The sequence below is a fragment of the Pistacia vera genome, unplaced genomic scaffold (assembly GCF_008641045.1).
Source record: "Pistacia vera cultivar Batoury unplaced genomic scaffold, PisVer_v2 Contig333, whole genome shotgun sequence".
Lineage (NCBI taxonomy): Eukaryota > Viridiplantae > Streptophyta > Magnoliopsida > Sapindales > Anacardiaceae > Pistacia > Pistacia vera.
This window is the reverse complement of record NW_022196150.1, coordinates 645,977-706,924: the sequence shown is the minus strand read 5'-3', so window position 1 is coordinate 706,924 and position 60,948 is coordinate 645,977. Positions and strand designations below refer to the sequence as shown.

The 60,948-nt window shown below is 34.8% G+C and overlaps 8 protein-coding genes, 1 non-coding gene and 1 pseudogene across 12 annotated transcripts; 6 read left to right on the top strand and 4 right to left on the bottom strand.

Moving 5' to 3' along the window:
- The first annotated feature begins 10,524 nt into the window (after positions 1–10,524).
- On the top strand, positions 10,525–11,335 carry LOC116137797 (basic leucine zipper 43). Its single transcript, XM_031423501.1, has one exon. The coding sequence runs from the start codon at positions 10,612–10,614 to the stop codon at positions 11,158–11,160; it is 549 nt and encodes a 182-aa protein (XP_031279361.1). The 5' UTR covers positions 10,525–10,611; the 3' UTR covers positions 11,161–11,335.
- A 3,414-nt stretch (positions 11,336–14,749) lies between these two features.
- On the bottom strand, positions 14,750–16,169 carry LOC116137791 (UMP-CMP kinase 3-like). Of its 2 annotated transcripts, XM_031423494.1 has the most exons (7): positions 15,959–16,169; positions 15,827–15,875; positions 15,626–15,743; positions 15,378–15,534; positions 15,211–15,291; positions 15,016–15,123; positions 14,750–14,924 (listed from the first exon to the last, which is right to left on the bottom strand). In XM_031423494.1, exons 1-7 carry the CDS (start codon positions 16,007–16,009, stop codon positions 14,823–14,825), a joined length of 666 nt encoding a protein of 221 aa, XP_031279354.1. In that variant the 5' UTR covers positions 16,010–16,169; the 3' UTR covers positions 14,750–14,822. The 2 variants fall into 2 exon arrangements, with proteins under 2 accessions (XP_031279354.1, XP_031279355.1); XM_031423495.1 differs by lacking the exon at positions 15,827–15,875 and having other exon boundaries at positions 15,959–16,017.
- A 1,254-nt stretch (positions 16,170–17,423) lies between these two features.
- Positions 17,424–19,570, top strand: LOC116137772 (probable galacturonosyltransferase 9). The gene is given in 5 exon segments (XM_031423469.1): positions 17,424–17,701; positions 17,788–18,901; positions 18,904–18,951; positions 18,954–19,021; positions 19,286–19,570. Coding segments are annotated over 5 exon segments (1,677 nt in total). The 5' UTR covers positions 17,424–17,530; the 3' UTR covers positions 19,562–19,570.
- Positions 19,571–24,556: 4,986 nt separating this feature from the next.
- Positions 24,557–26,536, top strand: LOC116137803 (annotated as a pseudogene).
- Positions 26,537–29,091: 2,555 nt separating this feature from the next.
- LOC116137790 (UMP-CMP kinase 3-like) lies at positions 29,092–30,568 on the bottom strand. Of its 2 annotated transcripts, XM_031423492.1 has the most exons (7): positions 30,347–30,568; positions 30,215–30,263; positions 30,014–30,131; positions 29,766–29,922; positions 29,599–29,679; positions 29,404–29,511; positions 29,092–29,312 (listed from the first exon to the last, which is right to left on the bottom strand). In XM_031423492.1, the coding sequence occupies exons 1-7, from the start codon at positions 30,395–30,397 to the stop codon at positions 29,211–29,213; spliced, it is 666 nt and encodes a 221-aa protein (XP_031279352.1). In that variant the 5' UTR covers positions 30,398–30,568; the 3' UTR covers positions 29,092–29,210. The 2 variants fall into 2 exon arrangements, with proteins under 2 accessions (XP_031279352.1, XP_031279353.1); XM_031423493.1 differs by lacking the exon at positions 30,215–30,263 and having other exon boundaries at positions 29,095–29,312; positions 30,347–30,405.
- Positions 30,569–31,835: 1,267 nt separating this feature from the next.
- LOC116137782 (probable galacturonosyltransferase 9) lies at positions 31,836–35,072 on the top strand. 2 transcript variants are annotated; one of them, XM_031423484.1, is made up of 4 exons: positions 31,836–32,154; positions 32,241–33,479; positions 33,745–34,067; positions 34,407–35,072. In XM_031423484.1, exons 1-3 carry the CDS (start codon positions 31,984–31,986, stop codon positions 34,018–34,020), a joined length of 1,686 nt encoding a protein of 561 aa, XP_031279344.1. In that variant the 5' UTR covers positions 31,836–31,983; the 3' UTR covers positions 34,021–34,067; positions 34,407–35,072. The 2 variants fall into 2 exon arrangements, with proteins under 2 accessions (XP_031279344.1, XP_031279343.1); XM_031423483.1 differs by lacking the exon at positions 34,407–35,072 and having other exon boundaries at positions 33,745–34,318.
- Positions 35,073–36,569: 1,497 nt separating this feature from the next.
- LOC116137731 (6-phosphogluconate dehydrogenase, decarboxylating 2) lies at positions 36,570–39,300 on the top strand. The gene is made up of 2 exons (XM_031423426.1): positions 36,570–36,734; positions 37,556–39,300. The coding sequence occupies exon 2, from the start codon at positions 37,564–37,566 to the stop codon at positions 39,028–39,030; it is 1,467 nt and encodes a 488-aa protein (XP_031279286.1). The 5' UTR covers positions 36,570–36,734; positions 37,556–37,563; the 3' UTR covers positions 39,031–39,300.
- Positions 39,301–41,591: 2,291 nt separating this feature from the next.
- Positions 41,592–42,261, bottom strand: LOC116137714. The gene has a single exon (XM_031423400.1). It carries the CDS (start codon positions 42,114–42,116, stop codon positions 41,685–41,687), a length of 432 nt encoding a protein of 143 aa, XP_031279260.1. The 5' UTR covers positions 42,117–42,261; the 3' UTR covers positions 41,592–41,684.
- A 3,347-nt stretch (positions 42,262–45,608) lies between these two features.
- On the top strand, positions 45,609–45,689 carry TRNAL-CAG. Its single transcript has one exon. It is a non-coding gene; the product is annotated as a tRNA-Leu (tRNA).
- An 11,566-nt stretch (positions 45,690–57,255) lies between these two features.
- Positions 57,256–57,940, bottom strand: LOC116137795 (protein GLUTAMINE DUMPER 4-like). Its single transcript, XM_031423499.1, has one exon. It carries the CDS (start codon positions 57,784–57,786, stop codon positions 57,430–57,432), a length of 357 nt encoding a protein of 118 aa, XP_031279359.1. The 5' UTR covers positions 57,787–57,940; the 3' UTR covers positions 57,256–57,429.
- Between the last annotated feature and the right edge of the window lie 3,008 nt (positions 57,941–60,948).

Below are 60,948 nucleotides of genomic sequence, written 5' to 3'. Positions count from 1 at the left end.
TTTACTACGAAGAAACGAAAAAATTCATTGCAAAGATTAAAAGAAGGAAAATTCGCCAAGTAAAAGAAAGGAAGACCTACTCGGCTCCCTAAACTGGCAAATGCCATCGTAATGAAAAATAAAAAATTTCGTCTCATACGCCCCGATGTTGCTGGAGTAACTGTGTATCCCTCCCTCGATCATAGATCGCTTCGAGAGGTAAAAAGAGTCCATGTCTTTACTCTTCTTTAAGTAATACGAGCAGCCGAGCTCTAGCGTTCTCTCCGCATGCGATATACATAGTCACTACTATCATATACACATTTGGTGTCAGTTGTAACAGTGCGACCCCGAAGTGAACAAGGATCGACCTTATAAAAGGATGGAAGGGAATCAGTGCTCCACATTTGAATATGTTCTTGGGATCGCAGCCATTCCCTCTAGCGGACTCCGAGCTGTATACGTCCTATGCTAGTAGACATCTACGCTAATTGCTTATTGGTCTATTGCTTTTTGAATCTCCTCTACTGTGGCTATCAACAGGATTACCTGTGAGGGACCCGCTCGGGTGTCTCGCACCGGCAAGCTCGTTCCCTCATCTGTTCTGGTCATTGAAGGGTCCATTTCTTCTGCGGTCTAAAAAAGAGCGACATGTGAGAATTACTCAGTTGTCATACAAAGTTTCGTACGATGACATGGAAGAAAAGATAAACATTATCTTCTTTAAACCCTGAGAATCCTTGGGGGCCATCCCTAAAGACTCAAACCCTAGAGGAAAGCCTTTTCTCCGATCAACCACCCACAAACGCCAATCGTTATTACATGGTTATCATCAAAACAGAAAAAGGAAAGTAATAAAAGAATCATCCTTACCTCTTGAATATGAAGAATGAACTTCCTACTGTAAACGTCAAGTGCGCACCAATCTAAAAGATGGAAAATCTGGTCTCACGAAAGCTTCTTGCTCTTTCTAAAAAAGTGAGTATTGTGACATTGCTTGAGGTGAGGTTGGGATTTTATAGTGAAGGAAGTGGCACTTGGTTTTCCTGAAGCCAAGCGACGTTTGGACGGAAATCATCTCTCACCGTTGATCGCGATCACGTGTCGTTAATAGACGGGAAGGAGTAATCGTCACTCTTCGAGAAATCAAATTGTCGCTTCCCTCCATTGAAATAATCGAGCGACGATTTATTTCCCTCCTCCACATTAAATGCGCTCTCATCCGCATTTAATGTCCTGAAAGGGAATGTCGTTTTAGCATGGCTGACACTTATTGAGCATAGGACACGTCTGTCAGAGCAAAAGATATTTCATTAATGAATTAGCTGCCAAAGCGCAACGAATAACATCTGAAGAGGTCGTTAGATAAAACACTCTTTATCGCATGTCAGCTGCGAAGCAATGCAACGGTCAGTTGCGAAACGATGTGACTCCTTGCTTTCAGCAAAAAATACGCTAAGTATAACCAGGTTGCGGACCTCGGTCAAGATAAGAGGCACGTCAACACGGCATTGAATAAGGTCTGGTCCAGATCGTAGACCTTGCAGAAGGAGACCATTTCGGGTCACCTATACGGAAATGTTTTGCGACCTCCTTGTAGCTAGGTCGGATCGATCGGATGCCATTCGGAACATATTAAATCAAGGCATAATTGTGGAGTTCTCAAGGTTCGATTCTCAAACCTTAAAAACTAGGGGACTTCTGCTATGCTTGGAAAAGTAAGGCTGACATAAAGTCTTGTCAGCATGGGTGGTCAGAGCTCAAGAAAGTTCTACAACTGCTCAGATGCAGCCACGTCGCGTGATCACGTGAGTAGCATGCTTGTGCCAATGTAGTGGGTGTACGCCAGGTTGGCGAATGGTTGGAAACGGTTCACGTGTCCAATTCTTGCACAAGTCAAGGAAATCACTCGGGCAAGTGAGCAATGGGATATAGAGAAGGATTTGCATGGCATCCACCCCACTCGCAGATTTAGTAATCATTACCTTGATTCATCCCACTATAAATAGATGACTTCTCTCTCATTTGTGAGATTGGCTAATTTCACTCTAGAATAGCATACTTGCTCTCCCTCTCTTGTATTCTCTAAGTTATAACTCAGCTCGCTAAATGCAACCTGACTTTACTCATTAATACAATATCAGTGGACGTAGGATTCGCCTTTTGAGCATCCGAACCACTTTAAACATTGTTCTTTACCCTTTATTCAACTAAATACTTCCATAATCACGTGTGACTTCTGACTCCGCTTAGCATTTCTCATGTGCGAATAATTGGTGTCAAAATCAAACATCTAACACTTTGGATAGAGGGGTAATAATCTAAATCATGTAACATATGTTTAAGAATAAATGGCAGCTCCAGCTCGAGCCTGATTAATTAGAAACAAGAAGTAAATTCATGAACAGTTCCAGTTTTGATTTTCTTTCAATATTAATTATATAGAACGACTACTGTATTATTTGCTTAGGAAGTAGTATGATCATTAAGCAAATTAACTAAGGTTATCTGGCACGTTGATATTGACAATCAAAGTTGGTTTCTACCCATTTGACAATTGACCAACACCAAATTAAATTAATAATTAAACAAGGATTAGAATTGAAGAAGGTTGGTTAATGATTGCAATTATAGCATTACTGATAGCAATATTAGTGAGGAAGAAGAAATGCAGGAATTAATGGTATATATCCAGCATGGTCAAGTTGCTTTATTGGTTTCTTGGACTCAATTATTTATATATTATAGTTAATTTAATCTACCCACTTACTCATTTTGTCTTTAGATTTAAATTTGGGTTACATCAGCAGCAAAACAAAGAAACAAACATGTCATTTTCACTACTTAATGGAAACTGGTTTTTATTATGGCTCTCATCGTGCCCACAAAAGCACTTCATTCTCTTGAAACCTTAGATTAATGGTGTTATTTTGTGATTGTGGCTCTTGAAAGGGGCATTGGCTCATATTTCTAACTCATCAGTCCCTGTTATTAAAGACACTTTTATTTTGAAAGAGGAAGTTGAATTATTACTTCAATCATTCTGACCTTGAAAACGATAGTAAAAGAAGATGGAATCGTGGAACCCCCTCACCCCCTGGCCCCTGGTTTTCTTATATGTATATATATTTTGGGTTGCCGACTTAATTTGCCATGCGCAAAAATGAAGCAACAGTTGATAGTGGGTTGGTGTTTTGCCGTGTTTAATTAGGCCATGCATCTATAGCAAGCTGGAAGGTCAGTAGCTAGCAAAATGAGAATGAATTTACCGTCAATCATGATGTTGGCCATAGATAACTGGTCAGGTCGACATATAGTGGGGAAATTGCATACACTTTCAAGAGGTTAATAAGAGGGAGTTTCAGGCCCACAGAACACAAAAGAATTACAATAAATGGACTTAATCTTAAAGAGAATTATACTAGATTCCTAATCAAGTGGGGTACTATGGCCTACAGAATACATGAATGATGTTATTAGAGTTTGTTTGGCCTGATTTGTCCTTTGAGTTTCATATGTAAATAATCTTATGCACAGTAGTAGAATTATTCTCCTTTGATATTGTTGTGCGTAATTTTATTGCGGCCCGATTTGCGCCAATTGTCCATAAAGCATGCCAAGATTGAACGATCAAGATCTCTTATTTGTCGCTCGACTAGTTGATAGCTTAACCAATGAGTTTATCAGTCCCTAACTATTATTGTTTTGATTTAAGCATGGGTGAGGATTGACTCAGTTTTAGATTACGGGCGATTATGTGTGTAATCTACCTACTCTCAACCACTATTAGAGCGTTTGTATAAAAGGGACGCTTTATCTCTAATCAAGAGAAGAGGACGAGAAAAAAAAAAAAAAAAAACAAGAGATTCACCCCATAAGACATAGAGAAGAGCTTCCCTAGTGAAGCTATATTAGCTCTGAGGCATTACTAGCGCCCCTCTGTAATACTTCTCTTGTGATCACCCTCTTCATTACCAAAAGCAATAACATAACAACAAAAGGAGGTTTGGTTTTAACTCGTCGAACCACTTTAAATTGTTTTATGTTTTTATTATCCGATTTTGCTCTTATATATTTGTTGATTTTCTTTAATCACGCTCATATCTTACCCAGTCTCACCGTGGTCTACTAGAATCTGGATATCTCTAGTTGTTACAGATTTTTGTAACAACAAATATTTAAATGATTGAACAACTAATATACGTACATATACACGTCTACTTTTTGTCCCTTAAAAAAGGAATAGGAGAGCATAAAAAATATCTATGTTACCTAAGATTTAAGAGATGTTGAGACAGTAAGATCGAAGAAGATAATTGTGGTCTACAATTTAGTAATCAATCAAACCAAAGTTAACCTCATCCATGGAAAGAGAAAGATGCTGCAATCATTTTGCGTGGTTGAAGATGATTTTATTCGCTGCATGACACGAAATATGGGTCAAAAAAGATTGGATTATAAATGAACATACAAGATAATGACTTTGATATATGGAGGTAGCATCATCATCAACACACGCAAACAAACAAACAAACAAAACTCCAAACCATCTCAAAACTTCACTTCACAATAATCATCTCAATTGGACTTGAAGCCTTTACGTGTCGACACAAGGTAGGCAGGCTTCATAAACATGTTTATTCATAGATCAAGTTAACTATTTATGGATGATAATAATTTGAGATATTCAACAGTAAACTCTAATAGAACTTGCTTCAAATTCTATTAAGCCAACGCAAGATTGGTGTTGACATAGTTATTGTATCCTGCTTTGACGTCTTTCTGATCCGATGCCGGGGGCATCCCAGTTGGGAAGATGACGCCTGTGATGCCACCAATAGTCAAGAAACACCGAAAATCAAAGGGCCTCCCCAAGTGGGGCACTTGTTTTATGGAATGCTCCGACACCACTGCCATGTCTGAGGTGTGAAGATATTTTTCAATTATGTATTAAGCTTTAATGTGTCGCATTATGATTTATAAGAAATGGAGTGTTGATTAATTAGAAGAGATTAAGATGAGAAAGGACAACCCATCGTGTCTTTAATAGGAGTGTTTAATAAACTATTATTAAATTGGCTAGGTTTCATTTCCAAATTGGATAACCTAAAAAACCCACTGTGGAAGTCGTCATTTAATATGCGTTTTTGGAAAAGAAGACTTATGTTTTATGTCGCTTCTTTTGTAAGGAATTGAAGAATAAGAAATCATGGCACAAACATGTTTGTATATAACCCTTTACTATTAATTTAGTATTCTATAATCTATGTTTTCATCGTCAAATTATACTTTAATGTTTGAAAATTTGTTTTTAGATAATGAAATTAAAAAAAAAAAAAAAGTTAAGGAAGAGACTAAATATAGATATATAATAGAGTGTTGATTAATTAGAAGAGACTAAGATAAGAAAGGACAACACGAAGGGGTTGGTCTGGTGGTCGAGAATGTTTGCTCTATTCATTGACTTCTTAGATCTAAACCACATTAGAGCCACCTACCACATTTTATTGTAACTTACCTTGGAACATTGAGTTTGTAGGGTGTTTAATTAGTCTTGGTGATTAATTGAGGTATGCACAAGCTAGTCCAGACACCCCGATCATTAAAAAAAATTGAGGAAGGATGAGTAACATTACGACAACAAACAATAAAAAGGCATTTGCTTAAAATAACTAAACTAACTTTATTATCCACAACTAATGTTAGTGGATGAAGACTATGTTACAAGTATGTAAGCAACATGAATCTATGCGTGCAAGTTATTGTCAATCTCTTTATTTTATTTCATTGCACCACTCAATCTCTTTATTTAAGTAAAGCTTATCCGTTATCCACCAATCTCTCTGGATTTCAACACCCTCTTCTACCGTTACTTTATTACTAAAAAATATATATGACCTTCCTAGTGTTAGTGGGATGAGGTATCCAATATTTGATTTGAATTTATATATGGTGATCGTTGTTACTCGTCATGGCCACAAATAAATGTGTCAATTATCTTGATATAGTCAAGAACTGTTGAAATGTTCCTGTTAAGGTATTCAGAATACTTGAACGAGATAAATGTTTGTTATCTCAATCATAAGTGGTTTTGATTCTTTGGAGGAACTCGATGAATTTAGTGTCATGAAAAATTTCCTAATTGTGGGCTAACATTGATTATATATTGCTTTAATTTAAACCAAATAAATGTATAGTCCACTGATATATTGATGGGTTTAAAGTGATCATATTAAAGTTTTGTCCATTACACTTCATTTGATTAATCTAGATTGATGATAAAATGTGGGATTCGGGGTTTATTGGGAGGGCACGTATCAGATAATTAAAACCCATTTGGAAGTCATCATTTAGTGTGCGTTATTGGAAATGAAGACTTACGCTTTTTGTCACTTGGAAAATCTGCTGCTTCTGTTGTAAGGAATTAAAAAATAAAAAATCATGGTACAAATAGGTTTGTCTATAACTCTTTACTATTAATCCAATATTCTATAATCTATGTGTTGATCCTTTGGGATATTGTTGATTATAACTAAATTCTATTCACATTGATTCATCAGAGTGAAGTTAGAATTCTTGTTTAATTATTTTACATTTAGAAGACATGTTTTCATCGTCAAATTATACTTTAATTTTTGAAAATTTGTTAGATATATACCTAAACCCTAAGGGGTTGGTCTAGCAGTCAATGAGGTTTGCTCCTTTTCTTGAGTTTTTAGGTTCAAACCGGAAGACCACCTACCACAATAATATTACAGTTTATCCAATCTTTTAGGCTTGTAGGGTGTTCAATGAACACTAAAGATTAATTGAAGTGTATACAAACTGGTTCGGATACCTCAGTTTTATATATATATATATATATATACATATATATAAAATACGTGAGGAAGCATTAAATAAAGAAGAAATGTGGGAAGGTTACTGAAGTGGGGTGCACAGTTGGGTACACATGACAATACCCCAAATAATGAAAGAGTCCCAAAAACATAAAATAAATGAGAGAAAGGGTGTGTTTTAAACATGAATTGACAAGGTGGCCAATAAGGGTAGAAATTGGTGATTAGGCAAACCACGCCCACGCTAGCTTTGCCTTTGTTGTAGGGTACCCGCTACCCCACAAGTTTGTTTTTTTTTTTTTATTTTAATCATGTATTATAAGATTTTTTTTTTTATTTGCAGTTAAATCAAGTACCCTTCCGTGCATCGCCCTGACCGTTATTTTAGGGTTGTGTTTTGTTTCCACTTTCTTTTTTACTAAAGTGCCCTACACCTTCTCGCTTTTTCCCCAAGTATCATGGGCTTTTTCGACATAATTCTCACATATGGGGAAGGATTCTGTAAGTTAGATAAGATACGCAAGTTTAGTGAGGAGAAAAATCATTGTTTCCACATTTTACTTGTGGCCAAGTGTTTCATGGACTATCAAAAGGCAAATTATTATATTTTTGTTTTATGAATATGTTGATGAACTATATATGGTGATCGAGCGGTTCGATATAGACTTTTTAACGTATTACTCAAGAGGTTTTGAGTTCGAATTCTCCTCGGATTCTAATAGGGGTAGTTACTGGAGCTCGTACTCGACCAGTAGTTCTAGAGTTTTGAGAGATTAGTTGAGGTATACGTAAACTAGCTCGGGCATCCTAGGTCATCCAAAAAAAGATGTTGATGTATGCCAAATCCAGACACATAGTATATGAGTTCCTAGTGTTTTGTCCGCCTTGAGCCTTGAGACTAGCACGATTTGTCCTGAAAAGACGTCTCTAAGTGGTGAGAGTATCCTTGTGCTATATAAACGACAAAGACCATCGTCTCCTAACTAATGTGAGACTTTGACACCAACATAATCTTTTTTTCATCATGAAAGTATTTATCAAAGAATTATATGATCTTGGTAGATATACCTTTTTCTTTGGTGGGCAACATTAATGGAGCTACTGCCAATGCTATAAACTTAAAAATGGATCATAATAATTTAATTACTAATGAAGGTGTTGAATTTTTTTTTTTTTTTCTCTTATGGGCCAAACAAGGAACAAGCAAAAGCATAAAATTGAAGTGGGTGGAGTCAGTTTCAGCAAAGTATATATTATATTTATCAGAAAATGAAAATGATAGATACAATATTCCACAAGTACAATGGACAAAGAACAATAAATCGACCAAAGAACAATAAGAAAGAAGAAACACCGGGAGATAAGAAAAGATAAGAGGAGTCTAAATCTGTCTAATGTTTTTTTTGACCAATCAGTCCATTCAATTGACAGAAAGAGAGGAGGAGGACGGCATTTGCCACCACAGAATTTTTGTTTTGTGTTTCCAATCTTTTTTTTTTTTCTTTTAAAAGTAGTGGAATTAAGTTTGCAAATCAAAGTACATCCAATTTCTTTCCATCAGCTTCCCCCACCACCACCTCCCCAATGTGAATTCACCTTTTTTATAATTGGATTCTGTAATAGGGTTAGTTTTCCTTGAGAAAAATAAATTGATAGGAGCCACTTCTGGGTGATCGAGTAGTCGAATATGAATTCTTGAATGTATTATTCAAAAGGTCTTGAGTTTGATTCTACCGTTTTCAAAGGAGAATGCGACTTTATGTTTAAATGGGTTTAAGGGAAATTGATTTCTAACATTTTTCTTAATCTTAAAGGTGTGGACCCAACAGCTCAAATCAGCATTGATTTGTCCTACTGATAAACAAATGTAAATGATAAAGTTGGGAGTAGAATTCTGGTCGAATATATAATGGACCACACCAAAAGTCACCATTAAAATGAGGCAAACTTTTCTTCTCTTTATTAGTCTTTAGTGTTCTGATATCAAATCCAATTCAACAAAGAGAACCAAAAGATTACATTGCTTTTAGGTAGATTTATGCCATGGAAGTTAGCGCATGAAAATGCTTCTTAATTTAATTAATTTTATACATAGTAATGAAGATTCACAGTACTTGAGTATGTTTGGCCAAATCCCATAGACTTTTTGGTTATTTTATTTCCATATCTTGTCTAGTGATACTTAAATCCTCTTTCACTTGATTTTCGCCACGAATATACCTGTCTATTTCAACACATGTATTATTATTGGTTTACATTTAAAAGAGACCATATCACAAGTATATATGTTAGTTTGCGTCGGAAAAACTATTTAACGATGAGTCTTAACCGATGGATTGACGATACCATTTTTCGACGTTGTAATCAAAATAGGTCACAATTCTTCTAAATGTAACAAATCCCATAGACTTTTTGGTTATTTTATTTCTATATCTTCTATAGTGACACTTAAAATCCTCTTTTAGTAGATTTTCGCCATGAATAAGTATATATAATCCTGTCTTGTTCAACACGTGTTTTATTGTTGGTTTACATTTAAAAGTTGCATCGAAAAAGCCATTTAACGACGAGTCTTAATAAGCGATGGATTGACGATACCATTTTTCTAGCTACGTCGTAATCATAGTAGGTCACAATTCTTGTAAATGTAACATAAAAACTGATAAAGGGTTAAGTAGTGTTGATACATGAAGGGCATGAAATTGAAATGAAGTGGGTGTTGAGTCACCAACTCCTTAAATAATTTGGCTTACTGTGACCATGATTATAGTAAAGGGGTTCCCTTTCCTTGCCTCCTTTTTCCAATATTCGTTACGTCACAAAGTCCTATTGGCTTAAAGAGAGAGTGAAACCCCACATTATATATATCTTAATATAAACTTGGATTGGCAATTGGCAACAATATAGTCATCCACTTAATTCATGAACTTAACACCATTTACTCTCTCTTCTTCTACTTTCTCTTGCCAAAACGTTTCCCCCATTAAAATAATTGCTCTCCCCACAATACAAAATCCCTTTTCTCTCTCATGTAAGCGTATACATATATTGATCTCAAAATGATTATCCGCGACCCATATATATATGTATGTATCATCATTCATCACATGGATTCATATAGATATGTTTATGTCATTTAATCATGTTGAAGAATGATCAACTTCACTTAGTGAATGAATCTGAGATTTAGATTATAAGACTTGGATTCTCCTAATAAAGTAGATACGTTTTAGGTGAAAAATGATTTCATAAAGCTTAAAATTAAACTTACGTGAGTCTAGTAGTAAGGGTGGGAAAAAAAAGTTTGGAAACAGAATCAAACCAGAAAACCGAATCGAAAATTGGGTTTTTTTGCAAACTAGTTCGGTTCCAATTTTGGAAAATTCATAAACCAAATATTCGGTTCAGTTTTCGGTTTATGGGTTTCACCAAACTGGTTAACCGAAACCGGATTTTAGAGGGAACTCATGCTAGCCGGATCCCATAATAAACAATATCACTTGCTAACCTATTGTCTAAAGCGGACAATATCTATTTAGTTGGATGCGGAAATGAAATATAGTATGATGTTACATAACAAATATTACATGATTTAATGATATACCTATAATAAAAGGCGCAGTGAAGGTGATGATAAATTGCCAACAGGGTGGGGACCTCCTTAACCTTTTTTCTCCCTATATAAACAGCTCCTTTCTTCATCCTTCCTTCCTCCAATTCTAAAACCAAGTGAATCAATTCATCCCTCTTTCATCCTCCTTAATTTAACTTAATCTTCCTCAGGTTTCAAGCCATGCAGCCTGGTGATGTTTCAGGTCTCCATTATCTTCTTCCTTCAAACCTCTCCCCATATTCACCTCATTTCACCATGCCTAATCAGGACAACACACCCACTTGCCCGTTCAACAGATTCTTGAATCCGCTCCTAAATTTTCAGAACATCCCTCCTCAGACCCAAGAATTCAATCCCCAGTGTTCTTCTTTCAGCAACAACTCAACTTCTGACGAGGCCGATGAGCAACAACACAGTCTCATCAACGAGAGAAAGCAGAGGAGGATGATATCGAATCGAGAATCTGCGCGACGATCGCGTATGCGCAAACAGAAACACCTGGACGAGCTCTGGTCACAGGTTGTTTGGCTCCGGAACGAGAATCATCAGCTTCTAGACAAACTGAACCATGTGTCAGAGAACCATGACCGGGTCCTGCAAGAGAACGCGCAGCTCAAAGAGGAAGCCATAGAACTTCGTCAAATGCTCAGTGACATGCAACTTAAAAGCCCTTACTCTACCTTAAGAGATTTGGAAGACATTCAGTGCAACACAGATTTGCTAAACTAAGATGGAATTGGTGGCGATAGTACCAGTTTTGTCTTCCTTTTTTATTTTATTTTATTTATATTTTACTTTTGGTTCCTCTCTTTGGTCAGGAATTTTTAACCGGCACTACTCCTCCTCGCCCCTCTTAAAGCTTGTATGAGATGATCGATGATATAAATAATATGGCAATAACATGTTTCTGCAATATCGACGCATATCCCATATCCTGACTACGAGATCTATGCAAAAAAAAAAATTGTTGCCTGTGGCAGCAGTGTCCACATTAATGATCATAGTAAAATGAAAATGTGGTTTTCCTGAAGATTAATTTTAAATGATTTACAGCGATGTTGATAATGACATATGAGTAAAACAAATTTCTGAATGGGAAAACTGTGGAAAAACGAAAGTCATCAGGTGTACTAGAACGGAAAGAAGAATGAGTGGGTATTAGGTAAAACCGTAAAAGATTGATTCATGATGCAAGAATTTCCATGAAAAGAAAAACATATCATATAAAAATGCTAAAGCTACATATCCACCTCAATCTCTCAAGAAGTACTGTTCCTTTAGCTTTTTGAAAGCTACCTTAATTGGTTGCCATAACACAACCTTAATATCCTTGATGTGGGGCCATTTTTACATTTGTGTGAACCCTGATTAAATTCCTGAGTCAGAGTATTTGATTCCGGGTCACTTGATGACTACAATTTTCTTCCATTCCAGAAAAGGGGAGAAAGAATTCATGTTTAACCCAGATTATTGTCAATATCTAGTTTGACGGATGCTTCTGAATGCAGGTGATTTAGTTCAATGTGAAAATACTGCATGATGTTATGCATGGCCGGGCTCTGCATAGCTGAGTTCAAATTTGGCCCCGATTAAATATTTTGATAGCTCTCAGTTTTGCTTTTTGAGCAAGCCCAAAAAGCATATTACTTCTGTTTCAAACTACCAATGGGTTAGGCATTGTTGATTGATTTGATTACCAGCGATGATCATGTGTGGAATATATACACGAGAAACAAAATCAAAATGTGATTAGGTTTACCCCATAAACCTTGCACCTTACTTTCATTTTATATATGGTCTTTTGTTGGTATTCAGTAAGTTAGATTGTTCTGTTTGTATGTTGTTCCTGTTCTCATAGTTCTTATTGTTAAATGTATTGCAGGAATGTAATTGTCAATAAGACTAACTGTGTTTAAACCTTAATTTTGACAATATTGTGTAGCTAACTGCATACCCATTAGAATAACACAAGAGTTATTAGACTCAAAACTCTTTAATAATGAATAGATGACAGTATTTTGTTCTTGAAGAAAAGAAAACTAACCACAAGCTGACATAATCAGATTTATTTTACTTAAAAAAAAAAAAAAAGCAGTTCATCAGAATGCTGGGAATGGCAGCTCTGATTTGGAGTTTCCCAAATTGGCCAGAGGGTTCTACTCATGGCCTTTTTATGCCTTCTGCTATCACTTATTTTGATAACCTTTTTTTTTTTCTTTTGATTTTATTTTCAAACTTACAAAATTCAATTCAAATAATCCCTCCTTATCCGATGTGAGGGGATTCTGTGAAATCTATGCACCACTCATAGCAGAATTAAGCGAAAGACAGAACTTCAACCCCGCGCAAACAGCTGCCGCCAACAGAACTAGAAGACTTGCCGCCAGTGAAACCACAGCAAGACCATTGTATAACCTTGCTACTTTTGGCTTTCGTCCTCGGAGATGAATAGAGCAAATGGAAGTATAACAAGCCCCCATAATGCATATAAGAAAGGCATGGAAAGAAGAGGGTTGCGCAGCAAAAATAAAAGTTGGTACGGGCTTACCATTGATATTAGTCATAGGGAGCTGCAGGATTAGCACTGTGATTATGCAAGATAAAGTAAAGACCAATTCATCGATGTAGATTTTTAGGCACTCTTTATGTGTGAATGCCTCTAAATCAGCAGGCTCTGATACAAGCGAGAAGCTGATTCTACCAAATCTCATTCTTGAAATCAATTGATATAATTAAGGTAGTAGAGCAGTGAAAACAATCTTGGGGTTTTGTATACATATATAGTCATCTGGGAGAGATGAGAAATATATACCAGTAAGTTCTTGATTCAAGCTAAGAAATTTCAGTGAGGATTAGTAGAAATTTTCGAAAGATTTGTTCTTTTCTTCTCAGAAGACTATTGACTCTGAGGTTACAATGAAAGTTACAGGTTGGTTCCTGGAACTTTGGTGGAGTAACAAGTGGGGGAGAAAAAACCTCGTTTCGGTCAAAAGACATATAACAGAGACTTCTTGGATCTTTCTCATTGCCTGTATATAACACAATATAATTTTTCTTATTGAAGAACCATACTCTTTGTTGCTGGTAGGATCCCACATTGGAAGGAAAAATGGTGGACATGTGGGTTATAAAGGACTTGGGCACCCTCTATTCTCAAATTGATTTTCTAAGAAGAGTTCTATCCAAGCCCATAAAAGGAATATTACACAGTTCAATTTCTATTCAAGGCCCACTACCCAGCCCAATTTCTATTAATTTGAGAGTGGATTCCTATCAAATGCTATCAAAGCATGATCCTATGCCTACGTGGCTGACTTCGAGTCCAGACTTCTACCCCAAGAAAGGGCATGGAGGCCTAATTTGAGAGTGGGTTTTTATCAAATGGTATCAAAGCATGATCCTGTGCCTACATGGCTAACCTCGGGTCCGAGCTGCTACCCCAAGAAAAGCCATGGAGGCCCGTGGGAAAAGGGATTCACGTATTCATCCAAGGGGTAAAGAGGCTGATTTTCCAAGGAGAGCTCTATCCAAATGGGTTCCTATCAAATGGTATCAAAGCATAATCATGTGTCTACGTGACTGACCTCGGGTCCGGACTGCTATCCTAAGAAAGGGCATGGAGGCCCAATTTGAGAGTGGGTTCCTATCAAATGGTATCAAAGCATGATCCTGTGCCTACATGGCTGACCTCGAGTCTGGGCTGCTACTACAAGAAAGGGCATGGAGGCCCGTGGGAAAGGGGATCCACGTAGTCACCCAAGGGGTAAAGAGGCCAATTTTCCAAGGAGAGTTCTACCCAAATGGGTTCCTATCAAATGGTATCAAAGCATAATCCTGTGTCTACGTGGCTGACCTCGGGTCCCGACTGATATCCTAAGAAAGGGCATGGAGGCCCAATTTGAGAGTGGGTTCTTATCAAATGGTATCAAAGCATGATCCTGTGCCTACATGGCTGACCTCGAGTCTGGGCTGCTACTACAAGAAAGGGCATGGAGGCCCGTGGGAAAGGGGATCCACGTAGTCACCCAATGGGTAAAAAGACCGATTTTCTAAGGAGAGTTCTACCTAAACCTGAAAAAGGACCACTGTCAAACCCAATTTCTATCAAAGGCCTGGAAATGGGTTCCTATCAGTTGCTCTTCTTCCATATATCAACACTCATTCATAGTTCTTAGACTGCTTTGTTTATGAAATTGTTGATGCCCCTTTTGATGGTTTAATCATATATAATATAGAAAACAAATCATGCAACGCCGAGTGCCAGAAATACTGTCATGTAGTTCCAGACATAATTAAGATTAACAAAGATGGGGAATCACAATCTATTGCTATTTAGATCAATTGAGTCTTACAAGATAAGGTAGCTCAATTAAGTAAATGACTACTCTCCATTAATTAGTGGATGATTTACTCTCCATACTTGCTTCCTTTAGCTTAGAAAACACATCCTTCACTGCACCAAATACCTCTTCAATAGGCCTCTCAGCATTGATCTAAGTTAAGCATTGCAACATTATGAGCTAAAAAAAGGACGGCACCATATAATTGTTATAATAATCATAGAATTGGTGGCCAAAACTTTACCTTCCGAATCTTTCCCTTTGAGCTGTAATAGTTTATTATGGGTAGTGTTGATTCAAAATAAACTTTAAGTCTCTTCTTTATGGATTCAATGTTATCATCGACCCGTCCCTTCAAAAGCATACCAAGAAAACAATGAGCATATATAACATATAAACAAACACTGTATAGTTTGACAAAGATGGTGCAACTACTCACTTGGTTTCTATTCAAAAGGCGTTTTATCATCTCTTCTTCAGAACAATCAAAAAACAATACAAATACTGGATCGATTTTCAACTGCAGAATGATCGAATAAAAATGGTCATGACTTGTTATAAGAAATGTAAAAATATAATTATGTAATTGCAATATTGAAGGCCTACAATTTGTTGAGCTGCATCAAGATTTTCTTGACTCCGAGGAAAGCCATCAATCAGAAACTTGTTGTTTTTGCTTCCCTGCATTGCCTTCTCCAGAACCTTAACCACGATATCAGAGGGGACGAGTTTTCCTTCCTTCTTCAAGTCCTGAATCATTTTTCTGTAATATGGGAAGCAAAAAGGTCATCCAATAATTCAAACATGTGAAAGGGATTAATTAGAACAACAAATATATTTATTTTTATATGTACCCATTATCAGATCCAGAATCAACTTCTGCTTGAAGAAGATCACCTACACTCAGGTGGCAAAACCCGAAGTGTCTAACAATTTTGGAGCATTGGGTGCTCTTTCCACTCCCTGGTCCACCTGGGAAATATATTTCATACCGTTTTACTTAGAATTTGCACAGCGAGAGGCCATTAAATTAATGCTCATACTTTAATAATTACCTAGTACATATACAATCGTGCACCCATTTGAGGAGCTTTCTCTTGAATGCTGCCAACAAACAGTTGGTCTTTACAACTCTGAAATACATGATATTTGAACACATGGAAACAAAACATATAATTAAAACAAACCTTTTCTGGCTCAAGTTCATTTCCTTTGTCATCTTTAGCAATACTTTCCATGGTGTTATTGTTATGGTGTGAATACTGATCAATTAACCAGAAAATTCCCTTAAAAGTTTGATTGATGTATAGAGTTTTGTAGAGTCTGTGCTAACTCAATCACTGGGGAAAAGAAAACATGGAAGAAAGAACATAAAGGGCAGCCAGGCGGTGGCAAAGTCAAAAGCTTTCTGAAACATACTTCTGGATCATTTTAGAATTTCAGTTTGGATTTTATATATATATAAAAGCTAAGTTTACACGTGTATCTTAATCAATCATTCATAGCCTTAAAATTATATACAGATAGAGGCTCAGGTAGCTATTTTTATAATCCTATTAACAATCGAAAAATCAGAATTTTTGGATAACATATTCAAAAATCTTTATTAAATTAATTGTTTACCAAGCGATAGTTTTAATTTTTAATTTTTTTTTGTTATTTCTTTAATTTTTAATTTTTCTTAAAATTTAATGGAAATTCATCCTCGCTTTTATAATACCATCTTCCAATTATTTTTATATAATTGAACTAGTTAATTGTATATTTAGGGAAAAATCACTTACCTCCCCAGTTTTATTAAAAGTTATTGGAGTGCAACTTTCACCATTTTTACAAATGTCCCCAGAACTTTTAAGAAATGCATCACTCACTCACACCCCAAAAATACTAATGCCCTTATGGTTATGTTAGGTTTCGAAGGGCAAAACCATCAAATAAACTTTTTTACCAAGACAAAAGACTCAAAACCTCGCTTAATTTGTCAAACCCTACTCCCACCATCCATCCACGCAAACGATACTACCTTAACAAATCTTCCAAAAATATTGATAAATATTTGCAAAATTAACATATTAAAAAAAAAAAATTTAGCTCACATATTCAAGGTCGTAACAACTGTATAACATCACTTACCATATTCACCTCTATATAGTGGGGCTTAGAGCGTGTCTCTCTTGATTCGAACCTAAGACTTCATCCTTGAAAATAAATCAAAAGTTTTGAATTCAAATCAAGAAGAATGCACTCTGAACCCCACTATTTAATAGGAGATTTTACAATTGTGGTCTTCGCCTAAATGTATGATATGGATTGGGGGTGGAGATGGTAAGGTTAAGGTAAAGGTAAAGGTTAAGATTAGAGTACTTTGGTAATTTTAATTACAATATGAGGGTAAAATAGGCAATTTGGGCTCGAAATCTAACAAAATTTTAACAATGTTGGGAAATGGGGGTGTGCGTGTGCATTTCCTTAAAGTATCGGGGGTAGTTTGAAACAACGATAGTTGCCTTCTAAAAATTTCGTATAAAGGTGGGGTGGTAAGTGAGCTTTTCCTATATTAATTTATCTCGCATTCTTATTTCTCTTTCAATAATATGAGTTCGTACAGAAAGAATATAAAAATCTGGCAATCAATCTCAGTCCATAGACTCCACACATCGACAAAGCTACTATAAATCTGATTTTCCTGTTTGAATCATTCTGTTACACTCTCAGATCTCAGTATTTCCAGCAAGTTAACGATCAGATCCCGAAACCCAATGGCGGTGGCCATCCGAGGAGGCCGAGTTGGAGGAGGCGGTGGACTTGGTATGGGCTTACGCGGCTTCTTCTCCTACCGGATCTTTGTCTCCGCCATGTTCTCTCTTCTCTTCCTGGCTACTCTCTCCGTAATTCTCACAACTCACCCCTCCACTTCTCATCACGACTCAGTGAGTTCTCTTCACTTACTGTTTTCACTGCTTTTGGTATTTTCTTTTCTGATTTTTAATAATAATTTAATGAAATTTTTGAATAGGGACTTCCGAGTGTTGGTAATGCATATGTTCAACGAACGTTTTTAGCACTGAAATCTGATCCACTTAAAACGAGGTTAGATTTGATTCACAAACAAGCCAATGATCATATTGCTTTAGTCAATGCTTATGCGGCGTATGCCCGGAAGTTAAAGTTAGATATTTCTAGGCAATTAAAGATGTTTGATGATCTCGCTCGGAACTTTTCCGATCTTTCTGTCAAACCCACTTACAAGGCTTCTCTTTTCGAGCCTGAGGGTGCTGTTGATGAGGATGTGTTGAGGCAATTTGAGAAGGAAGTTAAGGACAAAGTCAAATTTGCTAGGTTATTGATTGGTGAATCAAAAGAGAGTTATGATAATCAGTTGAAGATTCAGAAGTTGAAAGATACCATTTTTGCTGTTAATGAATTGCTGGTTAAGGCTAAGAAAAATGGGGCTCTTGCCAGCTTGATTTCTGCTAAATCGGTACCTAAGAGTTTGCATTGTTTGGCAATGAGACTTGTGGAGGAGAGGATTTCACACCCAGAAAAGTATCAGGATGAGGAGCCTAGCCCAGAGTTTGAGGACCCCACTTTGTATCATTATGCTATATTTTCTGATAATGTGATTGCGGTGTCAGTGGTGGTGGGGTCTGTGGTGAAGAATGCGCAAGAACCATGGAGGCATGTCTTTCATGTGGTTACTGATAGAATGAATGTTGCAGCGATGAAAGTTTGGTTCAAGATGAGGCCAGTTGAAGGTGGTGCACATGTGGAGGTGAAGGCAATTGAGGATTATACCTTCTTGAATTCTTCTTATGTGCCAGTGTTGAGGCAGCTTGAATCTCTTAGAATGCAGAAGTTTTACTTTGAGAATAGGGCAGAATATGTGACAAAAGATGTGAATCACATGAAATTTAGGAATCCCAAGTACTTGTCAATGTTGAATCATCTTCGGTTTTATTTACCCGAGATGTATCCAAAATTACATAAGATTTTGTTTTTAGATGATGATGTGGTGGTTCAGAAGGACTTGACTGGGTTGTGGAACATCGATTTGGATGGGAAGGTGAATGGAGCTGTGGAGACCTGCTTTGGTTATGTCGCGTTATGCTCATATCTGAATTTTTCACACCCCCGATCAGGGAGAGGTTTAATCCCAAGGCTTGTGCTTGGGCATATGGGATGATATATTTGATCTAGACGCTTGGAGGCGTGAGAAATGCACAGAGCAATACCATTACTGGCAGAACTTGGTAAGTACACCTCTACTTTTAACTGAATTATAGTTTTGTTTCGTACTTGCTATTGTTACAGAGTTCTTTTAAAAGAAAAAATCTTCTTTTCTTTTGCTTCTAATAGCCTAATTAAATTTCATTCACGCTCATAATCAAGACAGATACAAATTGCATGACACTTTAGTCATGTTAGGACTAAGAATTCTTAAGTTGATTTGAGATGGGATGTGTCAATTAATTTAAATTATCCATGATTTTTTTTTTTTTTTTTTTTTTTATCAGAATGAAGATCGTACTATGTGGAAACTGGGCACCCTTCCACCGGGCCTCATCACTTTCTACTCGTCAACCAAGTCATTGGACAAATCCTGGCATGTGCTTGGACTTGGGTACAATCCAAGTGTTAGCATGGATGATATCAACAAAGCTGCTGTCATTCATTACAATGGAAACATGAAACCTTGGCTTGATATTGCTCTGAATCAGTATAAGAATCTCTGGACTAAATATGTGGATAATGATATGGAGTTTGTTCAGGTGTGCAATTTTGGCTTCTAAGCAAGTACCACTAGGTGTTCTCATTGGTCAGTGTTTTCATTGATCAGGTAACGAACCCATAGAGTTTTTGTGATTGTTTATAGTTGGTTACTCATATCCTTACAAATTTTAATTCTCATTTATTTGTTGTAACCTTCTGAGCAAAGCTTAGTGATGTTGTTGTGATTCTTCCACGGGTGGAAACGATTTTGATAATTCTTAATTTTTGTTTGTTAGTTACATAGTGTCCACCATAAATTATAACGATTCAAACTGAATTATGTACAAGTATTTTTTTCTTTTAAAGTTAATTCTTGGCAAAACAATTTTATATTGTTTGACATGTACATTAGAAAATCTTGACATGCATATTGCCTAATTGGGCAATCTTCCCATCTCATAAAGCGCTTTTGACTATCCGCCTCAAATCCGTGAGAGCCTTCAAATAAGGCTATGCAGCACACTGGTTCATATCTATTTTCCATCAATCTCAAATCAGTTAAAAGTCGGTTGAGCTAGTTATGATTGTAGCATTGACATAGTGCCTTAAAATCTTAGCACAAGGAAATTTTCTATCTCGCATCTCTCTATCCATTTATTATATGTGGTAACATATATCCTTTTTATGCATTGGCATGGTCTTTAGTTTGATCACTGAGTTATACTTCCACCAAGTGTTCTTGTAGGAACGGATTCTGAAATCTAATATGTCTAGGGAACAGTGTTTGAACTTTGTTCAAAGATGAAGAAGCCAATGTCTGAATGGGAAGTCTGAACCAGAAAATGGAACTTCTAATATTGTAAAGAAGTCAGTCTACTATTAGAAACTTTAGTTTTGAGATTCAAAATACTTCCCTTTTCACATTTTAGGCTTTAGGCAAGAGGGTTTTTTCCAAATTATAGGATGAACAACTTCATTCATGTATTTCCATTTGTATTAGGGAAGAAAGATTAGGTGAAAGGGAAGGGAAAGGGAAAATGCTAAAGGCAAAGGTTATTGTGGCTCACCTAACGATTAAGGATCCTCCTTCCTCACCTAAACTTCCATTTCTGGCCATTTTTGCCACTCATTTGCTTTATATCTCATTTTTATTTTTTTTTTAATATATAAAAATTGAGTTCTTATCATTGCATAAAAGCCTCTTTTTTTCTTTTTTATTTAAATTTTGTTTTAATAAATTGGATTGCAAAGTCTTCCAAACTTTGAGATGGGGTTAGGTCAAAGATTAAATTTTGATGGCTTACCTACAATTTCAAAGAGAGACATTGACAAACTTAGAGCTAGACCAGCCTAAAAAAATCATAGAATAAAATTTGACCAGGAATTCAATGAATTATTTATTAAAAAAAAAAAACGAAGGAAATCTTACATCAAAAGTCTAATGGAAAATATTAATCAACTATCTTCCAAACAAATCAAATCAAAATCAACCATTTCTTTTTCCATTATAAAAATATAATAATAAAGATTTTATTAACATGGTGTAGAATAAATCTAATATAATATGTAATTATAAATCTAACCATATAAACATGAATTATTAACGAAAATATGTAGAATTACCAAATATCAACCCATAATTCATACTTTCCATAGAAACGCCAACTTCTGTTTTGCGAGAAGAAGAAAAAATCTAATAAAAAAAATAAAGGGTTAATGACATTAATCTCCTCAGAAATGATAAACTAATAAAAATCCTTTATAATTAGGAAAATAACAAAAGTTTCTTTGCTGTTAAGTTTTAGTTGTTAAAATAATAGTAAACTAAAGTTTTAGTTGTTAAAATAAGAGTAAACGACTTTTTCCCACCCAAATAATGGTTTAATAATATTTTTTTCACTTATAGATTTTTAAAATACAATTTTATTATCCAAATTTATATTCAATTTCCGATTTCGACATCATTGTCATATCAAACTACCATCATTCTCTTCCCCGATCATCACTCACCAAAACCCCTCAAACCTTACTCTCGCTGACCCTGTCAATCACCGGCAATTGAGCGGTTAGGGTTTGCGCATCCGTCCCTCCTAAGTCAAATTTCTATCAATCTTAATCATCAAAATCCAACTTTCCACCACCAAAGACTCGTTGGCCTCCCCTCTTCAAAAGTTCCAATAGATTAGACCAAGTTTGCTCTCTGTTTGTCGTCGGAATATAAATTTGAGTAGTAAAGTAGTATTTTAAAAATCCATGTGTGAGAAAGTTTTATTAAACCATTATTTGGGTGGGAAAAAGTCATTAACTCTTAAAATAATCGATAAAAGGGTAATTTGATAATATTTATAAAATTTTAAATTTTAATGTTTTACTGAAAGTTCATTTACGTCAGAGATTTTTTATTTATTTGAGAAACCTCATAGGATATTTGTTATTTGATCATATCTCGGGGGTGTATCTGTCTTTAACCAAAAAAAAAAAAAAAACAGGTGCAGAAGGTGAAGGTGAAGTGATTTGGCCACATCAGCATGTCGTCGTAGAACCCAGATGAGGTGGCCGCAACGAACCATAATTGAAGTTGCCAAATTTGACCCGCTTAAGAGAGAGATTCTGTGAATTGTATTTGTATGGTGGCGTCTTGAAAAAAGTTGGTATTTTTTTTCTTTTATTATAATACCATTTCTAGCTCTTCTTCTTTTTCTTGTTTTTCGCATTGTCATTTGATCATTCATTATATATCTACACTCTGTCCTCTCCATTTCCCAGATCTTAGTTTCATCAAATTTCTCAACAATTTGGGTTAAACAAGTTTACGAGTTTCAGGTTTGAAATCTTTCAACTTCTTTTAAGTTGTTCTTCTATGTCCAAGTCTATATAGGTCTATTGTTTTTCTATGATTTCTGGGATTGAAGAAAGTAATATATTGTTTTTGGGTTATCGTTTGAAATTGCTGATCTGTGTTAGCTCTTTGTTTATTAGATATTTCACTTGTCTTTTGATCTTATTGGTGAATCTGTTTTCAGCATCACTTTAGTTTTGGTACTTGTATCTAGATCCTTATTTCTTATGAATATTCCACCAATTAAATTATATATTTTCCTGATATGATCGTTTTAAGTGTAATTTCAGCTGGAGATCCTTTTGCATCTTTCTGAATAATCTCTGTTTCTTGTTTAGAAGTTTGATTATTCCTTCTTTTTTCAATTGGTAGTTCTTTTTTTTTAAGGAAGAGAATTTGATTCTTTCTGAAGTATAATCGTTTTGTCATTTCATTTTTTATCTCAATCCCAAAGTAAATAGTCTTTATTCTTTTATATGGTTTCAACATTTGACAATTTCAGGGTATATATTTGCACTATCGTTTTGTTATCAAATCTTGTATATATTTTCCCATACAAATCCACTTCAAATCTTGAGATTTAGCATAACTTGGAATTTAGTCTTGGTGCTAGTTCATTAAAAGCGAGAGGCATTAATTAATGCTCATACTTTAATAATTACCTAGTACATATACAATCGTGCACCCATTTGAGGAGCTTTCTCTTGAATGCTGCCAACACAGTTGGTCTTTACACTCTGAAATACATGTATTTGAACACATGGAAACAAAACATAAATTAAACACCTTTTCTGGCTCAAGTTCATTTCCTTTGTCATCTAGCAATCTTTCCATGGTGTTATTGTTATGGTGTGAATACGGATCAATTACCAGAAAATTCCCTTAAAAGTTTGATTGATGTATAGAGTTTTGTAGAGTCTGTGCTAACTCAATCACTGGGAAAAGAAAACTGGAAGAAAGAACTAAGGGGAGCCAGGCGGTGGCAAAGTCAAAAGCTTTCTAACATACTTCTGGATCATTTTAGAATTTCAGTTTGGATTTTATTTTATATATATATAAATCCTTTAATTGAAATTATGTATTGGATAAAAGCTTAACATCCAAAGTTTTTATCAAATTAGCGCCCACCAAGAGGTAATTTTAATTTTTAATTTTTTTTGTTATTTCTTTAATTTTTAATTTTTCTTAAAATTTAATGGAAATTCATCCTCGCTTTTATATCCCATCTTCCAATTATTTTTATATAATTGAATTAGTTATTGTATATTTAGGAAAAAATCACTTACCTCCCCAGTTTTATTAAAAGTTTTGAGTGCAACTTTCACCATTTTTAAAATTCCCCAAACTTTTAAGAAATGCATCACTCACTCACACCACCCCAAAATACTAACGCCTTAGGTTGTTGTTTCGAAGGGACAAACCTCATTACACTTTTTTACGAGACAAAAGCTCAAACCTCCTAATTTGTCAAACCCTACTACTCCACACCCTACCCACCACCCAACACGAACTACCACAACAACCTTCCAAAAATATTGATAAATATTTGCAAAATTAACTATTAAAAAAAAAAAATTAGCTCACATATTCAAGGTCTAACAACTGTATACCATCACTTACCATATTCACCTTCTATATAGTGGGGCTAGAGCGTGTCTCTCTTGATTCGACCTAAGACTTTATCCTTGAAAATAAATCAAAGTTTGAATTCAAATCAGAAGATGCACTCTAACCCCTATTTATAGTTATAGATAAATTCACATATTTGATAGGAGATTTTACATTGTGGTCTTCGCCTAAATGTAGATTTGGATTGGGGTGGAGATAGTTAAGGTAAGGTAAAGGTTAAGATTAGATACTTTGTAATTTTAATTACAATATGAGTTAAAATAGGCAATTTGGGCTCGAAATCTAACAAATTTTAACATGTGTGGAATGGGGGTGTCGTGTGCATTTCCTTAAAGTATTGGGGTAGTTTGAAACACAATAGTTGCCTTCTAAAAATTTCGTATAAAGGTGGGGTAAGTGAGCTTTTCCTATATTAATTTATCTCGCATTCTTATTTCTCTTTCAATAATGAGTTCGTACAGAAAGAATATAAAAATCTGGCAATCAATCTCAGTCCATAGACTCCCACATCGACAAAGCTACTTAAATCTGATTTTCCTTTTGAATCATTCTGTTACACTCTCAATCTCAGTATTTCCAGCAAGTTAACGATCAATCCCGAAACCCAATGGCGGTGGCCATCCGAGGGCCGATTGGAGGAGGCGGTGGACTTGGTATGGGCTTACGCGGCTTCTTCTCCTACCGGATCTTTGTCTCCGCCATGTTCTCTCTTCTCTTCCTGGCTACTCTCTCCGTAATTCTCACAACTCACCCTCCACTTCTCATCACGACTCAGTGAGTTCTCTTCACTTACTGTTTCACTGCTTTTGTATTTTCTTTTCTGATTTTTAATAATAATTTAATGAAATTTTTGAATAGACTTCCGAGTGTTGGTAATCATATGTTCAACGAACGTTTTTAGCACTGAAATCTGATCCACTTAAAACGAGGTTAGATTTGATTCACAAACAAGCCAATGATCAATTGCTTAGTATGCTTATGCGGTCGATGCCCGGAGTTAAAGTTAGATATTTCTAGGCAATTAAGATGTTTGATGATCTCGCTCGAACTTTTCCGATCTTTCTGTCAAACCCACTTACAAGGCTTCTCTTTTCGAGCCTGAGGGTGCTGTTGATGAGGATGTGTTGAGCAATTTGAGAAGGAAGTAAGGACAAAGTCAAATTTGCTAGGTTATTGATTGGTGAATCAAAAGAGATTATGATAATCAGTTGAAGATTCAGAAGTTGAAGATACCATTTTTGCTGTTAATGAATTGCTGGTTAAGGCTAAGAAAAATGGGGCTCTTGCCAGCTTGATTTCTGCTAAATCGGTCCTAGAGTTGTGCATGTTTGGCAATGAGACTTGTGGAGGAGAGGATTTCCCACCCAGAAAAGTATCAGGATGAGGAGCCTAGCCCAGAGTTTGGGACCCCACTTTGTATCATTATGCTATATTTTCTGATAATGTGATTGCGGTGTCAGTGGTGGTGAGGTCTGTGGTGAAGAATGCGCAAGAACCATGGAGGCATGTCTTTCATGTGGTTACTGATAGAATGAATGTTGCAGCGATGAAGTTTGGTTCAAGATGAGGCCAGTTAAGGTGGTGCACATGTGGAGTGAGGGCAATTGAGGATTATACCTTCTTGAATTCTTCTTATGTGCCAGTGTTGAGCAGCTTGAATCTCTTAGAAGGCAGAAGTTTTACTTTGAGAATAGGGCAGATATGGACAAAAGATGTGAATCACATGAATTAGGAATCCCAAGTACTTTCAATGTTGAATCATCTGTTTTATTTACCCGAGATGTATCCAAAATTACATAAGTTTTGTTTTTGGATGATGATGTGGTGGTTCAGAAGGACTTGACTGGGTTGTGGAACATCGATTTGGTGGGAAGGATGGAGCTGTGGAGACCTGCTTTGGTTCATTTCGCCGTTATGCTCAATATCTGAATTTTTCACACCCCCTGATCAGGGAGAGGTTTAATCCCAGGCTTGTGCTTGGGCATATGGGATGAATATTTGATCTAGACGCTTGGAGGCGTGAGAAATGCACAAGCAATACCATTACTGGCAGAACTTGGTAAGTACACCTCTACTTTTAACTGAATTATATTTTTTGTACTTGCTATGTTACAGAGTTCTTTTAAAAGAAAAATATTCTTTCTTTTCCTTCTAATAGCCTAATTAAATTTCATTCACGCTCATAACAAGACAGATATACATGCATGACACTTTAGTCATGTTAGGACTGAATTCTTAAGTTGATTTGAATGGGATGTGTCAATTAATTTAAATTATCCATGATTTTTTTTTTTTTTTTTTTTTTTATCAAATGAAGATCGTACTATGTGGAAACTGGGACCCTTCCACCGGGCCTCATCACTTTCTACTCGTCAACCAAGTCATTGGACATCCTGGCATGTGCTTGGACTTGGGTACAATCCAGTGTTAGCATGGATATATCAACAAAGCTGCTGTCATTCATACAATGGAAACAGAAACCTTGGCTTGTATTGCTCTGAATCAGTATAAGAATCTCTGGACTAAATATGTGGATAATGATATGGAGTTTGTTCAGGTGTGCAATTTTGGCTTCTAAGCAAGTACCACTAGGTTCTCATTGGTCGGTGTTTCATTGATCAGTAACGAACCCATAGAGTTTTTGTGATGTTTATAGTTGGTTACCCTATCCTTACAAATTTTAATTCTCATTTATTTGTTGTAACCTTCTGAGCAAGCTAGTGAGGTTGTTGTGATTCTTCCACGGGTGGAAACGATTTTGATAATTCTTAATTTTTTTTGTTTGTAGTTATCATAGTGTCCACCATAAATTATAACGATTCAACTGAATTATGTAATAGATTTTTTTCTTTTAAAGTAATTCTTGGCAAACAATTTTATATTGTTTGACATGTACATTAGAAAATCTTGACATGCATATTCCCTAATTGGGCAATCTTCCCACTCTATAGGAACGCTTTTGGACTATCCGCCTCAAATCCGTGGAGAGCCTTCAATAAGGCTATGCACAACTGGTTCATACTATTTCCCATCAATCTCAAATCAGTTAAAAGTCGGTTGAGCTAGTTATGATGTGCATTGACATGGTGCCTAAAATCTTAGCACAAGGAAATTTCTATCTCGCATTCTCTTTATCCATTTATTAATGGTGGTAACATATATCCTTTTTATGCTTGGCATGGTCTTTAGTTTGATCACTGGTTATACTTCCAACCAAGTGTTCTTGTAGGAACGTTCTGAAATCTAATAGTCTAGGGAGAACAGTGTTTGAACTTGTTCAAAGATAAGAAGCCATAATCTGAATGGAAGTCTAACCAGAAAATGGAACTTCTAATATTTTAAAGAAGTCAGTCTACTATTAGAAACTTTAGTTTTGAGATTCAAAATACTTCCCTTTTCACATTTAGGCTTTAGGCAAGAGGGTTTTTTCCAAATTATAGGATGAACAACTTCATTCATGTATTTCCATTGTATTAGGGAAGAAAGATTAGGTGGGAAAGGGAAAGGGAAAGGAAAATGCAAAGGCAAAGGTTATTGGCTCACCTAACGTTAAGGATCCTCCTTCCTACCTAACTTCCATTTTGCCACCTCATTTGCTTTATATATTCATTTTTTTTTTTTTAATATATAGAAAATTGAGTTCTATCATTGCATAAAAGCCTCTTTTTTTTCTTTTTTATTAAATTTTGTTTAATAAATGTGGATTGCAAAGTCTTCCAAACTTTGAGATGGGTTCCGCGCAAACAGCTGCCGCCAACAGAACTAGAAGACTTGCCGCCAGTGAAACCACAGCAAGACCATTGTATAACCTTGCTACTTTTGGCTTTCGTCCTCGGAGATGAATTGAGCAAACGGAAGTATAACAAGCCCCCATAATGCATATAAGAAAGGCATGGAAAGAAGAGGGTTGAGCAGCAAAAATAAAAGTTGGTACGGGCTTACCATTGATATTAGTCATAGGGAGCTGCAGGATTAGCAATGTGATTATGCAAGATAAAGTAAAGACCAATTCATCGATGTAGATTTTTAGGCACTCTTTATGTGTGAATGCCTCTAAATCAGGCTCTGATACAAACGAGAAGCTGATTCTACCAAATCTCATTCTTGAAATCAATTGATATAATTAAGGTAGTAGAGCAGTGAAAACAATCTTGGGGTTTTGTATACATATATAGTCATCTGGGAGAGATGAGAAATATATACCAGTAAGTTCTTGATTCAAGCTAAGAAATTTCAGTGAGGATTAGTAGAAATTTTCGAAAGATTTGTTCTTTTCTTCTCAGAAGACTTTAGCATTGACTCTGAGGTTACAATGAAAGTTACAGGTTGGTTCCTGGAACTTTGGTGGAGTAACAGGTGGGGGAGAAAAAACCTCGTTTCGGTCATAAGCCATATAACAGAGACTTCTTGGATCTTTCTCATTGCCTGTATATATAACATAATATAATTTTTCTTATTGAAGAACCATACTCTTTGTTGCTGTTAGAATCCCACGTTCGAAAGGAAAGGGGTGCGCATGTGGGTTATAAAGAACTTGGGCACCCTCCACTCACAAGCTAGTTTTTCAAGAAAAGTTATATCCAAGCCCATAAAAGGACCACTGTCCAGTTCAATTTCTATTCAAGGCCCACTACCCAGCCCAATTTCTGTTAATTTGAGAGCAGGTTTCTATCAAATGGTATCAAAGCATGATCATGCACCTACATGGTTGACCTCGGGTCCAGACTGCTACCCTAAGAAAGGGCATGGAGGCCTAATTTGAGAGTAGGTTTCTATCAAATGGTATCAAAGCATGATCCTGTGCCTACGTGGCTGACCTCGGAGCCGGGCTTCTATCCCAAGAAACGGCATAGAGGCCCGTGAGAAAGGGGATCCACGTAGTCACCCAAGGGGTAAAGAGGCTGATTTTTCAAGAAGAGTTCCACCTAAACCTACAAAAGGACCACTGTCAAACCCAATTCCTATCAAAGGCCTGGAAATGGGTTCCTATCGGTTGCTCTTCTTCCATATATCAACAATATGGGAGGGTCATTCATAGTTCTTAGACTGCTTTGTTTATGAAACTGTTGATGCCCCTTTTGATGGTTTAATCATATATAATATAGAAAACAAATCATGCAACGCCAAGTGCCAGAAATACTGTCATCTAGTTCCAGACATAATTAAGATTAACAAAGATAGGGAATCACAATCTATTGCTATTTAGATCAATTGAGTCTTACAAGATAAGGTAGCTCAATTAAGTAAATGACTACTCTCCATTAATTAGTGGATGATTTACTCTCCATACTTGCTTCCTTTAGCTTAGAAAACACATCCTTCACTGCACCAAATACCTCTTCAATAGGCCTCTCAGCATTGATCTAAGTTAAGCATTGCAACATTATGAGCTAAAAAAAGGACGGCACCATATAATTGTTATAATAATCATAGAATTGGTGGCCAAAACTTTACCTTCCGAATCTTTCCCTTTGAGCTGTAATAGTTTATTATGGGTAGTGTTGATTCAAAATAAACTTTAAGTCTCTTCTTTATGGATTCAATGTTATCATCGACCCGTCCCTTCAAAAGCATACCAAGAAAACAATGAGCATATATAACATATAAACAAACACTGTATAGTTTGACAAAGATGGTGCAACTACTCACTTGGTTTCTATTCAAAAGGCGTTTTATCATCTCTTCTTCAGAACAATCAAAAAACAATACAAATACTGGATCGATTTTCAACTGCAGAATGATCGAATAAAAATGGTCATGACTTGTTATAAGAAATGTAAAAATATAATTATGTAATTGCAATATTGAAGGCCTACAATTTGTTGAGCTGCATCAAGATTTTCTTGACTCCGAGGAAAGCCATCAATCAGAAACTTGTTGTTTTTGCTTCCCTGCATTGCCTTCTCCAGAACCTTAACCACGATATCAGAGGGGACGAGTTTTCCTTCCTTCTTCAAGTCCTGAATCATTTTTCTGTAATATGGGAAGCAAAAAGGTCATCCAATAATTCAAACATGTGAAAGGGATTAATTAGAACAACAAATATATTTATTTTTATATGTACCCATTATCAGATCCAGAATCAACTTCTGCTTGAAGAAGATCACCTACACTCAGGTGGCAAAACCCGAAGTGTCTAACAATTTTGGAGCATTGGGTGCTCTTTCCACTCCCTGGTCCACCTGGGAAATATATTTCATACCGTTTTACTTAGAATTTGCACAGCGAGAGGCCATTAAATTAATGCTCATACTTTAATAATTACCTAGTACATATACAATCGTGCACCCATTTGAGGAGCTTTCTCTTGAATGCTGCCAACAAACAGTTGGTCTTTACAACTCTGAAATACATGATATTTGAACACATGGAAACAAAACATATAATTAAAACAAACCTTTTCTGGCTCAAGTTCATTTCCTTTGTCATCTTTAGCAATACTTTCCATGGTGTTATTGTTATGGTGTGAATACTGATCAATTAACCAGAAAATTCCCTTAAAAGTTTGATTGATGTATAGAGTTTTGTAGAGTCTGTGCTAACTCAATCACTGGGGAAAAGAAAACATGGAAGAAAGAACATAAAGGGCAGCCAGGCGGTGGCAAAGTCAAAAGCTTTCTTAAACATACTTCTGGATCATTTTAGAATTTCAGTTTGGATTTTATATATATATAAAAGCTAAGTTTACACGTGTATCTTAATCAATCATTCATAGCCTTAAAATTATATACAGATAGAGGCTCAGGTAGCTATTTTTATAATCCTATTAACAATCGAAAAATCAGAATTTTTGGATAACATATTCAAAAATCTTTATTAAATTAATTGTTTACCAAGCGATAGTTTTAATTTTTAATTTTTTTTGTTATTTCTTTAATTTTTAATTTTTCTTAAAATTTAATGGAAATTCATCCTCGCTTTTATAATACCATCTTCCAATTATTTTTATATAATTGAATTAGTTAATTGTATATTTAGGCAAAAAATCACTTACCTCCCCAGTTTTATTAAAAGTTCTTGGAGTGCAACTTTCACCATTTTTATTAAACTTCCCCATAACTTTTAAGAAATGCATCACTCAATCACACCCCAAAAATACTAACGCCCTTACGGTTCCGTTAGGTTTCGAAGGGACAAACCGTCAATTACACTTTTTTACTGAGACAAAAGACTCAAAACCTCACATAATTTGTCAAACCCTTAACTTTTACTTTTTCTCAATCATACCCCTACTCCCACCACCCATCAACACGAACAATACCACCCCAACAAACCTTCCAAAAATATTGATAAATATTTGCAAAATTAACGTATTAAAAAAAAAAAATTAGCTCACATATTCAAGGTCATAACAACTCTATAACATCACTTACCATATTCACTTCTATATAGTGGGGCTTAGAGCGTGTCTCTCTTGATTCGAACCTAAGACTTTATCCTTGAAAATAAATCAAAAGTTCTGAATTCAAATCAAGAAGAATGCACTCTTAACCCCACTATTTAATAGGTGGGTAGATGATAAAATTCACAATATTTTGATAATGGGTCGAGATTTTACAATTGTGGTCTTCGCCTAAATGTATGATTTGGATTAGGGGTGGAGATGTTAAGGTTAAGGTAAAGGTTAAGATTAGAGTACTTTGGTAATTTTAATTACAATATGAGGGTAAAATAGGCAATTTGGGCTCGAAATCTAACAAAATTTTAACAATGTTGGGAAATGGGGGTGTGTGTGTGCATTTCCTTAAAGTATTGGGGGTAGTTTGAAACAACAATAGTTGCCTTCTAAAAATTTCGTATAAAGGTAGGGTGGTAAGTGAGCTTTTCCTATATTAATTTATCTCGCATTCTTATTTCTCTTTCAATAATATGAGTTCGTACAGAAAGAATATAAAAATCTGGCAATCAATCTCAGTCCATAGACTCCGCACATCGACAAAGCTACTGTAAATCTGATTTTCCTCTTTGAATCATTCTGTTACACTCTCAGATCTCAGTATTTCCAGCAAGTTAACGATCAAATCCCGAAACCCAATGGCGGTGGCCATCCGAGGAGGCCGAGTTGGAGGAGGCGGTGGACTTGGTATGGGCTTACGCGGCTTCTTCTCCTACCGGATCTTTGTCTCCGCCATGTTCTCCCTTCTCTTCCTGGCTACTCTCTCCGTAATTCTCACAACTCACCCCTCCACTTCTCATCACGACTCAGTGAGTTCTCTTCACTTACTGTTTTCACTGCTTTTGGTATTTTCTTTTCTGATTTTTAATAATAATTTAATGAAATTTTTGAATAGGCACTTCCGAGTGTTGGTAATGCATATGTTCAACGAACGTTTTTAGCATTGAAATCTGATCCACTTAAAACGAGGTTAGATTTGATTCACAAACAAGCCAATGATCATATTGCTTTAGTTAATGCTTATGCGGCGTATGCCCGGAAGTTAAAGTTAGATATTTCTAGGCAATTAAAGATGTTTGATGATCTCGCTCGAAACTTTTCCGATCTTTCTGTCAAACCCACTTACAAGGCTTCTCTTTTCGAGCCTGAGGGTGCTGTTGATGAGGATGTGTTGAGGCAATTTGAGAAGGAAGTCAAGGACAAAGTCAAATTTGCTAGGTTATTGATTGGTGAATCAAAAGAGAGTTATGATAATCAGTTGAAGATTCAGAAGTTGAAAGATACCATTTTTGCTGTTAATGAATTGCTGGTTAAGGCTAAGAAAAATGGGGCTCTTGCCAGCTTGATTTCTGCTAAATCGGTACCTAAGAGTTTGCATTGTTTGGCAATGAGACTTGTGGAGGAGAGGATTTCACACCCAGAAAAGTATCAGGATGAGGAGCCTAGCCCAGAGTTTGAGGACCCCACTTTGTATCATTATGCTATATTTTCTGATAATGTGATTGCGGTGTCAGTGGTGGTGGGGTCTGTGGTGAAGAATGCGCAAGAACCATGGAGGCATGTCTTTCATGTGGTTACTGATAGAATGAATGTTGCAGCGATGAAAGTTTGGTTCAAGATGAGGCCAGTTGAAGGTGGTGCACATGTGGAGGTGAAGGCAATTGAGGATTATACCTTCTTGAATTCTTCTTATGTGCCAGTGTTGAGGCAGCTTGAATCTCTTAGAATGCAGAAGTTTTACTTTGAGAATAGGGCAGAATATGTGACAAAAGATGTGAATCACATGAAATTTAGGAATCCCAAGTACTTGTCAATGTTGAATCATCTTAGGTTTTATTTACCCGAGATGTATCCAAAATTACATAAGATTTTGTTTTTAGATGATGATGTGGTGGTTCAGAAGGACTTGACTGGGTTGTGGAACATCGATTTGGATGGGAAGGTGAATGGAGCTGTGGAGACCTGCTTTGGTTCATTTCGCCGTTATGCTCAATATCTGAATTTTTCACACCCCCTGATCAGGGAGAGGTTTAATCCCAAGGCTTGTGCTTGGGCATATGGGATGAATATATTTGATCTAGACGCTTGGAGGCGTGAGAAATGCACAGAGCAATACCATTACTGGCAGAACTTGGTAAGTACACCTCTACTTTTAACTGAATTATAGTTTTGTACTTGCTATTGTTACAGAGTTCTTTTAAAAGCAAAAATATTCTTTTCTTTTCCTTCTAATAGCCTAATTAAATTTCATTCACGCTCATAATCAAGACAGATATACAAATTGCATGACACTTTAGTCATGTTAGGACTAAGAATTCTTAAGTTGATTTGAGATGGGATGTGTCAATTAATTTAAATTATCCATGAATTTTTTTTTTTTTTTTTTTTTTTTTAATCAGAATGAAGATCGTACTATGTGGAAACTGGGCACCCTTCCACCGGGCCTCATCACTTTCTACTCGTCAACCAAGTCATTGGACAAATCCTGGCATGTGCTTGGACTTGGGTACAATCCAAGTGTTAGCATGGATGATATCAACAAAGCTGCTGTCATTCATTACAATGGAAACATGAAACCTTGGCTTGATATTGCTCTGAATCAGTATAAGAATCTCTGGACTAAATATGTGGATAATGATATGGAGTTTGTTCAGGTGTGCAATTTTGGCTTCTAAGCAAGTACCACTAGGGTTCTCATTGGTCAGGTGTTTTCATTGATCAGGTAACGAACCCATAGAGTTTTTGTGATTGTTTATAGTTGGTTACTCATATCCTTACAAATTTTAATTCTCATTTATTTGTTGTAACCTTCTGAGCAAAGCTTAGTGATGTTGTTGTGATTCTTCCACGGGTGGAAACGATTTTGATAATTCTTAATTTTTGTTTGTTAGTTATCATAGTGTCCACCATAAATTATAACGATTCGAACTGAATTATGTACAAGTAGAATTTTTTCTTTTAAAGTGAATTCTTGGCAAAACAATTTTATATTGTTTGACATGTACATTAGAAAATCTTGACATGCATATGCGCCTAATTGGGCAATCTTCCCATCTTATAGGAAGCGCTTTTGGCTATCCGCCTCAAATCCGTGGAGAGCCTTCAAATAAGGCTATGCAACAACTGGTTCATATCTATTTCCCATCAATCTCAAATCAGTTAAAAGTCGGTTGAGCTAGTTATGATTGTAGCATTGACATGGTGCCTTAAAATCTTAGCACAAGGAAATTTTCTATCTCGCATTCTCTTTATCCATTTATTATATGGTGGTAACATATATCCTTTTTATGCATTGGCATGGTCTTTAGTTTGATCACTGAGTTATACTTCCAACCAAGTGTTCTTGTAGGAACGGATTCTGAAATCTAATATGTCTAGGGAGATGGAACAGTGTTTGAACTTTGTTCAAAGATGAAGAAGCCAATAATCTGAATGGGAAGTCTGAACCAGAAAATGGAACTTCTAATATTGTAAAGAAGTCAGTCTACTATTAGAAACTTTAGTTTTGAGATTCAAAATACTTCCCTTTTCACATTTTAGGCTTTAGGCAAGAGGGTTTTTTCCAAATTATAGGATGAACAACTTCATTCATGTATTTCCATTTGTATTAGGGAAGAAAGATTAGGTGGGAAAGGGAAAGGGAAAGGGAAAATGCCAAAGGCAAAGGTTATGTTGGCTCACCTAACGATTAAGGATCCTCCTCCTACCTAAACTTCCATTTAGCCACTCATTTCTTTATATCATCATTTTTTTTTTTTTTTAATATATAGAAAATTGAGTTCTTATCATTGCATAAAAGCCTCTTTTTTTTTTTTATTTAAATTTTGTTTAATAAATGTGGATTGCAAAGTCTTCCAAACTTGAGATGGGGTTAGGTCAAAGATTAATTTTGATGGCTCCACAATTCAAAGAGAGACATTACAAACTAGAGCTAGACCAGCCTAAAAAAATCATAGAATAAATTTGACCAGGAATCAATGAATTAAAAAAACGAAAAATCTTACATCAAAAGTCTAATGGAAAAAATTAATCAACTATCTTCCAAAAAATCAAATCAAAATCAACCATTTCTTTTTACATTATAAAAATATAATAATAAAGATTTTATTAACATGGTGTAGAATAATCTAATATAATATGTAATTATAATCTAACCATATAACATGAATTATTAACGAAATTGTAGAATTACCAAATATCAACCCATAATTCATACTTTCCATGAACGCCAACTTTCTTTTGAGGAAGAAGAAAAAATCTAATAAAAAAAAAGGGTTAATGACATTAATCTCTAGAAATGATAAACTAAAAAAATCCTTTATATTGGAAAATAACAAAATTTTCTTTGTGTTAAGTTTTAGTTGTTAAAATAAGAGTAAACCTTTTTCCCACCCAAATAATGGTTTAATAATATTTTTACACTATAGATTTTAAAATCATTTTACTATTAAATTTATATTTTATTTCGATTTCACATCGTTGTCATCTAAACCACCACTATCTCTTCTCTAGTATCACTACAAACCCCTAAACTCTACTCTGTCGATCCGTCAATCAGCAATTGAGTGGTTAGGGTTTGCGCATCCGTCTCTCTCAAGTCAAATTTCTATCAATCTCATCTCATCTAATCACAAAATCTAACTTCCACCACCAAAGACCCGTCCCTCTTCAAAAGCTCCAAAGACTCGTCGGCTCCCCTCTTCAAAAGCTCCAATAGACTGATCAAATTTTGCTCTATTTATCGTCGGAATATAAATTTGAGTAGTAAAGTAGTATTTTAAAAATCTGTATGTAGAAAGTTTTATTAAACCATTATTAGGTGGGAAAAGTCGTTAACTCTTAAAATAAACGATACGGGTAATTTGATAATATTTATAAATTATAACATTGGAAACTTTAATGTTTCACTAATAGTTCATTTACGTCAGAATTTTTTTTTTTTTATTTGAGAAACCTCATAGGATATTTGTTATTTGATCATATCTCCAGGGTGTATCTGTCTTTAACCCAAAAAAAAAAAAAAAAAAAAAAAAAAAAAAAAAAAAAAAAAACCCAGTTACAGAAGGTGAAGGTGAAGTGGTTTGGCCACATCAGCGTGTCGTCGTAGAACCCAGATGAGGTGGCAACAACGAACCATAATTGAAGTAGCCAAATTTGACCCGCTTAAGAGAGAGATTCTGTGAATTGTATTTGTATGGTGGCGTCTTGAAAAAAGTTGGTATTTTTTTCTTTTATTATAATACCATTTCTAGCTCTTCTTCTTTTTCTTGTTTTTCACATTGTCATTTGATCATTCATTATATATCTACACTCTGTCCTCTCCATTTCCCAGATCTTAGTTTCATCAAATTTCTCAACGATTTGCGTTAAACAAGTTTACGAGTTTCAGGTTTGAAATCTTTCAACTTCTTTTAAGTTGTTCTTCTATGTCCAAGTCTATACAGGTCTATTGTTTTTCTATGATTTCTGGGATTGAAGAAAGTAATATATTGTTTTTGGGTTATCGTTTAAAATTGCTGATCTGTGTTAGCTCTTTGTTTATTAGATATTTCACTTGTCTTTTGATCTTGTTGGTGAATCTGTTTTCAGCATCACTTTAGTTTTGGCACTTGTATCTAGATCCTTATTTCTTATGAATATTCCACCAATAAAATTATATATTTTCCTGATATGATCGTTTTAAGTGTAATTTCAGCTGGAGATCCTTTTGCATCTTTCTGAATAATCTCTGTTTTTTGTTTAGAAGTTTGATTATTCCTTCTTTTTTCAATTGGTAGGTCTTTTTTTTTAAGGAAGAGAATTTGATTCTTTCTGGAGAATAATCGTTTTGTCATTTCATTTTTTATCTCAATCCCAAAGTAATAGTCTTTATTCTTGGTATAGTTTCAACATTTGACAATTTCAGGGTATATATTTGCACTATCGTTTTGTTATCAAATCTTGTATATATTTTCCCATACAAATCCACTTCAAATCTTGAGATTTAGCATAACTTGGAATTTAGTCTTGGTGCTAGTTCATTAAAAAGATGTCATTTTTTCATGATGTCATTATGTAATAATAGTTGACAACTTTTATCACACACAAAGAAAAAGGAAGTCCATCAAGTTTTTCTCTAAGGATCTGGGATTTTTATTTTTTTTCTTTCTCTTGTGTGTCTGTACCAATTTTTTGGAACTTCTCTCATTGATAATGTCAAATGTTGAACAGGGGAAGATATGGCACAGACCAAACAACTTACAAGAATAGGCCTTGCTGGTCTGGCAGTCATGGGCCAAAATCTGGCCCTCAACATTGCTGAGAAAGGCTTTCCCATTTCTGTTTACAATCGAACTACGTCCAAAGTTGATGAGACTGTTGAACGAGCTAAGAAGGAGGGAGATCTTCCCGTATATGGTTTCCATGATCCAGAAGCTTTTGTTAATTCAATCCAAAAACCACGGGTAATTATCATGCTGGTTAAAGCTGGGGCACCTGTCGACCAGACCATAAAGACCCTGTCTGCATACATGGAGAAAGGTGATTGCATTATTGATGGTGGTAATGAATGGTATGAGAACACTGAGAGGAGAGAGAAAGCCGTGGCTGAATTGGGTTTGCTTTACCTTGGAATGGGAGTTTCAGGTGGTGAAGAGGGTGCAAGAAATGGTCCCTCTTTGATGCCTGGAGGGTCTTTTGAGGCTTACAAGCACATTGAAGACATTCTTCTTAAGGTTGCAGCTCAGGTTCCTGATAGTGGCCCTTGTGTGACTTTCATTGGCAAAGGTGGATCTGGTAATTTTGTCAAGATGGTTCATAATGGAATTGAATATGGCGATATGCAGCTGATTGCTGAGGCTTACGACGTACTGAAATCGATTGGAAAGTTGACAAATGAGGAACTGCAAGGTGTTTTCTCTGAATGGAACAAAGGCGAACTTCTCAGCTTCTTGATTGAAATTACTGCAGATATTTTTGGAATAAAGGATGACAAGGGAGATGGATACTTGGTTGACAAGGTTTTGGACAAAACTGGTATGAAGGGTACTGGCAAGTGGACTGTGCAGCAAGCTGCCGATTTATCAATTGCAGCTCCAACAATTGCTGCTTCTTTGGATGGAAGGTTTCTTAGTGGGTTAAAGGAGGAAAGAGTTGAAGCTGCCAAAGTCTTCAAATCAGGTGGCTTTGGTGATATTCTCTCTGACCAAGCTGTGGACAAGAAGAAGTTGATTGATGATGTGAGGCAGGCTCTTTATGCATCCAAGATATGCAGTTATGCACAGGGGATGAATCTTATCCGTGCAAAGAGTATTGAAAAGGGATGGGACTTGAAATTGGGAGAACTAGCTAGGATATGGAAGGGTGGTTGCATTATCCGAGCTGTGTTCCTTGACAGAATCAAGAAGGCTTATGATAGGAACGCTGATCTAGCAAACCTTCTTGTGGACCCAGAGTTTGCAAAGGAAATCATTGATCGGCAGTCCGCCTGGAGAAGAGTTGTATGCCTTGCTATCAACTCTGGTTTTAGCACCCCGGGTATGTCTGCCAGTCTTGCGTATTTTGACACATACAGAAGGGGTCGATTGCCCGCTAATTTGGTCCAAGCTCAACGAGACTATTTTGGTGCTCATACATATGAGAGGACCGATATCGAGGGCTCCTTCCATACAGAGTGGTTCAAGATTGCCAAAAACTTGAAAAATTAAATCTTCCCCTGATAATTTCTGCTTAATCAGAACTCTTTTCAATAATAAAATAATTTCTGCTCTGGACTCTGGTGTATAGCTGGGCAGAGCTTGCTTCACCACTGTTTGGTGAAAGTATACTTTAGCATGATCTATTTGTTCCGGTCAAATTTCTTTGAAAGCACTTCTCTTTTGTTTGCTGTTGTTGTACTCTGGCAGATTTGATGTTTTTACTTTGTCTTTAGATTCAGATTAATCTTTAGCTCATGTCTTCTAGACAACAAGGCGAAATGTTTTCTGTCACTGTGAGGCATGATATCTTTACATGTATTATTTGATCACTGAATTATCAAAAAAAAAAAAAAAGTTATCGTGTTTTAATGGCTTGGTATTAGTCTTCGGCTAGTATTTACTGCTTGAAATTGTTTGTGTTTCACATTCTGTATATTGTGAATGGCATTTGCTACGTCTCATTGTTGCCTCGTCTTGAAATACGCAATCAGATTACGCTCACAAAAATTTTCATCATTTTCCCACGTCTTCATGAATAATGTTGTCATTACACTATTTTATAACATTATGATGTGGTATATGTTACAATCACATAAATTTTTTATATATAAAAATTTAAAATAATTAAAATTTATGTAGTGACATATGTCACATCACGATGTAATAAAAATGGTGTAAAAAAGTGATGTAGTGTACATTACTCTTTTTGATGGTGCATCGGGTTTCAATATTCCACATGGTGACAGAAGCCAAAGTTAGCACCTTCATTCATACATCAAAGAAACATACTTTTTTTTTTTTTTTTTTTTTTTTTTTTTGGTAAATGGGGGTGTTCAAGTTAGTTTGCGCGCACTTTAACTAATTCTTCGAAACCCTGGAGTTGATGTCGAGTAAATTCTCTCAGTGGTCACTCCTATTAGTAAGCTAGGTGAACGAACTTATGACTTTTTGAAATTATACCTAGAGTCTTGTTGACTGCTCAACCACCCCGTGTGGTTCAAAGAAACATACTTTCCCTCTTCTACTAATATCATTCCTATGTTATGAAACTTGAAATTAAGAATTCTTTTTATTTTTTTTTCCTCTTCAGACAACTGTAAGTCATATTCGCAGTGGTGGTTCAAAGAAACATACTTTTCCTCTTCTACTAATATCATTCCTATGTTATGAAACTTGAAATTAAGAATTTTTTTTTTTTTCCTCTTCAGACAACTGTAAGTCATATTCGCAGTACCATATGGTGGGAGTATCTCCTGGTGGGTATAGCATGGATTTTTTATAGACAATGGACAAAAAAATATGTAAACAAATTGCAATTTGCATAAATGTTTGACAAAACTTGGTAAGTTCATCTTCTTTATTGACTTGAATGTAGTTCTCATTTTTCCAAGTGGTCCCTTTGTATCTTCATTACCAAATAATGAACATTAATCTTATATTTACACATTTGGTACATGGTTAGGAAGCAGTTAAGAGCTGCAGAATAAGGTCACCATGAATATTGTAATTATAACTCTGATGACTTAACAGCTTTACTTGTTACAGTTTGCTTTTAATGTTATGGGGGCTTTAATGAAACATCAGTTACAAAAGATCAGCATGAAGAAGATAACTTAATGAAGCTATGATATTTCTTTTTTATTTCTGTTGTTATCTGTCTTCTATAACACATGCAAACTCCCTTTTTTTCTTCTTGCCTTTTTGTTTTTAGCATGAGCGGAATATTCTGTATATGACTTACAGGGAATTTGTAGCATATGTGTATATCTGGGTATAATATTTTATTTGAGCTGAGTGTACAGCCCATATTTTGATGAGGAGTCTAGCTGTTTGCTCTTACCGCCCATCTTTGCACAACAGAGAGTTGTACATGCAGCCAATTTTAGTGTATAGTTATGCACATTATGTGTTTGTTGGCATTTGTCTTTCTATCTTCATCTTTCTTCTTTCCAGCACAATACATTCTGTTCATTCTTTGCTGACACATACATGTACATTCATTCATTTTTGCACAAAATTATATATCCTCATCCACTTCTTTCTTTTTCTCAGTAAGGAGTGTTTTAATTTGTTTTCTTTATCTATAAAACAATGGTTTTTTTGTTTTGGATTATTTTCTTGTAACATGTTTTGCAATCATTTTTCTTCCTTAACCCCCGCTCCACCTCCACCAGAATTCGCCACTTATTTTGTCTTTCAATGCTCATCATTCTTCTTTCCAGCCCATCAAAAACTGCTGGTTCATAGCTTACCACACTCAAACACATGGCAACACATGCTCACAATTGCATTCTCATTGTGATAAACGAATATGATTATTATCTTTCTGGTTTCTATGTTAGCTACTTGAATGGCTTGAGCAAATTTCCAAGATCTGGAGAAATTTTTCCTTTTTTATTTCTTAACATCAGTTTGATTAAAAAAAAAAAAAAAAAAAAAAAATTGAATTGCAGACTGAGAGATTAATCCAAGGTATGATTGATCACAAGGACAGATAATTCCTGTGTGAAACTATGCATATTGGGATTCTGAAATCACAAAAATGCAATATGAAATTTATGTTTATCATTCCATTCTTTAAAAAGAGATATAAGAGAAATTACATCTACTTGCCTCATCTCTACGCTTAGAATTTTACAGAGTTGCACAAATCAAAATTCGTACTACTTGTACTTTTTGGGAGGATCATTTCTATGTTTATATTTGGTACTGGTTTCACCACTCTTTTTCTCTTTTTCATTTGATTTCTTGAATGAGAAAAACTTTCTAAACTGATCAACCTTACCTTGTTTAGAAGTACTCGGTATATTGCTGCGAATACCTTGACCTTCACCATTTGCACGTTTATATTGATGATGACTTGGACCAGAAGAAGCATCAGAAGCCATTGAATCATCACTCTCTTCCTTATTATCTTCTCGATCATCATTAACGCTAGTGTATTTGTTACTATTGCGATAATGGTGGTCGTCATCGTCATCATCGTTATTGCAGTCAACATCATCTTCTTGCATGGGGGAGTCAATGTACATTGTCCACCCGGATTCACTGCTGCTACATCCTTCTGTGCTGAAATGGTTCTTGGAAGAATCCATTACTTGAGCTAAACGTAAGAGATTTTTGATGGAAGAATAGAGAATTATACCCTTATTTCTGATAGATAAAGATCATTGAAGAGCAGAAAGAGAGAGCATCTTTCTTCTTGGAAAGAGCAGGGAGAGGAAGGGAGGTAGGTAGACCTATTTTGTGAGATAACAAAACAAAGTTAAACTGTATAAAACCCCTATTTATAAATGACTAGAATCAACTTTAGTTTTGCATTCTTTACATTACTCTATTGACAATCAATTTCCTAATAAAAAAATGGCCCTGGAAAAAGACAGCTTATTGTGTATAACTAATATATTTTCCTTCAACTAAAGTAAATGAATATCTGAAAATGATCCCCTTTACTTCTGTCATACCTAATGGACATAACCTAACCATCCTAACAGAAAGCTATAGCCAGCTCTCTGATTGCAGATAAACAGATGAACCCATTTCACAAACATGGTGGTAAACCAGCACAATCATTTTTGGACACTAACTAAAAAAGGTGCACATAATTAGCCAAGTGGGAGATGGAGTTCCAGGTCAGGATGTTTTAAAATGAGCCTGCCAGATATCTTCATATACTTTGTTCTGTCATTATTTGTTGTCTTCTCCTCTTTCTCCCCAAGAAAGTTGTCTACTGTCTTCTTGTCACTGGGATTAATAAGAATAGAAAAATCACACAAATGGTTAAAAACTTAAAATGGGGGAAAAATGTTATAAAGAAAACACAAATGCAATTATTCAATTTTTTGTCACTATCAAAAGTCGTAAACTTTGACATTCATTCTTGTCTTAGTCTAAACAACGATATCAGATAGTTGATTCTGAAACCACGTTAAAAACATTATCAACTCGTTTAAGTATTTTTTTTATTCATTTTCCTTTTGGTTAATCTCAGCATATATACAATTTTTTATCACTATTATCAAAAGTCGTAAATTTTTACATTCATTCTTATTTTAGTATGAACAATAATATCAGATAATTGATTTTAAAACCAAGCTAAAAAAAAAAAAGTGTCAACCGGTTTAAATATTTTTTTTAATTCATTTTTCTTTCGGTTAATCTCAACATATATATATTAAAAAAGTAACACTTAATAATTATTTTGGAGAATCACATGAACAGCAACAAAACCAGCAAAAAGTAAATGAATGAGAATAGGCAGCTGGCTGGCAGTTTTATGTAGTGGTTTCTTTTCTCCTTCTTTTCCCATATGGAGAATTCACATTTTTCATGTTTAGTATAGAAAATATTATATTTTCTCGGCCCCATTTCCATAAATTTTTTTCACTCCACTGATTTAATTACTACTTTTTGACTACAAGTAAATTAAAATAATAAAAAGAAGAGAATAGGTTGTCTGAGGCTTTACTGCCTCTTATAATCTAATGCAGATTCCGGTTGTTCCCCACTTAAAATCTCTTCTCACGAAGTTATAACTTCAATCCCTTTTTTTGGATTTCCTTTTACATCTTCGAAAGATTGCATCTTGACTTACCTTCTCGTCGACAAAATCAATCATGAGTTGTCAGGTAATACGCGTAATATAAACACATCTCATAGTTTTTTTTTGGTTGTACATACTACGGATATGATTGATTGAACTTTTCGTTGAAGATTGTTTTGTTATTTGGAAACTTTATTTAAAGCACTTGTTTTTTGCATTGAAAGATGTAAATTTTGTATCATCTGCCGACTTCCAGGAAGAAGGTTGATATGCATTTAAGATGATGAATGAAAAGGGATTATGTCAAAATGATTGTAAACAATGCAAAATAGTATCAATCAGAAACAGGGCTCGTAGAATTATAGTAAATTTGAAGTAAAAGTGGGTATAACTTTTGAAAATGAATTTCATTTGGGCCAGGGGTTAGTCCCTACTTTGAATATAGTAATGGACAAGAGAAAAGAAAGTCTTTGTACATTGGGCCTACTGGTTGGGTTGTTAAGTCCACCGCCCCAAAGTTGGTGACTCATCTCACTTGGTTATTATATTAGAGTAATTAAAGCAATGTTTTAATTAGAGGCGTTTAAAAAAAAAAAAAAAAAAAAAAGGCAGAAACCGAACCGAATTTTTAGTTATCCGAAAAATCGGTTTGGTTTCTATTCAAAGAAAATAAAAATCAAAATTTTCGGTTTGGTTACCAGTTTGGGAGAATACGGAAACTAGTTAACTGAAATTGGTTTTACTAACCGGTTTATTATAAAAATATTAAATTATAAAATATATAAAATATTAAATTAAAACCGGTTTTTTTGGTTAACCGAAAAATCAGTTCAGTTTCAATTCAAGAAAATTCCTGAACCTAAAAACCGATTCAGTTCACAAAATTGGTTAACCAATTTTGAACACACTAGTTTTAATAACCAGTTCGAGGTGAAACCCAGTAAAGTGGTCGGCTCTTTGGTTGATCGGTTGAACTGGTTTGACCGACAGGTCAAACTAGTGTCTAAAGGTTTGAAATACAACAAAAATACCCTTAAAAATTACTATAAGTCTCTATAGATTTGAAATCTTGCAAAAACACCCCAAACCCCATCGTAGGCGTCGACAACCCAAGCAAAATACGGTTTGTTTCTAGTGATGACAACACTCCCCATCACCGCGAAAACATTCTCACTAGCCTCTTGACCAAAATCCATCTCACCTCTGCCCCGTTCGGTCCGCCAATCGCCAACAACATGTCGTTGTTTTGGTTGACTGATTTTTGTATTTTTCAATCGATTCACTCACCATTTCTTATGTGAATTAATACAAAATCGTTCTTTCATTTCATATCATTTATCCTTATTTATTGAGTATTTTGTTTTAATTTCACAATTTTATATACATAAAAATATCAAATTTCGATTTCCCAAGTGAAATGTGATTAAAAATCAATGAGACATGTAACCATGTTGAAGTTATTCCTATTGACACTAATATTATTAGTTTATGATTTATGAATGCCAACCTTTCAACTTTGATTCCATTTGATTTGTGTGATTTGTAGATATTCATCAAGATCATCATATCTTCTGTTTTCTAATCATATTTTCTGCACTTAAATTATAATAACTTCATTGCTTTTGCAATCAAGTCAAAAGTGGGAGGGATTATTATTCTAAACCCTTGAAAGACCGCGAAATATGAAATGCGATACTTGCAGTTACCCCCTAGGTTTGGGTATAGTATTAACCAGATTTTATTGTTTAATCTATTAGGATAAATTCTCTTGATTCTAAATTTCTATTAAATGTTAACCCGTGTAAGGACATAACAAATATTTAATTCATATATGTAAGAGAAAAACGGATAACTCACTTGTCCCTATGGAGAAAATATTGTTACATAGTTAAGATTTGATTAGTGACTGTTAATTCGAGAAAGGTATTTCTTACTGTTTGAAAGGCTATAACATTGACCGATTAGATCAAAAGCTATTAAGTCTTTCTGTCTCACCCAACTGTTTTTTATTGTGTAAATTCTAAAGCCATAGCGTACACAATTTGTCAAGATGGCCGAGTTGGTCTAAGGCGCCAGTTTCAGGTACTGGTCCGAAAGGGCATGGGTTCGAATCCCATTCTTGACATTTAAAACTTTTGCTACACCTCTTCTGGTTCTGGGCAACGAAAGGTCTATTTATTTATTTATTTATTTATAAGGAGAATCCCATCTCCAGATTTCACAAGAAAAAACTATTGCAGAAATGACTCATCCACCTTCTGGAAAGATCACATTAATCACCTTTTTTCTTTCCCAGATTAAACATTAAATTATATATAAAAACACTATTGAAACTGATGTAATGGCGATCTTTTTCATGCAAGTTCACTAATGAACTTGGTTCATTCTTAGTGTCTTGTACATTAATTTTCTGCAAAAGGCAAAAGCTAGGAGTAGCTGCTGGCTTCAACTGTAGTGTTTATGTTTTGAGACAGATATGACCTGGAATATCCTTAGTATATATCCCATTTCTACAGTTAATTTTAATCAAACATTTGTATCCCATTATTAACAGTACTCAATTCCTTCCTTTTTTTTCTTTTTCTCCAATGCTATATATTCAACTAAAGCCATCATGGCTTCTTTGCATATCCAGGCCGCCGCATCCACTAAGCAAAGTCAAAAAAACAACTTTTTATTATCTTCGTTGATATAAGATATGCATATATATGGCTGAAATTACAGCAGAAAAGCATGAAAAAAGAAGGTATATATGCATATGCCTAGCTAGATGCTCTGTTTTTAAATCATGCTCAAACTGTTGTTGGCTATGAACCCACAAAATAGTATAGTAGAGAATTAACACTCTGATTACAATTCTAAGGCTATGTACTTTTTTTTTCTTTATTGAGTGAGGGGTCCAAGACGAGTATTTCCCATGAGGAAAAAAAAATAAAATCGCAGGAGGTCAGCCATTTCAATACTTCTCTTGTCTGAACACGTTTAACTTTTGAGTTCTGATAGGATATATGCATTAGTATGGATATGATCGCACCAGTTCATGCACAAGTATATTCATTTAAACTCTTTTATCATTCGAATAAGGGTGATTGACGGGTGGTTATTTGAGCGGCGCAGCTCATGATATGAGGCCCTAAATCTTAGAGAAGCTACCACTACAAGAGAAAATCCCTTACAATAATTTGCTTTGTAATAAAGTGAATGAATTTATCATCATAATCAGACAGTTTTCAGCAGCAGAACGGCACTGTAGTTACTGTTTAGAGAATGATAACGAAATGACTTGGAAAATAGAGAATTATCAGCAGCTGCCCTAAATCTGATTGAGTATCAATGGAGACCAGCTAAATTAATCCATATTTGGAGGAGTCAGAAGAGAAATATACGTGAAGCGATAAACAGCTTTATGCACTGATAAGCTACTAAGAAATTAATTCTGATTTCCCAGAGAATTAGGAAGAACAACAAAATTTCTCCAAACACATAAATGAATATCCTCTAATGCTCATCAATTTACATATTTTCCCGCGAACTCTAAACAAGAAAAGTCACAAAAGATGAAAAGGAAAGGAAAACACACACACACACACACACAAAAACTGGGTTGGCCTTGTTCTTGAATCGGTTTTACACCTGTTGATCACAGCAACAATTGTTTGAAGAAATGGCGGGTGTGGCGAGGTAGGTGGGTTTTTGTTGGCCAGCCATGATGACGACGATCTTTGGCTCAGGATCAAGCGTTTTCAATCCCAATGAAGGTGGATTTTCCTGGTCATGATCATCACCAGAATCATACCTCTTTCTGTAAGAGCAAGCCAACAAAACCAACGCCGTTGCAATCAGAATCAACACGAAACCCAAGCTCCCAAAAAGGTAAGGAATTGGAGACTTCCAAACAGTGATGGGTGAAGTTGTATTTGCCGTTCTCATTTCTATGTATATAATACTCTCTTTCTTCAACAATGGAAGAAAGTATGGTAAGTAGAAGAAATGCTGCAATGAAATGAGGGTGACAGAGAGATGAATTTATAGAGAGGAGGGATTTATGGGGGAAGTTAAAATGACATTAATGGGCTTTGCATCATTCAGGGGAAGATTCTTTGTGCTTTCAAATATTCTTTACTGCTACTTAATTGTTTATGTTATGGCGATTTCTTAAATATATGGCAATCATTTCCTCAACCAGATTACACCCATTTTCTTCTTTATGCCAAACTGTTCTGAGTTTCAATTTTTAAAGGGTTTTCCATTGTTTGTTTAAAGGAAAACTTGGAAGTATCTATTTAAGGTATTACTGCTTTGAATTGTTGATGTTTTTCCTTAAACACCTCATATAGTAAAAAATACAAACAAAATTATAAAAATGCAGGTTATTTTTCCTTTATCCTATTTCACTGTCATATCCTAAAAAATGAAAAATGCGTTTGTTTTAATATTTTTCAAAATTCAATCATATTCTATTCAATTCAAAAAGTTAATAATTACCTTTCTCAATAAAAGTTTTAAAATTAACAGAAACACCCCCACTCACCCAAGCCACTATCACTTGCTAGTAGCCATCGTCGCCGCTGTAACGACGCACGACTAGCCAGATCTAACCGGTCGTGTGTCATTCCGATGACTTTCGACCATCGTCTGGCGGTGGTGACTGACTGCCAGCAATTATTGGGTAAGTGAGGGTGTTTTTGTTAATTTATAAACTTTTATTATAGAAGGTGTTTAACTAAATTAACAAATGTAGGAGTTTAAAAAATAATCTAAATGTTTTCAGAAAATGTTACCTCAGAATCTTATCTTATTTGATTAAATGCTATTCAGAATAGAATACTACTCTAAAAAACTAAACAAACGGAGCCAATATTCCAAAAATTAAAGAAAAAAATTGTTTGTCTCAACTGTTTATTGTTACAATATATTTAAAATGTCAACAATACCCTCAATTATAACCTAGTTATTCATGGGTTGATTTCGGTCCAACCTAATACTGTATATATTTTTTGTTTTGGGTTTAGGTTTGCACGAGTTTATATTTGAGTTTACACAAGCATTTCACCCAAAATGTCTATTTAAGTAAAAGGACCAACCTCAAGGAATTGGCTTAACGGTTAAGAAGATTTGTTCTCTTCATTAACTTTTTGGGTTAGAACCACCTTAGGGTCACCCGTCATATTTGTGGCTTACCTTAGAATATAGGACTTGTATGATGTTTAATGGGTCCTAGAGATTAGTTGAGGTATGCACAAACTAGCCTGGACACCTTAATCATTAAAAAAATGGCTTACTTTGGAACATTGGACTTGTAGGATGTTCAATAGGTTTTAAGAATTAGTTGAGATGCATGCAAACTGGCTCGAACATCCTGGTTATTTAATAAAATAAAAAAAATTAAAAGGACCCAAATTTTGTAAAGTGAATCTTTTTTGTTGACGATGTATAATGTGACAACTAGAACGGTGGGCGTGATTAACGGAAACCGTTGGGGCTCCACTAGAAAGAAGAGGACGGAGGATTTGTGCAGGTTCTAATATAATGAAGATTTGGGAAGAGGGAGTTTTTAACTTGTCATGGTGGATTTGTAATTGAGTGGGTCTCTGAATTTGCACCAAAGAGATATGTTCCCTTGCTAAATAATTGTCCCTTTGTCAACAAAACTTCTGAAATAAGTTGATGAATGTGTCACTTTGGACCCTTTTCACATTAACAAAATATATATGTACATAAGATAATTAGGACCCACTTAACATGCCTAACCATTTCCAGTTTCCAATTTTCAATAAACAATTTGATTTAATGGGTCAGGAGACCCAACAATTAAGATGAATACCTAAGGCTGGATTTATCAATACGTTAAAGGAGTTTTTGAAATCTCAAAATTACTTTAGTTTACCTGTAAAAATTCAACTTTTGAGTTAACTTGATTTTATTTTATATGTATGAAAACCTTATTAATAAACCTTATTGATAACTAGAGTATTTAGGTTAGTTTGCGTGTATCTTAACTAATCTTCGGGGTCTATTGAACACCCTATAAACTCAATGGGTCAGTTAAGTCATAAATGTTTTTGGTGTCCATTTTATGAGACTCGAACACAAAACTTCTAGGTAAACCAACCAGATTTTCTTGGTGATTGAGTTTTCTTGATTAACTTGTGTTTACCTCGACTAATTATAATCTATTATAATAAACTCAAATACTAATAATCCGCATCAAACATACCCCATATATATTTATTCATGTTTAGCTCAATTGTCCATATGATATGAATGCCTGGATGATAAGAGTTGCCCATGCATCCTTGAATACTTCCAAAAAGACTCATAATGTTTGTTCCACAGGTTTGATACACTGAAATGTGTTAAATATATTACTTTGTTCAGTGATTTGTAACTTACCAAAAATTGGGAAGTCTGTATCTGGAAATTCCAAGTATACAATAATTTTAAGTAAATCGTAAGACCCTCAAACATTCCTAGTTAGTTTCATGAAAGTTTATAAACCTAATGTTTCGATTTGTTTCGTATTTCTAGTTCACAAAAAATGTGCTAGATATCAGGGTGGGTAGATGTTCCTATCAATCTCATAGCCTATATTGATTAATGGGTCAATGTATATGTATTTTCATTAATAAATATGGTTAGTATATAGTTCAATAAAAATAATATGGGTGGTCTAAAGTGATTACTGATAACACATCATTTGGGATAAGTTTTAATAAGAATAATATTATTGATTATATTTATATGTGTTCAACAGAATTCAAAGTTAATTATAATTGATGTATATTAATCTAATCTATATATATTCGATAATTAGCTTGTTAGTTTCATTTCGGTCATCATAGCGTTAGGAATTTAACAAGGATTTTATTGCTCAGCCCATAAAGAACTCGTCTATAAAACATTTTAAAAGCATATTAATTTACCAATTACATGAATGTTAGATATATTTTGCATGAGTAATACTTTATAAAAAGCTAATATTTGTTCATCTTATTATATATACAGGTTTTAAAAGCTGGCCTAGGGTAAAACCCAACAAAGTGCCTAGGTCTCAGGTTAACCGGTTGAACCAGTTTACTAGCGGGTCAAATCGGTGACGTCAGCATATGAAAAGGTTTGAAATATAGTAAAAACACTCCTAAAAATTATATAAGTTCCTACAGGTTTGAAATCCCATAAAAACACCCCAAATTACACCACCAACATTGACAACCCATGCCAAATAGAGCCTGTTTTCAACGTCTATAACAAACCCCATCATCACGAAAACTCTCTCCTTAACCTCCTGATCAAAACTCATCTCACCCCATCCTTGTTTGCCTCGTCAATCGTTGGCAACAGCCCACGCTATTGCCATCGATGTAGTTTTGCATTTCCCAGTCGTTTCACTCATTGGAAATCATCTCTATCACCACCTTTCGACTCACCAGTCTTTCCTCTTCAAAACCCCAAACATCTCAACTATCAATTGTTCGCCGATTGTCATCCTAATTTTGAGGGTTTGCCATAAATAATAAAATTTATAACCTGCCCGATGAAGGCCTCATGTCCAATTGAACCAGTTCAATTAATCCAGCCGGACTAGGTTTTAAAACACATACGCGATAGACATAGAGTTGCCGGACCTTTTAAAGAGTAATATAAAAAATAAAACAAGGGTCCCGCCCGTCCCTACTCCCAAGCACTTAAGCAACTAGCCATTTTCTTTTCTTCTTGTACTTTTAACTTTATTTATATTATTATTTATAGGGCATTAGAGGGAATGTGCGGCGTTAGGAATTTTGGATTAAAATGATAGAACTTATTTACCTAGTTTGTGTTTAATTGTGCTGCAACCAAAAACTGTTAACATGCCAGTCATTGAATCACTCTTCTCTTCGCATTGGGATCACTCAGATCATCGTATTATTATAAACCTCAAGATTTTGATAAGAAAAAAAAAAAGGTAAAAATATGAGCCTCTTGGAAACTAAAGTTGCGTCTTAACCTAATTCATTCCTGTGTGCTTCTTCATAGACAAACAAACAAAAAGGAATACAAGATAACATAAAAAGATACATATGGCAACATATTTGCCCAGATTTTCAAATTCATATTCAACCTTTATAATGATGAATAAAAAATCGTTTACGTCTCCAAGCCACCGCGTCCGCCAACCTATAGTTATTCTATTAATACAGTTTTTCAACGTTTTCAACACTTTTTGTTCAGGCCCTTTTAATATATATGTCAAACAAAGTCTGCCCTTTAATTTGTTGAAGTAGAACTGCTGATGGAAACCTTTCTTCTGATCCTCAATTGTTTTTTTTTTTTCAGGATTTTTGAATGATTAGTAATCTGGGGCGACTACGGAGGAGTTTAGATGGATATAATAGTAGAAGGAGCAACAGTACCAAAATGAGTGGTGCTGGAAGTTTTGAATTTATAGCAGCTAGCTGATGACGAATAATGGAGTTGAAACAGAACTTAATTGACGTATAGATTATTGTTCATGAGAGCGAAAGTAGAAATATGAATGGTAATTGAGTGATGGGTTGGGCACATGAATCAAACCTTACTGTAGTATATTATATATAATTAATGCTTATCCCTTTCTTCCAGATATATGATACACGACCTCAGATACTCAATGCCCCCATTATCAAAATGCTAAGGCAACATAAGGGACCCAGAAACAACTCCGACCTTTAATTTCCTTCTCCAACTTATATCTAAATCAATGGGCTTAAAAACATCAACAATTTTGTTAACCACTTAGCAATAACTAAACCCGGCGCTGCATTTTTTTATTTTATTTTTTTATCATCAAAGTGTTTAGGCTAGCTTACGCATACCTCGACTCATCATTCGGGACCTTGAAACTATCAATTGGATACAAGCTTCAATGGTCACCCCTATTAGCAGCCGTAAGGACTTAAACTTGAGAGAACATATAAATTTAAATATTTTTTTATTCTTTTATCATTAGGTCACTCAATAGTGGTTAACTAAATATAGTATTGCACGGGTCGATACGCACACTCCTTAGTATCCATTGTTTAGGACTAGGGCTCTTGGTGTTGGTGTATTTAATCTCAGTAGAGTCTCAGCCTAGCTAGTTGAGTGTTTTTACTGTCGATTTTTCTTTTATCTTCACTCATTTTACTTCTCCACTGGAAATTTTCTCTACCTCTACTGTACTTCAGCTTGGTAGTTTCAATCGTCTGTTCAAGGTTGAGCCCTGGGATTTAACAAAGATTTTCGACAATAAAAAATTGCGATTTGATTTTAAATGGAACATGGTCTAGGTAACTTTCTATAGTGGGAGAATTTGAGCAACAAGTCTCCCACTTAAAAAGTTGATCAAGTGGAAATGGTTCTCCCTGTAGACTAATTCTGGCATAAGAAAAACAACTTCCCGCTGACTGTTTTCTATGTACTAAACAAATTAAAAAAGACTTGGCAAATAAAGACCTAACCTTTATACAATCACATCTATATCCAAACTGCTTTTTATTCAAGTAATTCATTAATCAAACTCAGTAATCATGATTATTCATTAACCCTCTTTGTTTACATCCCAGGAAGATCACATCCCTGGTCTCTCCACCTAACATAATTCCACACGTGAATACCATTTTTCATCAACTTAATTAATTAATTAACTTGTTTATCAATTAATCCTTTATGTAATAATTAATATGATCATGAAGTGCTGACTAAAAAGATAAAGTTCTATTGAGTTCTCACCAAAATTAACCAAACTCCATCTGGGTTTATAATTTAACTCATCAGGATCAGGCTATGCTATTTCAATTAACTCAATAGAAGAAAATTGATTTCGAACTGATCATAAAGATTTTCTTTTAGATCTTAATTAAAAAATGAAGATGACTTTTTTATTATAGAAAAATTAATAATAAAAATTGTAGGATTCTTCTAGTAATGCAAGAGCAATTCAGTATTTTTTTTTTTTTTTTTCTTCCTCTCTAGAAGAATATGGATATAAAATAGTTGGTTGAGTGAATTTAATCAAAATAATCATATGTTAATTTGTTAGTCAAGCTGAAGATAAAATAAAAAAATAAAAAATCATATAATAAATTCTGATGTGATTAGAAGCATTAGTAGTGGATCAATTCCAAAATCCATCATTTTTTATTGGCATATTATTTCACATAATTCACATTATACTTAGCTAGTGATGTAATCTATAAGAAAAAAAAAATAATAATAAATTAATAATAATAACAATAATAGTAAAAAAATAAATAAAACCATCTTAATATATACTTCTTCTAAGTTTCCCAATAACATAAAAAACCATCTTAATATATACTTCTTCTAAGTTTCCCAATAACATAAGTACATCTATTTCTATACAAAAGAGAAGAACTGGTTTAAAATAATACTATATAAAATGATAATCAATCTAATTTGATTAAAAAAAATATGGTTATCAATGTGTTAATTTGAGATATAATTTTAGACTAACTTGTCTAAAAAAGGATTTTATGTCCCATAATAATAATAATTTTTTTTTTTTTTTTTTTATGACTAGAGTTGTCTAGGCCAGTTTTTATGCATACTTCAATTAATCTCTCGAAATCCTAAAATTATCGGCCAAGTAAGAACTTCAATGGTTACCTTTATTAGCAACCAATGAGAAATTTGAACTCAAGACCTCTTGAGTAATTGGCACTAAAGAGTCTCTATATGCACCCAAAGGTAGTTAATGTCCCATAATATTATTTTGGACAGATATGTATATTTATAAAAGACTATAAGGAAAATAGAGAGAATATATTTGGCATAAAATTCTAAGAAAAATATGTGCACCTTACCGTATAAATACAATATTATGAATGATAATACACATAATTAGGAAAAGTTGATATGGATCAGATAAGTATTGACTTTTACACAATAAATCCATCTTAAGAATTAGGAGAGACAATAAAATTTTCTTTGAAAGAACGTTTGTACTAAATTTACAAGTCGAAATATTCAGTTTGCATCATATATATATATATAGTGTCATCCTACTGACATCAGTTTATGAAAGTCACCATCTAAATTAACCATCAATCCATGATAAATGATAGATTAATTGACCTTCAGCTGCCTATTTTTCCAATGGACTGAAGGGTCATGGAGAGGAATCTCAAATAAAGAAGCCATGAAAACTAACTAAATCTTCATTTATGTATATATACAATACAAGGGTCATTTTTACATATAGGATATATACTTTGCTTAGATTCTAATTCATTTTTATTTGTACAGCACACAATACAACAGGACCTAAAACTCAGTTTTAAAGAATATATATATATATATATTGATTCCATTTGTTGCCAATATGCAATACAACTTTATTCTTAAGGTAAGACATTCCCATTACTTTGCTGGCCAATTGAATGGAATCCAGGATTTGTATATATTGTAAAGCTTAGTTAGAAGGTCACTAAACGCATTCTTCAGATTCACGACTTCAACAAGAATCAGATTGTTTTGTTCTAGACTTTTCACATTCACCAAATAATGAAAATCAGTTCATATTCTTCATTTTACTTTAAAAGGGTAGTTAATTATTCGCAAACAAAGTAAATATCCCACCATTAAAGATTCCTAATCCAGAAAAAGTCTGCATAATATCTTCTAAGAAGTTTCAGGGAAATATGTTTTTCAGTACATGGATTAAGGCAGGCAAAGGAGCAGTGAAGTCTAATCACATCAAATGTACAGTGATATTAACAGAAGCATAAATATAATATTCTAACCACATACAAATTGTGTAGATTATTGTGTCATTGTGATGAGATGCAAAATCAAACTAAACTTTTTTTATTTGATATGACTTGTGTTTTTGGAATTTATTGAATGGGGCCATCAACTGGAACATATTGGATTTGATTTTATTCCCCAGTATCTTTTAGTTTCAACACTTCACCTTCTCCTATAAATATCTATCGGAATCTGACCTTCTGTGGCCATCCTGGAAACTTTTCGTGAATGATTTGTCTGTGTCTAATATTAATTGTCTTTCATGGCGGAGCCAACTGGATACATATCATTTAACAGAAAACTATCAACCCTACTAAACTCTTACTCGAGACAGATTGATGAACTTCAACTTAGGTCAATTTCTATCAACTTCACAGAGAAAATTCATTAACGACAGTGTGAATATTTAAGTTTGGAGAAGGTAGTGGAAATACTCAAGATTTCAAATATTAATGTCTCCCACTAAAGGAAAGATGATGTGGAAATACACTTTCCATTAGACTAAATTGCCTTCAACTTTCAGAAACCATCTTTTCACTTACCCTTCTGTCCCTTCTACACTTACTTTCAAAATTTTCCTTCTTCTCCCATTACTAACAGTGTTTAAACACAATACCGAGACGCCACGTCTTAAATAAATATAATATAATAAAACACACCCCTTGCGTCAAAGATTGTTGGCTAATACTACCATATTATATCAAATAGAAGACCCCAAGACAGTGCCTGGTAATGATAATTGAAGACTTTTAAGTGACTTAGAAAGGCAAGTCAGCTTATTTTACGGCTATGAGGTTTTTCTCTAGAAGCTTTTCAATATTCAAAATGTATATATCCTTAATTTGTTGTTATTATGATTGATTATGCAATTGTGTGGTAACTTTGCATCATTAGAACATGTTGCATCAATTAGGGGAGAATTCATAAATCACAAGAAGTCAATGATTTAACTAAGGTGACATCCTCACCAAGTCATTTTGATGTTTGGTTAATGAGTTAACAACTTTTTCCCTCCCAAATAATAGTTTAATGACACTTTTCCATTCACGGACTTTTAAAATACCATTTTACTATCCAAATTTATATTCCAATAGCGAACAGAGAGCATGCTTGGTTCAGACTATTGACATTTTTTAAGAGGAAATGTTGATGAGTTTTTTGGTGATGAAATGTTAAATTTTTGTTGTTGGGATTGATCAGAATTTGACTTTGGAGAGGTTGTTGTGTAATCCTTAATCGCTCAATTGTCGACGATTTGTGAGGTTGGCGACAATAGGGTTTAAGGGGTTTTGGTGAGTGATAATTGGGAAAGAGAATGGTGATGGAGTGGGGTCGTAACGATACCGAAATCGGAAACGGAATATAAATTTGGATAATAAAGTGGTATTTTAAAAATCTGTGGATGAAAAAGTGTGATTAAACCATTATTCGGGTTGGAAAAAATCGTTTACTCTTTGGTTAATTGTTATTAGCTGCAAGCAAATAAAAGAATTAAGGGAGAAGAATGAATAATAGATGTGGCCGCAATTCAAATATATATTGATGATTATCTGATATAATTGAAATTGACAGCCAACTAACAGAAGATAGAACTGTTCAGCAAGTCAAGAGGGCACTGACCTATGTGGTCCTCTTCGTTGGTCTCTTTCCATTTCTTTCCCTACAGAGACGTCAATGAAATTATTAATGGACTTGTTTATTACTCTCCTTCCTTGTTTAATTCATTAGGATGTGTTTGGAGGCAACAACTTTAAGATGCAAGCGTTTATTACTTTCTCTTTGATTTTTACCTTCTACCACCATTTTACTGGGATTAAAAACTAAAAGATTTTTGAGTTAAATGATTGGAAATTGGTGTAAACAACTGTCATCTGAACTGGAAGAAATTAAAGATGATGAGTAATTCTTTTGTTAAGCTTAGTAGGAATATTAATTAGTCACTGTGACATTCTCCTTTAATTTCTCTCCAAGAAATCTTTTCATACTCAGAAACAATTTACATATTCCCGCAAACGGCAAGCGTACCAATTACAAGGCCTAAACTAAGAGAATTAACAGAGAAAAAGAAAGAAAGAAAGAAAAATATGAAGCGGTTTGAGTTAAGCTATTGGGTGGAGTTGAGTTAGAGTTTGGTGACAAGTGCAAGCTGAGGCTGCTGCAGGCTTCGCCAAGTATGTCGGATTATCATCACCAGCCATGATGACAACAATCTTCGGCTCCATCTCCAACTGCATATCCACTACTTGCTTCGCTGATTTTTCTTCACCTTGATCACGTTCACCGCCTGACGAATTCGTCGCAGATTTTCGACAAGAGCAAGCGAGAATCGTCAAAGCAATGGCAATGAGCCCCAGCATGAGTCCCAACCCACCAAAAAGATAAGGTACCGGAGAGTTCCAATGCCCCAATCCGCCATTAAAACCACCAGAAGTTGAGTTGTTTGCAGGTGGCCTCATGATTCCGAAAAGTTTAATGAACTTGGAAGAAGTGCAAGTTTAGGTGGTTGAAAATATTAGTATTTATAGCAGAAAGTTGAAGATACACAGTGGAAGGATTAGGACAAAAGAAAGAGAGATTGCTTTATGGCAAAATTATAATTGAGATACCAAATTGCCCTTTGTTTTGAACAAAGGGGTGATTCTTTCTTGGGCAATACTTATACTAAGAGATCGAATTGCTTGATTTAGACGTTTCTTTGTTTAATTGGACCCCATGTATTAATCAGCTGTAAACATATATTTGTTTATAGCTAGAATCCACTTGACATCTATTAGTCCATTTTGAGTTGTGCTTTGGAATATACCTATATATAATAATAAAGATCGGCTCACAACTCAATCTTACAAACTTTATTTCATAATCCCGTTATGACAGTTCATAATTAGTCAGTTTGTAATTGAGCAGACGGGACCTGTTTACAAACTGACCAATTATGAGCTATCAGATCGAGGTTGTAAGACAAAGCTTGTAAGATTAGGTTGTAAATATAGTATTATATATATATATATATGGAAACTTTATCTTATAAATGAAATTATAGGTGGGAATGGGTAGTATAGTAAATTTGATAGGGTGGAAATTCATGTTCCATTGATGAAGCAACCAACAATGGGAAGAGTTTTAAATGTGAATCATGCAATTCCCATAACCTTACATTGTAAAAGGGTTTGGTTTATCCAAATTATAAGACCCCACAAAACGTGTCCTTTTTGTTCAAGTATTCCTCAATTTTCCTTCATCATACATCAATTAATTCCTTGGAAATATTCTTTCGTTTTTAAGGGATTTCCCGTAATCTTAGGCAAAACCGCTTCATATAATTTAACTTGTAGGACTTGTTTGAGGAAAAATATTGCAACTGTGCACACAATTTAAGCCATAAAAAGAGATGGCACATTAATTACGTTGATTGTGAAACATAACTATGAAATTAAAAGGCGTCTAAACAAGTCATCTTATGGATTAAAATATGGAAAGAATAAAGGTGTTTGGGTCAGTTTACTTGCACATCAACTAATCTTTTAGGACCCTGAAACTACCGATCAGGTAAGAGTTCTAATAGCTACCCCTATTAGCAACTGAGGAGGGACTTGAACTGAGGACCTCTTGAGTAATACACTCATGAGTCATTATCGAACCACTTGATCACCCAGAGATAGTTTACAAGTAATATATTTGTGCTGGTCTAGTTTTTGATGTTAATATTAATGGAGGTAGATTTGCAAACCCAATTTTTTTGAACGTTGGAAAGTGGTTCTATAAAAATAAGGTTTAATTATTTAAGCACGTTTAATTAGAGAAAAGTGATATGGAATAAAAGTATTTCTTACAAAGAATATGATATCAGCTAGTTTAGCCGGTGAGTCTCCTACTCTCAGTTATGATAATAACTATTTTTTAACTCGTATGGGTGTGGATGCTCCATGAATGTAAAGAGAATCGAAGAAGAAACAATATTTTGAACTTTGGAATAAATCCAAGAAGTAATTAAATCGGATAAGATATTGACATTTATCCAACTATCACATACAGACAGTATTTATTAATCAATAAGCTAAAGCCTGAAACCCCTATGAAACCGATGGAATTGAATTTCTTGTATATTTTCACATTGTTATGCTTGACAACTACATCAACATAATAATGCATGGCTTACTACAATGTTTACATCATCACAGGGCAATGGGTTCGTAGCCCAAATTTTGCTTCGGTTAAGCCCAGCTCACTTAAACTTCAGTTAGATATTACAAAGTCCAAGCCCAGCCCTTTAGATAAGCAATGGCCTGACCTTATCCAACTCAGTCCATTGAAAGTTATAGTCGTCATATCATGAGACAAAGTGGGGGTCGATTGAGGGAGAGTGAGTAATAGAGCCAACAAATTTCGGGCTTTTCAGCTTTTAACTTGCCCCAATTCTCGTGCATTAATAATATTATGATCCCATGGGTTAGGCTTTTGAGTTTATATAAGAGTTGGTTGGTAGAATCATCAAATAGACTTNAGCCATAAAAAGAGATGGCACATTAATTACGTTGATTGTGAAACATAACTATGAAATTAAAAGGCGTCTAAACAAGTCATCTTATGGATTAAAATATGGAAAGAATAAAGGTGTTTGGGTCAGTTTACTTGCACATCAACTAATCTTTTAGGACCCTGAAACTACCGATCAGGTAAGAGTTCTAATAGCTACCCCTATTAGCAACTGAGGAGGGACTTGAACTGAGGACCTCTTGAGTAATACACTCATGAGTCATTATCGAACCACTTGATCACCCAGAGATAGTTTACAAGTAATATATTTGTGCTGGTCTAGTTTTTGATGTTAATATTAATGGAGGTAGATTTGCAAACCCAATTTTTTTGAACGTTGGAAAGTGGTTCTATAAAAATAAGGTTTAATTATTTAAGCACGTTTAATTAGAGAAAAGTGATATGGAATAAAAGTATTTCTTACAAAGAATATGATATCAGCTAGTTTAGCCGGTGAGTCTCCTACTCTCAGTTATGATAATAACTATTTTTTAACTCGTATGGGTGTGGATGCTCCATGAATGTAAAGAGAATCGAAGAAGAAACAATATTTTGAACTTTGGAATAAATCCAAGAAGTAATTAAATCGGATAAGATATTGACATTTATCCAACTATCACATACAGACAGTATTTATTAATCAATAAGCTAAAGCCTGAAACCCCTATGAAACCGATGGAATTGAATTTCTTGTATATTTTCACATTGTTATGCTTGACAACTACATCAACATAATAATGCATGGCTTACTACAATGTTTACATCATCACAGGGCAATGGGTTCGTAGCCCAAATTTTGCTTCGGTTAAGCCCAGCTCACTTAAACTTCAGTTAGATATTACAAAGTCCAAGCCCAGCCCTTTAGATAAGCAATGGCCTGACCTTATCCAACTCAGTCCATTGAAAGTTATAGTCGTCATATCATGAGACAAAGTGGGGGTCGATTGAGGGAGAGTGAGTAATAGAGCCAACAAATTTCGGGCTTTTCAGCTTTTAACTTGCCCCAATTCTCGTGCATTAATAATATTATGATCCCATGGGTTAGGCTTTTGAGTTTATATAAGAGTTGGTTGGTAGAATCATCA

Coding starts and splice junctions, on each gene's coding strand:
- LOC116137797 (XM_031423501.1), top strand. CDS start 10,612: ATGCAGCCTGGTGATGTTTCAGGTCTCCATTATCTTCTTCCTTCAAAC.
- LOC116137791 (XM_031423494.1), bottom strand. CDS start 16,009: ATGGAAAGTATTGCTAAAGATGACAAAGGAAATGAACTTGAGCCAGAA. Junction 15,124..15,210: donor GCCTTTTGAATAGAAACCAA/GTGAGTAGTTGC, acceptor ATGCTTTTGAAG/GGACGGGTCGATGATAACAT. Junction 14,925..15,015: donor CAAAGGGAAAGATTCGGAAG/GTAAAGTTTTGG, acceptor TGCTTAACTTAG/ATCAATGCTGAGAGGCCTAT.
- LOC116137790 (XM_031423492.1), bottom strand. CDS start 30,397: ATGGAAAGTATTGCTAAAGATGACAAAGGAAATGAACTTGAGCCAGAA. Junction 29,923..30,013: donor GATTCTGGATCTGATAATGG/GTACATATAAAA, acceptor CCCATATTACAG/AAAAATGATTCAGGACTTGA. Junction 29,680..29,765: donor TTGATGCAGCTCAACAAATT/GTAGGCCTTCAA, acceptor ATCATTCTGCAG/TTGAAAATCGATCCAGTATT.
- LOC116137782 (XM_031423484.1), top strand. CDS start 31,984: ATGGCGGTGGCCATCCGAGGAGGCCGAGTTGGAGGAGGCGGTGGACTT. Junction 32,155..32,240: donor CCACTTCTCATCACGACTCA/GTGAGTTCTCTT, acceptor ATTTTTGAATAG/GCACTTCCGAGTGTTGGTAA. Junction 33,480..33,744: donor ACCATTACTGGCAGAACTTG/GTAAGTACACCT, acceptor TTTTTTAATCAG/AATGAAGATCGTACTATGTG.
- LOC116137731 (XM_031423426.1), top strand. CDS start 37,564: ATGGCACAGACCAAACAACTTACAAGAATAGGCCTTGCTGGTCTGGCA.
- LOC116137714 (XM_031423400.1), bottom strand. CDS start 42,116: ATGGATTCTTCCAAGAACCATTTCAGCACAGAAGGATGTAGCAGCAGT.
- LOC116137795 (XM_031423499.1), bottom strand. CDS start 57,786: ATGAGGCCACCTGCAAACAACTCAACTTCTGGTGGTTTTAATGGCGGA.